The sequence below is a fragment of the Elgaria multicarinata genome, chromosome 2 (genome assembly GCF_023053635.1).
Source record: "Elgaria multicarinata webbii isolate HBS135686 ecotype San Diego chromosome 2, rElgMul1.1.pri, whole genome shotgun sequence".
Taxonomy (NCBI): domain Eukaryota; kingdom Metazoa; phylum Chordata; class Lepidosauria; order Squamata; family Anguidae; genus Elgaria; species Elgaria multicarinata.
In genome coordinates, this window is record NC_086172.1 from 6,639,857 (window position 1) to 6,711,945 (window position 72,089).

General features: G+C 44.4%; 1 protein-coding gene across 1 annotated transcript; it reads right to left on the reverse strand.

Annotated features, from left to right (window-relative positions):
• Positions 1–4,469: 4,469 nt before the first annotated feature.
• On the reverse strand, positions 4,470–57,709 carry TFAP2D (transcription factor AP-2 delta). Its single transcript, XM_063118527.1, has 8 exons — positions 57,671–57,709; positions 56,207–56,704; positions 52,643–52,703; positions 37,972–38,137; positions 35,314–35,432; positions 25,950–26,091; positions 14,275–14,388; positions 4,470–4,689 (listed from the first exon to the last, which is right to left on the reverse strand). The coding sequence occupies exons 1-8, from the start codon at positions 57,707–57,709 to the stop codon at positions 4,470–4,472; spliced, it is 1,359 nt and encodes a 452-aa protein (XP_062974597.1).
• Between the last annotated feature and the right edge of the window lie 14,380 nt (positions 57,710–72,089).

A 72,089-nucleotide genomic window follows, 5' to 3' on the forward strand; every position in this document is an offset into this window, starting at 1 on the left:
AAAACAGCTTGGCCATATGGTGATGAAGAAAGCTATACCTCTTGACTATCTTGCTGCAGCTATTAAAGGCAGACAATCTTTTCTAGGAAACAGGGATGGGGAAAAGCAACCCTGTTTTTGCCTGCTGTTTAGAAGTCTCAGAGATAAAAATGATTTCCAAGTGCATAAATCAACATAGAGTTTATTGCTGTGAAATGTTCACTTAAATGTGGTTTTCATCTTCATAGACTCATGTCTAACGGACAAGTCATATAAGAAACAGAAAGATCAAGGAGTATGCGTTTCACCACTAAATTATAAATTGTCGCATAAAAATGGGGTAGGTGGGGGAGAGGAAAGAAACAATGATGTCTGCCTTGCTTGTGACCAAGTGCTCACTCACATTTAAGTACAATCACAACAACTGCTGTACAGAACAGAATCCATCATACAAAAGGAAAATAATTCTTTAAAAGTTTTATCAGTTGAAGAAACTGAAATTTGACCTTTACCCAAGGTAGGAAAATAACCTCATCTTCCCAACCTCCCAAGGTAGCACTTCACAGAGTCTGTAACCCAGCCAGGAGGAGGAAGAGTTTGAAATTACACTTCCAGTATTATTCATATTGGCCTAAATTTTCTTACTACCAGCTCCTCTTGCCATTTTTAAAGTAAATGATTGGAACAGCAAAATTACCTCTCTGAAGGCTAAGATAAATTCAGATCCATTTGGATTAATCAGCAGCCCTTTCTGATTCGTTAATTTCCAGAGCAAAAAGATTTGATGTTCTTTTTCAATTAAAAAAGCACTCAAGGCTACATGGGAGGGGAGGGGAGGGGAGGGGAGGGGAGCGGAGGGTGGGGTTCAAGGTTGCAAATGAAAGTGGGATGCCACCATGTTAGTGCTTCTATAAAACAGCCATGCCTGTGAGGAAAGTTGAAAAGGAAGATATGGACAGTGGGTGGTATTTACACAGAGGTTTGAGAAAGACTGTACACAGGGTCTTATATTGTATAGAACAACATCAAGTCAGCGTTGAAAGAAAGTCATTTCACATATTACATAGTAACAAACTGGCATTTGCCACCAAGGGTACACTTGCTGGCCATCAAGCTACATTATGTTCAGGCTGCAACACGTCTCCAGTTCCCTGACAGGTGTGCTTGTCTGAAACATGTTTGCAAACAGTTGTTTGTCACATCCACACTTCACATTTTTAGGTGTACACTTTAAAAAGCATCATATGTGAAGGAGGTCCTAAGTATGGATTCCTGTCTGTTTAGAGTAAAGAGATGACAATCTTTTGGTGATTAGCTTAGTTATCAATTGGCAAGAGAAGCAACCAAATGATTCTTAAAGATTGAATAGTTAACTCTAGAGAGACTTTTGAATAGACAGTGGGAAATGGCTGTACAGCTGCAATAAATGTTTTGCCAGGATTTAAAAAGGAATGAAAGGCCCTTCGTTGTTATCAACTAAAAATGTTGCAGCCCATATATCTTGGGCAACACTTTCTTATGTGTATTCATTATGGACCCCATGAATTTTGAATACACAGTCCCAAATATTCATTCGCCTTTGATCTAAAGAGGGATTCATCTCTCTCTTGAACATATAACGGTGCCTCTCAATAACAGCAACCATTGTTCAACTGATCATTAATGTCTGTTAGTCATAGCAGGAGTGTAACTAAGGATGACTACAGAGGGCCAGGTACCGGCTTCCTTTCCCCCATGAAGAATATTACTACCACATTTAATAAGAATTTGAGACTGTTAATTTGAATTCTGGATCAAAGTTATTACAGTACAAATAATTTGTCCAAATGCCTTGGAAGGCATCCACAACATTTACACAATCATAGGTTTAGCAGTATTTCTAATGAAGTTACAGTGAACCAATGTTTAGGTATGGAAATTTCTGTTGTAGCGCCATTGATTTTGATGGGATCACATTTACACCATTTTAGTTTCGCTCTCTCTCTCTCTCTCTCTCTCTGTGTGTGTGTGTGTGTAGGGCATGTGTGAACAAATGGCTCCTATTGAAGCAACAGATTCATCGTATGACCCCTGTATGGGCACATACGTGGTTAACATACTTAACCAGAGCATTATTATTTTTAAAAACAAACAAACCCTAAGCTCAGATCACAGGAAGTTGGAGAAACTTTGTTTATTGTGAATTCTTGGCACCGCTACTTTGGGAATCAGTTTTGACAAGTCAGCAGCTAACATTTGTCACATACACCAACAATATTCCCCACCCTGCTTGTGTGAGCAGTCAACTCACATGAGCAATGTAATGTCCAAACCATGAAGTCACGCAAGCTCACCATTCTTTGTGTGAACTGGAAAATCATGATTTGCCATTTTCTGATGTACTGAAGATCTCATGTGAATTCACAGCTCCAGTTTTATGCTGTTCACACAATCAGACCACTCACATGAGCTGATGTGTTTAAGTCCAGTGCTGTAGTATCATTGGAACCAACTCTGGGTTTCCAGTGGGAAGAGTTAAGTGGCACGATCTCAGAAAATTATTTTATTCATCTTGGTGTTGCCAATTTGAGCTACAAGGGTTGGCTGCAAAGTTAGATTATGATCCTGGACATGTTTTGTGGCACTTCAATGAAAAGTTGATTTACTCAGGATTTTGGGTTGTTCTATGAGGGTATGGAGTATCGGAAGCATCATATGAGAAGGAGAAGGAGGAGGAGGAGAACTTGAAAGGGAGCTAAACCTTAAGTGTAAAGGCTGTTGCCTGATTCCAATCAAGAACGAGTAGAGTTCCCCTACCCTTTCAGTGGGCATAAGCCAAACAGAACAAGACATGAGGCTCTATGGAGCAAAACAGGTGTAGTCATGTGATGGCCTACAAAGTCTTTTTCTGGAACTATAAATCAACTTTGCCCTCCAGATGTTTCTGACTACAACTCCCATCATTCCCAGCCAGTGCTAGATGAGAATAATGGCAGTTGCAGTCCTAAACATTTGGAAGGCCTCAAACTGGAGAAGGCTGCTGAACACTGTTGGTTGTTAATGGGCAGAGCAGTCACTACAAATTGCCATGACTACTTTGCATCTGAAGTCAATAGTGTGCATGTAATAACTCTTCATTTTAGGAATGTGTGTTCTGGAAAAATGTTGACACTATTAAGAGATTCTCCACATGGACATAGAAGGGGAAACAAGATCCTGCCTGCTGGCCTTGCCCTCACTTGCCCTCAGCATGACGTCTGTAATAGCCTACCCATGTAGAAACAGGACGTGTGGAGGATCTGTCTATGTGATCAGGAACCTATCCACTCAAGGGTCCCTTCCTGATCATGAAATCATACCCTACATGCATACAGTTTGTTTCCTTGGAGGCTCTTTCAGTCATCACATCAAAAGTGTACAGGGCCAAAGCCAGCAAGCACAATCCCACCCTTTACACGGGCCCAGGGAACATCTGAATCTATGTAGAATCTACGTAGAACATCTATCTACGTAGGCACAATCACATTACTAAACAAGTAGTTGAAGGGGGAGGGGAGAAGGAAACGTCATAAAATTGAGGCAACACCACTGATTTCTCCAGTCACCTATTTTGATCCAGCAGAGCCTGTGGTTTCCGCAGAGATGGAATTCAGGTTTTAAGATTAAGGGTCGGTAGGAAAGAGGGTCAAAAGCCAGTCCAGCTTCTCCTAACTAGAGGGAAGAAGGCCTCAACCACCAGGACTCATCCAACTTAATCTGTGACGCCATTTAAGAGAAGGGACTGAGACTGTTCCTTGAAACTGATGCTTGACAGGCTTTGACATAACTCTGATGCTGATTTACCATAAACTCCAACATTCAGACCCGATAATGCAGTATTTTTTATTCTCGACATCTTCAAGTTCTTCCATTTCCTGTTTCAGGCGTTCTTCCATATTGTCTCTTCGAAGGACAATGAAGGAGGCACTCTTTTCTGTTTCATCCATCAAATGGGCAATTTGACAAAAGTTCCCCCAGAAACTGAGTATCCTGGGATCCTGTGTTGTTGTTTTTTAAGTCCCCAATTACACTGTTCAATCAGAAAAGAGTTTTAGGCCTAGCCTCTAACGGATTAGTATTGCTGCTTCCGAGTCTGGAAATGCTAAGACAAAAATGCATCAGTCTGTCGTTTGGAATGATCAAATGTACGTGTGTGCGCGCACACACACACATACACACACACACACACACACACAAGCACACACAAAAAACGTAGTTTAGAGAGCAACGCTTTTAAAAAGGGGACAGTTTCATTACACAGTTACTGTATATTGTTGTCCTTGGGGTTGCTAAGGTTGGTGAGTTTTTAAAAACTTTTTCCCCCATTCAGTTTGGTCCACTGGAATTAAATCACCCTCAATGAGATATATAGATATAGATATATATCTAGATATATATAGATAGATAGATATATGCTTTTAAAAAAAATATCAGCAGCAAGGTTCTCTGGAAATAGATTCTGTTTGATGTAGCTAGTCTGTCTTTTCTGTTTTGCCCTCTTTCACAGCAGCCTCTGAAGTTTTCCGCAGGGGGGCTTTCTCCGAGTTGGCGTGTCCTTGGCCAGATTCTGCCGCTCCGCCATTTTTGTGCGCTGTGTGTTTTTCTAAGTAGTTCAGCATTTCACTGAGAACAGTTTGGAAAGTGCTGAGGGCAGCACATATTGCAGGAGTTCCAAAGCCATGAGTGATCAAACTGTAAAACGGGGAGAAAAAGAAAGAAATATTGAAGAGTTTACTGTACGCAGATTTTCATTTTGCTGAAATGGAAGACGTGCCCACTAAAATATTTATTACTTTTGAGGGAGGAAGACAAAAAAATAAAATAAAAATTATATCCAGGCCAGATAAAACTTCAAAAGTTGATTTTCTGGTTGGAGGGTTAAGTATGAGCCATCTGGAGACCAGATCGTCAGTGGGTGTAAACCAGTGTAAGTGCAAAAGGGACGCTTTGGATTCCATTGGCGTAAGCTGCTACCATTCATTTTCTCAAAGTGATTTGATGTGATGGCCAATAGGATTGTCTACTGGGATGATGAGGGATAAAGACCTCCCCCAACCCAAAGGCTCAAAGCTACAGCAGCTCTACTCATTATGATTTCTGTGGAATGCATCACTATTACAGCCATGTGGGACCTCTGTCCCACTCAGACCAGTCTGGCATTTGCCTTTGATACGTTTGCTGTGAAAATGAATAGCGTAACAACAGCGTTTCCCACAGCACTCATAATGTGTGTGGCTGCTCTTAGGGCCAAGTTGCATATGGAATAGTGCAAAAACTTAAGAGTGACTGGTCAATAGCATTTTGGGAGTGGGAGGGGGCAAGGTGAAAGCCATTTTCATTAGGAAATAGGTGTGGAGGTAAAGGGTTAACCCCCCCTTCCAAAATACCACAGCCCTGACCCAAATTGCAATTAGGAAAAAGAAAAAGACATCAGATCCCATCATGGACCTCCTGCATCACATGCAGTTTGGACTTTAGTGTGAATTAAAGTTTGTTTTGCCTCCCCCCCCCCCCGGGGAGGATTCTTGTATCTTTAATGGTTACCTGGCAGGCAGAAATCAGCAGTGGCGTATTTCCTGGCATAGCATTTCAATGGTGGAGGAAGCTTCACGTACTGATTTCTGCCTATGAAGTAGCAATGAAAAACACAGGAGCAATACTGTGTGGGGTGTGTGGGGGGAAGTTGGCAACTCTCCTGACTCCTCAAAGCTGTTTGACAGATTCAGATTCAGAACTGCTCTTCTCATTGCCCTAACCTATGGCTGTGTTGCTCCCTGCATACTCCTGAACATCAATGCGCTTCTTGCAAACACACTTTTGAAATAAGGAGGAAAGCCATGGGTCAGCGGAGGGTGATTTGGAGCAAAGCCAATAGAGAGGAAAACATTACCAAATATCAGAAGCAGTAAACCTCTAGTATCAGAGACAGTATGCTGGGGAACATGGGTGGGAGGGTGCTGTTGCACCGTGTCCTGCTTGTGGGTCCCTGGTTGATAGCTGGTTGGCCACTGGGTGAACAGAGTGCTGGACTAGATGGACCCTTGGCCTGATCCAGCAGGGCTCTCCTTGTGTTCTTATAGTCTTAAGTGCTGGGGTTGAGCGACACAAATGTCTGTGCACCGTTAGTTCCTCATTCCCTGTTGCGGTACATGGGCCTCCCTCTCACCACCAGTGAGCTGATAGGAGGCCACAGTTTGGTTCCCCTCCTTCAAGTCCTTTACCTACACGGATGCCATCTAGTGGTCTAGTTGCAGAAGGCACATCAAGCCCTGCCGTTCCTTCTGACAGCCCTGCTCCCTGTCAATTGCTGCTTGCTTGTGGCAGGGAGGAGAAGAAGGCGCAACAAGCATCTCTGAAGTGAGCCAGGAGCTATCCCTGAAAGATCAGCAACCCACTTTTCTAGTTGCAACCTACAGCCCTAGCAATACTCATGCATGGGTGGGTGTCTCTTAAAATGGCTGCTGCCATAGGCACACAAACATGATGACGTCCTTTATGCTAAATCACCCTAAAGAGCGCCACTGTGCCAAGGTAGCCATAGCAGCAGTTACAAAGTCTGTAACTCTGTATTCTGATGACAGAAGCTAGAAAAGGAATGGGTCTGGCTCAGAACTCATCGCTGGCATATGCTGGTACCAGTGGCACCTTCTCCAATGTGACCCGAATCAGGGGACACAGATCCCAATAAATGGGACCATACTGAGCCTCCATAAATCAGATTCAATAGAGTAGGTAGCAAATTAATCATTGTACTGTGCAGAAAAGAATTCAGTCGCTGGATGCTACTACATAGCAAGGATTTTGTGGTGGGGGAAACGGTTTCCGTACAGAAGGCAAGATTTAAAGATCCACTCTTCGTTTGGGATATACTCGAGATTAAATGGCAAAAAAAGCAAACAAAAACAATGCGTATTTATTATCGCTCCCATTTTTATATCTTATAATAACTATCACAACATTCTCAAGAGGGGAAGCCATGTATGGCTCTTTCTACACCTAGGGGTGTAGAGGGACGCGGGAGACGAGCCAGGGTTTCCCGGCTTCTGGGATCGTTGCCCTGCATCCATATGGCCATGCGACGTCCCAGAAGTGAAGAGGGACGTCGTGCCCATTGTGGCTGCCACTTTTTTAAAAAAAGTAACAGGAGGTGGAGCACAACCCTGCTTCTCAGCCTACCCCTGATCTCCCTGGACTGCCCTCGACCTGGCTCCGTCCCTCTGCTGAGCCCCGCTACTTGTGGGGAGGAGGAAAGAAGCCAGGATGGGCACCCACACCACCCGTGGTCCTCAGGATCGTCCTGGGACTGCTGGAAGAATCGGGTTTTCCCAGGGTTTCTTTATCCCGGAGAAAACCTGTGCCCATCCCCCTCTGACCCCGGGAGTCCCTGTGCGTCATTTGGATGCACAGGGAGCACCCAGGGACAACCCCGTGGAAAAAGGCCGGTATAGAAACAGCTTAATTCTGTTGTAAAGAAAACAGGGAAAGAGCCTTGTGGCACTTTAAAGTAGGGTTGTTGAACCTCTTTCAGCCTGAGGGCCGACGTCCACCTGGAGAAGCTGCATTCCCGGGGTAGGCATGGCTGTAGGCAAAAGAGGCAGGGCCAAAATGCTAACAGACAGAAGCAGAAAATGAGAGACTACCAGGTTACATGTCCACCATTGCACCAAAATGAGCATTCAGTCTCAAACAGCCTAAAATAAACAAACACACAAACAGAATTGCAAGCCTTCCTAAGCAGAGACTGCATGGGAATGTTGCTTAGATTTTCCCAGGCATCAATTATATCGATGTGGCTGAACAGTTTAAAGTTCTTGCTGCAAATAAGTAAGCGTTAAGAGAGGTGATTGGACCTTTTAGAATGGGGGGGGGGATACTGCAGGAAAGACAGGAACCCCCCAAATAATTGGTGGGGAGGGAAAGGGGAGGTGCCAAGGGAAGGGGTGTGGCCATATGAGAAACTGCAAAGGGCCCCCAGGCTTGAGTTTCTGCACTCCTGCCTTAAAGAATAAGAAAGGCAGACAAACTAGTAAAAAGATTGCTGTTTTGCTAAGCAGAAGGGACGCACAGCCTGTGTAAATTGCTTAAATCACTGGCCATTCAGTGCATAGAGCCAGGAAGGAGGGCAGAAGAATAGATGCTCACCAGTCTGAACAACAGATATGCACTAATCACCACTGGTCTCAATCAGCGTGGTGCTGATGGTGGCCTCAGCAGCCCTTCTGCCCTCCCTAGATAGCACCCTTGCTTTGCAGATGGCGTGCCATAGTGGCACTGCCGGCCTTATGATTCGTTGGAACAAGTCCTTGAACCTATTTATACAATGCGGAAAATATTATTTGTGAGGAACAAGCATCCAATCGTATCTCTAAAGAGCGTTCGGAGATCTTAGGGTTGGGAGGTAGTACGTCGTGCCAAGGTTTCTAGTCATTATGCAGTTTAACATATGCAACCATGCCTAGAAGCTTAGTGGAAGGGAAGTCTCTATCATGTTTTAATGAGACCCTTTCAAAGCAGCCAAAGAGGCCTCAAGACTTGGACTCTCCTTTGGCAGCAACCACAAGGTTGCTCACACCCCACCCCACCCTTCCACCCCCAGGCTGACGGAGACTTACAGCAAAGGAAATGTCTTCATTCTCTGTGGGAGGAGGGGGAAAAGAAGAGGAAGACGCCATCTGTCTATCCCCACTTTCTAACAATGGCCAAGTCTGGATATTTCTAGCAGCAGAAGTTGCTATCAAATATTTATACCATGCTGTGGCTGACTGATGGTGCTCAACAAGACAGTCATATTCTTCTGTTATGTCCTGCTCATTATGGAAAGCATCTAACCCCATGGGTGGCCTCCACGACCCCAAAACACCTACCCATGAAACCCATATATTATCTGAAAAGATAACTTCTGTTCATCTCCTCAGTCCACAACTTGTTCAAGGTGCTACTTAGAAGATGAAGTGACACTCCTCATGACTGAAAAAACCAAGGCTTAATACCAATCCATTCTACTCTTTGCAGAAATGCATTTTCGATGAGTACCATCTTTAGTGTTCTTGAATGCAACTTCCTTGTTAAACCATTACACTTTCCTAGAAGGCACATGGCCCTCACAGCCTCCAATTGTTGGCCTGCCACATGTTTATGTGCAGACTGTTTCCTGATGAGCAGTTACAAGTGGACCAGAGCACACATACCCTCTTGCATCATGGTGGACCTCTATGCCAGGGAATTAGAACACTGAAGGTCCACAGGAACTAGAACCCTGATATGCAAGGTTCCAGCTCCTGTGGAAGTCTGCATGCATGCATCTAGGAACATTGGCTCCTTTGGCTCAGATCTCCATGCCTACTGAAATCACAGAAAGAACAAGTAATGTGTGAAGGAAGCTACTGTAATTCCAAAGGCCAGTTAGGTGGGTGCATGGATGTTACACAGTCCACAAACAGGATGCTGTTATATTAAACTGATGCTGGAGAGAAAAAACGAATTACTGGGCAAGTTTGGAAGCCTACAAGTATACCCATAATGAACTCTATGCAACCTGCCCTATTTGAGTTCACAAATAGTATTATTAATAGGGATGTGCTCCGCTCCGATTAGAATCGGAGAATCAGAAGCGAATTGGCCTGCTCCGCCTTGCCCAGAGGCAGAGTAGAAGTGAACCGCGGACCCTTAGAAGCAAGGCGAAGAGAAGCACCCATAGGCAGAGCGCTTCTCTTTCTGCGGAGCGCTCCGATCGCCATTTTGAAAAATTTCACCCATAGGATTGCATTGCGGAAAGAATAGGGGATAACTGTGTTGTTTTTAAAGCTATCTTTCTGAAACTTCTTGTGCTTAGAGAGTCGTGGCTGGGGGTCATTTTGAGCCTACTCTCAGCTCTCTGCATGGTGCGGTTCATTTCCTACAATTTTTTTAAAAAAACAGGTAAAAAACCAGGGAGATTTACCTTTTTGAAGTGCTGAGGGGCAGAGTCAACTCCCGGTCATGATCACATGATCCCAAAGTCAGAGGAGGGGATAGGCAAAACAGGATACTTGGGATACAGGGAACTTCTCTTTCTTAGTCTGAACGGACTTTTCCCCGTGTTTTTTAAAACAGTAGCCCCACCAAATGCACAAACACAACCTGAAATCATATACTAAGCAAATAAATAACAGATAGGAAGCACAGCACTGCTACCCACCCTAACCTTGGTGAACAACTGAATAGATGTGGTGCAAGGGGAGGAGGTCCCCTAGGGCATGTGGACGTGCCCAGTGCACAGACATTGTGTCCTGCCCTGGAGGGTCATCAGAGCCCACCAAAGGTAAACCAGTGGAGAAGCAATGTCTATCATGAGTTGAAGTGTAAGTTTGCTTCTTAAAGAGTGGTTCCTAGACAGGGACAGTCAAAATTGGCATTATTTCCCCCTCCCCCTGGGCACGTCCACTTCCCTGTTACTGGTAAAAGACAGATATAGCCTTTTTAAAAAAATTCTTCCTGTTGTTTATTCAGCAACACTGCTGCTTTTAATTCCACCCCTCCTTTGTTTATTTATTTATTTATTCCATTTTATATTTACACCCCATAGCCCAAGCTCTCCTGGCTTTTCCTCTTCAGTGAAGTCAGGCAGGCTTTCATTGTGGTTCAACTCCTTATTGTTGATGTTGTTGTTGTTGTTGTTGTTGTTGTTGCTATTAATATTAATTAGTACTGCTATTAACATTATTATTTTGTTGTTTAGTAATGGCTGTGACCACAGTGCAGTCAATCAACTCTGAAGCAAGGATCACAAAGCTTTACTCTTATCCTCCTAGCCTCCTAGTTAGTTATGGGATGCAAAAGAAAAGGCATCTCTCTGTGCTGCTCCCACCTCACAGGGATGGTTTGCATTACTGGCTTTGAAACTATCCTTGGCTCACTTCCTTGTGCCTCCAGAAATATCTGCTGCCTGCCTGCCTTCCCTCCCTCCTCCCCTGCCCACCTCGCAGGGATGGTTTTTGTGTGTCTTGCTTTGACTCAGGGGATAAGTCCTTCCTGCGCTGACTTAGACTAAGTTCCAAATCAATTTTTCAAGTGTGGAAGAAGATTCATATAGGTTTATCTACTCCCCAATTCATGGCATGTTGGGATTTCTTTTGAAATGGCCCCTGTATGCAGCTTTAAAATCCCTGAGATACTGGGGTGTCCGATTTTCATAAATTCCCCAAAAATCAGGGGATGATGGGATTGGCTTGAAACTTGGCACCCATGTGGACACATGGATAAGCTGTCATGGGACCAAACGTGAGGTTTCTGATGTGCAAATTGACGTAGTTGTAGCATGGGACTTGATTTGTGGTGAGTTAAAAGGTTTAAGCCCCGCCAAAAATCAGGGGATGATGGGATTTGCTTGAAACCTGGCATGAATGTGGGTCTAGGTGGCATCTGTGAGGGTGCCCACTTCAATTTTTTTATCTTTCAAAATGTCGGAGAACAGTCCATGTCTGAAAATGGGGTGTCCGATTTTCATAAATTCTCCAAAAATCAGGGGATGATGGGATTGGCTTGAGTCTTGGCATGCATGTGTATCCATGGATAAGCTACCATGGTGCCAAGTTTGAGGTTTCTAACGTGAAAATTGACAGAGATATCGAAAGGGGTGTGAATTGGGGTTATGGGTGGTGCGTTAGAGGTTAAAGCCCCGCCAAAAATCAGGGGATGATGGGATTGGCTTGAAACTTGGCATGATTGTGGATCTAGATGGCATCTGTGAGGGTGCTCACTTCTAATTTTTTTATCTGTCAAAATGTCGGAGAACAGTACATGTCTGAAAATGGGGTGTCTGATTTTCATAAATTCCCCCAAAATCAGGGGAGGCTTGGATTGGCTTGAGTCTTGGCATGCATGTGTATACGTCCATGAGGTGCCATGGTGCCAAACTTGAGGTTTCTAACTTTAACAGAAAAAAAGTTGTATACTTTTTTGGATTTCAATGCAAGCCTATGGGGGGGAAAGCGGAGCTCCAATCCGGATCCGGAGCTCCACAGTGGAGCGGACTATAGGCGGAGTGGGGTGGAGTGAAGCAGCCTGATCCGCAAATTGTGGATCTGGAAGAGAAGCGGATCGGGGGTCCGTGCACACCCCTAATTATTAAATGCTATGGAAAATAGTACCCTTCTACAGGTACAGTTTTGCAAAAATATTGTAGCACAATAAGTAGGGGGAAAACTGATATGCTGTCATAATAGCACAAGACAAGGAAAGTATATATGGACTACTTATTGGTTCCATAAAACTAGGGTGACCATCTGAAAAGGAGGACAGGGCTCTTGTATCTTTAACAGTTGTATTGAAAAGGGAATTTCAGCAGGTGTCATTTGTATATATGGGGAACCTGGTGAAATTTCCTCTTTATCACAACAGTTAAAGCTGCAGGTGCCCTGCCCTCTTTTAAATCTGCTCACACTATTATAACTCCTGCAGCTTTAACTGTTGTGATGAAGAGGAAATTTCACCAGGTTCTCCATATATACAAATAACTCCTGCTGAAATTCCCTTTTCTATGCAACTGTTAAAGATAGAGGAGCCCTGTACTCCTTTGCATATGGTCACCCTAATAAAACCATAGCCCTTATAGGATTTTCAAATTAACTCCTAGAAATATTCCATTTTTACATTTTAGATACAATGCGGTGTTAGACATATTTTTGCTCCATTGCAACTACCTTTCTGTTCAGCCATATTGATATAATTGATGCCTGGGGAAATCTAAGCAACGGTCCTATGCAATATCTGCTTAGGGAGCCTTGTGATTGTGTTTGTTTTAGGCTTTTTGAGACTGAATGGTCATTTAGGTGCAATGGTGAACATGTAACACAGCCGCCTCTCATTTTCTGCTTCTGTATGCTGCGATGTGCACACTCCACTTCCTTTGTTCCACTCCGTAGCAGAGCACTAGAAGAAGAAAAAATCTGCTTCTCTCTTGGACCACTAGAGGGCGCTTCATGGCTCAGGTAAAGCAGCACCTTGGAGCAGAAGAGCTGATCTGAATGACGGGTTCAAAGCGTGCCTCTATTGCAACCCAGCATTCGTGTGTCTGAGAGCCAATTTTCATGAGTTTAGATTTCACGACAATACCACCCACCCACCCGCATATTCAACTGGAGACGTTTTCATCACAATGCATGCCAGTTATACGAAAATGGAAATGGTTTAATCAATTGATTATTTACTTATTTCAAACATGTACAACTCACATTGAGGGAACTGAAGGCAGCAAACAATAAAGTTAAAGACATCTAAAACAAAATCAAACTTTGACAGAAATACAAAGCGGCTATTAAAACAATTGGGCATCTTCCAGCAATAAAAGTAATTTGTGTTTAAATCAAATCAGAACACAACAGGAGCTGGAAAACCACTCATGGCCCCAAAGCACTCATAAACAGGAAGATTTTTAGCATCTGATAGATAGTCAGTAATAGGGTGACCATATGAAAAGGAGGACCGGGCTCCTGTACCTTTAACAGTTATGCAGAAAAGGGAATTTCAGCAGTTGTCATTTGTTTGTATGCATGCAGCACCTGGTGAAACTCCTTCTTCATCACAACAGTTAAAGCTGCAGGAGCCCTGTCTTCTTGATCAGATACAAAAGAGGGCAGGGCTCCTGCAGCTTTAACTGTTGTGATGAAGAAGGAGTTTCACCAGGTGCTGCATGCATACAAAAGACACCTGCTGAAATTCCCTTTTCTATGCAACTGTTAAAGGCACAGGAGCCCTGTCCTCCTTTCTATATGGTCACCCTAGTCAGTAAGGCGCAGGCAAGATGACCCTCCTTGTTTGGTGGGAGTCCCAGGCCCTGTGTGCAGCTATTTTATCATTTTCCAAACTAAGTCTTGGACAAGCAACTGGGCAAGAAGCTCCAAAGGGCCTCTAAAAACCAAAACAAACCAACCAACCAGGTTCCCAAGAGCTGTACAGTCCCCAAGGGTGAGGTTGTAGGAAGCTCTTGAGGACTGGGAACCAATGAGCTGTGTAAACTCTGAGATGGTCCACAAGGACTAAGCCTGAGGAAGTTCCCCAACCTAAAACGCCAAAGGCTCAAGTAGCCTCCCTTTATACACCATACACCACCACCACCACCACCCATAACACATAGGACTGGTAACAACTCACTCTCTAGTTTTAACAGATTCTAGTCCTAGCGTACGACTTGCCAGCATAAGCAACCTTCCTCCCAGCTTCTAAAATGTTCGCCAGCTTCTCCAAAGTTTCAAATCTTTTTATTTGAATGACTCCACAAAAGGACTTCAGAAGTCATACCTGAAATGTGTTAAATGTCTCTGGATGTCAAGGTCTAATATTGGAGTAGGTCTTGAGGATCCCAAGGGCGATCTGTCTTGGCTCAGCAGGTCCTGAAATTCTTTACATATTTGCCTACGATCAAAAGGGATGTGGAATTGTCAATCACAACATATTACATATATGAATTATTTGTTGTTTTTGGGCCACAAGCCTAGATATTTTTTGGGGGAAAACATGTATGATATAGTGCAATATTACTTCTACATTTTGTAAAATTTCTTCTGAATATGGTTGTCATGGATTCTGCATAAACTGACATGGGACACCCAATCAGTAAGACTTCTTTTATTCAGGGAAGTCTCTTGGTGAAAAGCTTAATGGTTACACACTTCAAAAATACTTAAAGCTGACAGATGGTCAGAAACTTTTAGGCTCCAAGATAACGTACAGTCGAAATGCTACTCACTGTAATAACAGCCTGGTTTTCCAGTTGCCATCTCAACGGTTCCAAAAATGGGTTCTAAGCCCAACCAAAGTTGGGGAAAGATTACTGATACAATCCTTCAGGCAATCACAATAGGGAACTCTTGAAAGGCTTAACAAGCCACCCCAAGGAAGCTAGTCCATGCGCAGGCCACACGTTGAGAGCTCAGGGGAACATGGGCAAAGCCTAAACAAGATCACAGGATGGGTAAAAAATCTCAGGCAGAACTCCTGTGCTTGTATTTTGGCCCTGGGAACTCCTTGCCACCTGAGTCTGCAGAGAAAAAGTCCAACAATAAAACAATCAACCCCAGTCTACCTTTATACTGAGTGGTTGATAACACACACAATCACAGGGAAGGTAAAACCTCAGGCAGAAGGAAACTCATGCTTGTACTTTAGCCCAGGGAACTCCCTGCCACCGGAGTTGGCAGAGGAAAAGCCCAACTGTCAATCCCAGCCTGCCGCTATGCTGAGCTGACCACAAACACACAATCCACAACAAACAAATGTTCAAGTCTATGAAAAGCCTCACAATCAAGCCGCACAATGCATGTGGCCGCTTTTCTTGTTCATTATAATGTACTTCCCTAGTTAGTGTGTTGCCTAAGCCACACTGTAGAACGGTTCTCCCTGTTTTAAAAAGCAGGAGGATTGATCAATGTCCGTTAGCTCCCTTCAGTTCCCATTGTTTAATCGCCTTTGTTTCTGGCTGCCTGATTTGTATGTACAGCCAGGCATGACGTCATGGTGTGTTTGTATCAGCCATTTACTCACATCCATTTTGCACCCGTAAATCCTACCAGCGGCTCCTGCTGTCCCTCAGAACATTTATACAGCACACAGTCTCCCTTCCTCCTGCCTAGGCAAAGGAACTCTGGCACCGGTACTTCTTGAAAGAGCATGTCACATAGGGAAGTACAGATCTCCCTGCCTCTCAAACTACAATTTCTACTTGAAATGCACAGGCGCACACCCTCTCTGCCCTAGAGAAGGGCCGGGTTCAACAATTTCTTCTTCAGAATGTGACTTGTTGTACTCTAACATGGCTTCTAGCTAGCTCCAGAAAATCCTACTCAATCCGGACAGGAGGTACAGAGATACAAGGACATAGATTTCAATATGAATGTTCAAAGATGATCTACAATTTAGTTCCCCATATGGTAACAGGGTTGTTGCCTGTGCCATTCCACTACCCCCCACCCCCGCTAAAGTGTACCCCCTCATTGCACTATAGTTTTCATAGTCTTGAGGAAAGGCCACAAATACTAGGGGTGTGCATGGACCCCCCAATCCGCTTCGTGGCCCAATCCTCTTCGTGCCGCTCCGCCTGTCTCCCGCTCTGCTCTGCGGAGTGAGATCTGGCTTCGCCGCTGTCACTATGTGGATGGCGCCGCCGCCGGCGGCGCAAGAGAAACCACCCACCCACCCCGCCCGCTTACCTTCCTCCGTCGCGGGCTTCAATTGAGGCCCCAGTTGAAGCCGGAAGAGGCCTCGGCCTTCACTTCTGGCTTCAAACGGGGCCTCAATTGAAGCCCACGACGGGGGAAGGTAAGCGTCCCTCCTCCCTGCTCCCTTACCTGGCGCCACCGCCGCCTCCGCTGCATGGATGGCGCTGGCAGCGGCGCCAGGTAGGCCAGGCCCCCGCCCCGCCCCCCCGCCCCCTTACCTTCCTCCGTCACAGGATTCAATTGAGGCCCTGGTTGAAGCCGGAAGAGGCCTCGGCCTTCACTTCCTGCTTCAACCAGGGCCTCAATTGAAGCCCGCGACAGAGGAAGGTAAGCGTCCCTCCTCCCTGCTCCCTTACCTGGTGCTGCCGCCGCCGCATGGATGGCGGTGCCGGCAACGCCAGATTAGTCCCCCTCCCCCCACTTACCTTCAGGTGAAGCTCCGGATTGAGGCGATCCTCTTTGCCTCGATCCGCAGCCCCCCTGACTCTCTTCACCTCCGCCTTTTCCGGAGGCGAATTAGGCCGCCTCGCTCCTGCTTCTCTGAACCGAAGAGAAGCGGAGCACATCCCTAACAAATACATACTGAGGAGAAGGGGGCAATACAGCATTACCCTTGTGGGACTTGCTAGGCAAGATTCCAACTGTCACCACTGAAGCCATCAGAGGGAAAGGAAGCAGCAGCCAGGCACCTCTCCATCGTGCCTGGATACAGCTCCAGCTAAGAGATCCCCTCCCTCTTGCTATCAACTGTTGCTGATGAGGCCATCAGAGGAAGAGGATGCGGCAGCCCTTCCACTGTGTCCATGTCCTTCTGCAACTAAGAATCCAGTGCTTAAATTTGCTTTTTTCTTCCTCCCTCCCAATCCCCTTTCCTTTTGTGTCATGTTTTTTAGATTGTAAGCCTGTGGGCAGGGATTGTCTGAAGAATTATTTTTGTAAGGTGTCTTGAGAGCCTTTTTTGGCTAAAGAGCGGGATAAGTGCTAAAATAAATAAATAAATCCAAAGAAATGACCAGTTACCCATCTAAAAGGCCACACTCTCAACATCTACATGGATTTCATCTACATGGTTAATTTCACCTCATGAACAACAGCTCTCATAGGACCCTTCCTCTCTCTGAGATCTACAGGGGAGGCTCTTATTCACTTCTTGTCAATATCAGAGATACAACCAGTTGGGAGGTGGGAAAGGGCCTTCTGCAGGCATGTGCCAAGATTTTGGAACTCCTTACCGAAGGAAATTAATCCACCCACCCCCAACAGCATTTTTTGCGAACTAATAAGTAAACAGTTTCCGCTTCGACAGATGTCTGATATTTTGGGATGAGATGGTTATTGTACTCACCCCTTGTTTTAAGATTGTTTCATCTGCTGCGAACTGTCCCGAACTCTTGTATTGCATTTTTTAATGATATTATTTTCTGTTGTTTTCAATACCTTGTGAACCACAAGGTATTTTGCCCCCTGCCCCTCTCCCCTCTGCCCCTGCCCCCTTTTTGACTTCAACTTCTCCCCCCTCCCCTGGAATGGGCCCCCCAAGAGCTTCTCCAAAATAGAACCGGGCCTTCAGGCCGAAAGAGATTCTGAACCTTCTGCTCTCTACCATCCAACTAACAGACATGACAACCACAAATCAAACTATTTCCCAGAATATTTGCTCATCTCCATGTCCGGATTTAAATAGGCCTTTCAAGAGTTAAAAAAAAAAAAAGCTGATGGGTGAGTGTTTTCCAACAGATTCAAAGCTCAATATGCTTGCGAGCAAGGCATATCTTTTTTTTTTTAAAAAAAATGACACCATTTCATAAACCCCTACAGCTATAGGAAATGAAAAATTGTAGTAGATGCATTTGCTTTCAAATTAGAAATACCAATTGCCTCTCTGGATGGATCATACCACAAATCTGTCTAGGCCTGCATTATGTCTGCAGTAGTGGGGACTTTTCCTATTATGTATTGTGAGCTTTTCCTAAGCAGAGATATACTGCTACTGAACATGGTGGTTCCATTTTTAGTTCTCAGGACAAATAGCCATAAGTAGATAGATAGACCTATGTTCCATGCATTTACATAGAAACATAGGAAGCTGCCTTATACTGAGGCCACAGCTAGACCTAAGGTTTATCCTGGGATCATCCAGGGTTTGCCCCTGCCTGAGCACTGGATCCCCTGTGTTTCACCTAAATGAACAGATTTGACCCCTGGACGATCCAGGGATAAACCTTAGGTCTAGCTAGGGCCTTAGTCAGAACTTTGCTCTATCTAGCCTAGTATTGTGGACACTGGCTGGCAGCAGTGGCTCTCCAGGGTTTCAGGCAGGATTCCTTCTGAACGATACCTGGAGATGCCAGGGATTGAACCTGCAACCTTCAGCACACAAAGCAGGTGCTCTATGACACAGAGATACGGCCCCTACCTATTTGCTTAGTCCTTATTAAAGTCAATTTTAAGTGCATTGCATTCATGTCCCTCATGGGATAAGTTGGTCCTGTGTGACCAACAAAACCCAGTACAGACACAGTACAGACAATTTCTCAGTTTGGCATTATTATTATTTATTTATTTATTTATTTATTTATTTATTTATATAGCACCATCAATGTACATGGTGCTGTACAGAGTAAAACAGTAAATAGCAAGACCCTGCCGCATAGGCTTACATTCTAATAAAATCATAGTAAAGCAATAAGGAGGGGAAGAGAATGCAAACAGGCACTGGGTAGGGTAAACAGGCACAGGGTAGGGTAAAACTAACAGTATAGAGTCCAAACAACATCAGGTTTTAAAGGCTTTAGGAAAAAGAAAAGTTTTTAGCTGAGCTTTAAAAGCTGCGATTGAACTTGTGGATCTCAGATGTTCTGGAAGAGCGTTCCAGGCGTAAGGGGCAGCAGAAGAAAATGGACGAAGCCGAGCAAGGGAAGTAGAGGCCCTTGGGCAGGTGAGAAACATGGCATCAGAGGAACGAAGAGCACGAGCGGGGCAATAGTGTGAGATGAGAGAGGAGAGATAGGAAGGAGCTAGACCGTGAAAAGCTTTGAAGGTCAACAGAAGAAGTTTATATTGGATTCTGAAGTGAATTGGAAGCCAATGAAGAGATTTCAGAAGTGGAGTAACATGATCAGAGCGGCGAGCCAAGAAGATGATCTTAGCGGCAGAGTGGTGGACCAAGACCAATGGACTGATGTGAGAAGAAGGAAGGCCAGTGAGAAGAAGGTTGCAGTAGTCCAACCAAGAAATAACCAGTGCATGAACAAGCGTCTTGGCAGAAGAGACAGACAGAAATGATCGAATCCTGGCAATATTATACAGGAAAAAAATGACAGGATTTAGCTACTGCCTCAATATGAGGAATAAAGGAGAGCGAGGAATCAAATATAAAGCCAAGACTACGAGCTTCCTTGACCGGAGTAAGTGTAACATCATTGACAGTAAGAGAGAATGAGACATGAGGGGAAGGTTTAGGAGGAAAAACAAGCAATTCAGTCTTTGCCATATTAAGTTTCAAATGACGATGAAGCAGCCAAGCTGAGATATCTGAAAGACATGCCGAGATACGATCGTGAACATCAGGAGAAAGTTCCGGAGATGAGAGATATAATTGTGTATCGTCGGCATACAGATGATATTGGAGGCCGTGAGATTGAATAAGCTTACCCAAGGGCAACATGTATAAGGAAAACAAAAACGGGCCAAGCACCGAGCCTTGCGGGACCCCTACTGAAAGGGGAAAAGAGGAAGACGAGCTGCCATTAGCCAACACGCTGAAAGAGTGACCCGCTAGATAGGAGGCAAACCAATTATAGACAGAGCCACAAAGTCCAAGGTCATGAAGGGAGTCTAAGAGAAGATCATGATCAACCGTGTCAAAGGCTGCAGTTAGATCAAGGAGAATAAGAACGGAATAAAGGCCTTTAGACTTGGCAGTAAGAAGATCATTGGTGATCTTAGTAAGGGCTGTTTCAGTGGAATGCAAAGGACGGAATCCAGATTGAAAAGGATCCAGAGCAGAGTTACTAGACAGAAAGTCAAGACAACGAGAGTAGACCACACGCTCCAGGATCTTTGAAACAAACGGCAACAAAGAGACAGGTCGGTAGTTAGACAGAGATAGCCTATCAAGAGTAGGTTTCTTGAGAATGGAAGAGACTGTAGCATGTTTAAAAGCATAAGGAAATGAACCAGAGGACAGAGAAAAATTAATAATATGAAGCAAGGAAGGGAGGATAGCGGGAATAAGATTTATAAAGATGCGAAAAGGGATCGGATCACGAGAACAAGTGGAAGGCTTCAAAGAGTGCAGTATTGTAGACAGTTCATCAGCTGAGACCGAAGGAAACACAGAGAAATTTGCAGAAGGGACTGACAGATGAGGAACAGGAACTGGAAGAGGAGCAGAGCTGGCCAGATCAGAGCGAATAGTTTGGATTTTAGCATTGAAAAAAGAGGCAAAGTTATTAGCAGACAGAGAGGCGGGGAGAGATGGTGGATTAGGCTTCAGAAGAGAATTGAAGGACGCAAAGAGGCGCTGAGGATGCCTAGCATTTGACTGGATCAACGTTGAGTAGTACTGCTGTTTGGCCAGTGAAATGGCAGAAGAGAAAGAGGAGAGTACAAATTTGTAATGGACAAAGTCCGCCCAGTCCCTGGTCTTACGCCAAAGGTGTTCAGCTGCCCGGGAACAAGAGCGAAGGTAGCGGAGGAAAGAGGTGAGCCACGGTTGGGGTTGAGAATGGCGAACTATCCGAGTTGTAGATGGAGCAAGATTATCAAGAGTTGAAGATAAGGAGGAATTAAAGGAGGAAACAGCTGAGTCCAAGGAGACAGCCGAAAAGACAGAAGGGAAAGAGGAGGCTAGAGACTGAGAAAAAGCCTCATAGTTGATAGATTGCAAGTCACGACAAGAGCGAGAAGCGGGACGTGAAGGAGGAGGATTGTGAGTAATATTGAAAGAAACTAGATGATGATCTGACAAAGGAAAGTCAGCAGTAGAAAAGTCCAAAACGGAGCAGTTCCGAGTGAGAACAAGATCCAGACAGTGCCCAAGGGAATGTGTGGGTCCATCAGACCAAAGCTTGAGATCATAGGAGGAAGATAAGGAGCGAAATTGTAGAGCTGCAGCGTCTTGAGGGTCATCCACATGGATATTGAAGTCACCCAAGATAAGAGTAGGACAGTTATCAGAGAGGATAAAGGACAGCCATGAATCAAAATCAGAGAGAAATTTTGAGGATGAGCCTGGGGGGCGGTACAAAACTGCAATCCGCAGTCGCAATGGAGCGAAGAGCCTCACCACATGTGCCTCAAAGGAGGAGAAACAATGTGATGGTGGAATGAAGAGAGGCTGGAACTGGCACAAACTAGATAATAAAAGACCCACACCACCACCCCGACCCTCTGGACGACTAGTGTGAGAGAAAGAGAGTCCTCCAAGAGAGAGGGCAGCAGAGATGGCAGTATCATGGGCAGGAAGCCAGGTCTCAGTAAGAGCAAGGAGGTGGAGAGACCTAGAGATAAACAAGTCCTGAATGACAGGGGCCTTAGAAGCAACAGAGCGACAGTTCCATAAGGAACACGAAAAAGGCAGCTGAGAAGAGGGGAGACACCGAATAGGAACTAAGTTGGGAGAGATGAAATTGGAACGAGCCATAAGGAACAGATATGAGGGGAAAGGAATTAAGAGAAGAAATGAGGAGAGCGATAGCAAGTAGGCAGAGAAGTAAAACAAGCGCAGGACAGGATTAACCAGAACTTGCTTGGCCAAGACCAGTAGCAAGCAAGGCATGCAATATGAAAGCCGCTGTCGCCCAATTGTACTCAGGCAACAGTACAGTACATCAAAATCAATTATCTAAAATATCCTGGCCACAGCTCAGGAAAAGTTAAAACGTTTGGGGCTGGTTAGCTTAGGGGTGCAAGGTGAGACATGATAGCGCATATGCTATTATGCATGGTATAGAGAAAGCACCTCGCAATAAAAGACACCTGGGTGGATCATGCAGTGAAACGGGAGGGAGGGAGGGAGGGAGGGAGGGAGGGAGGGAGAGAGGTTCCGAGGGAGAGCTCTACTGCCTTCACGTCCTGCTTGTGGGCTTCTCAAAGGCCCCTGCCTGGCTGGCCACTGTTGTGAGAACAGAGTGCTAGACTAAATGGGCCTTTGGTCAGATCCAGCATCGCTCTTCTTATGTTCTTGTATCTGGGCAGAATGCTTTTCTTTGCTTCCGAGTATTTGCCTAATATTTACCCCTTTATGGCAAACCAAATGTATATATTTTACTCAAAAAGAGAAATGAAAGTACGTTCAAGCCAGATAAGTCAGGAGCTGCATTAAAATGAAAGCAGGTAGTATTCGTTTTTATTATTTCAGTCTTTAGAGTGTCAAATCATTGCTCTCAAAAGCTATAATGAAAATCACTAGAGTGAGTAAGCCTAGAGTAATTTCCATTCAGTCTTTCTTCAGAGATGGCGGCTTGTGTGAAGCTCTGATACTCTTGGCAGGAAGGGGTCACTTTGAAACGAGATGGTGATGTGTGTGTGTGCGTGCGCACGCAGATGTGTGAATTGGTCTATGTTAGTCTTAGTTAAATGTTTTAAGATTCTGTTTGGTCTTTAAAAACCCGGCAGAGTAATTGTTTTTATGCCTCCTTGGGGAAGATAAAGGCCTTCATAAGGCCTATTTGCCTCTGGTATGTTTGTGCATTATAGAACTTCTGATTGTAATGACTGTGTGCAGCCTAATAAAAGTGGTGGCTTGTTTCCTTCCATTTAAAGTCAGTTGTGTGATTTTGGACCATTGCATGCTGATATAGCCAAAGGGGATTCTTTGAAGCGGGGTGACACATCAAGTAGGAAAGAGGTTCCCTTTTCAAGGAAACAGAAAGCTCACTACTTTCATTGAAGCCTTTGATCTTGTATAAGTTATTTGCAGTCACCTGAATCTTGTCACCAGGCTCCACGTCATGGCCGTTGAGAATGTCAAAGAGCCATCATCAGCCCATCGAGATCGAGAAGCTTGCTCTCTGCCCTTGGACATGAATTGATATTTGGCGCTGGTGCAAGACAGACAGCCTGATCCATAGACAAATTTGGTTGGAGTACAGTTAATTAAGCCCCATATAGTCCCATAGCATTCTCAAAGCCAGCAGAACATATGAGCTGAGCTTATATCATGTGCTTGAACTTAATTATTTCTGCTGCAATTATTTCTAATAATTATTTTAATGCTGCAGTTCACAATGGACTAATTTAGGAGCATTTAGTGAAGTATTTTTACCTACGTGGATTCAAAGTCAAATTTCCTCCCAAAAAACTATGGGCCAATTCCCACATCACAATAACCCACCATAGGTTAATTCACGCATGAGTCTCTGGCGATGGCTGGACCAGACCTATATCCTGGGATTGTCCCGGGATCATCCCTGTGCATCCAAATGACACTCAGGGGATCCCAGGAGCAGGCAGGGATGACCCCTCCATTTGCCTCGGATAATCCTTACGTCTAGCTAAGGCCTCTGAGAGATGTGCTGATTTTGGATATGAAAGCTGCAGTAGGGGTGTGCCATAGCTTGCTGTGTCATGCAAACCTAGGTGTTGTGGGTTATTTGAGGGTTAAACAACACTCACATAACCCTAGCATCCATTAAACCCATTTTGTTTAATTCTCAAATAACCGATGACACCCAGGTTTGCAAGATGTAACAAGCCACGGTACACACCCACCACAGCTTGATGTTCTAAATGGCAGCTGGCATGTATTTCAGAGCTCCAAAGATAAATTAACCCTACTATGTCTTCTTATAACTCTACTATGTCCTACTATGACGTGCAATCCAGGTCTCTGGGTGGTACGGTGTGATTGGAGAAGGGCACCAACGTGTGCAAAGACTAGAATCTTGGAAGTCTGGAAATATGTTTGTTCAAATCTCCATGACAATGAAACTCAGTGGGTCAAACTAAACCAGTCTGCCTCATAGACTATGATAAGGATGGAATGGGATGATGTTAAGTGCAGCATTTCTGAACCCCATGAGGGCATGCACATGTGATGACAGACAGATAGGCAGAGATACATAGTTAGTAATGGTGCTTCATATGTGTTGTGGCCTTTGAATGTTTGTTCAGAAATAAGCTCCCATTTAATAAGTTGACTCACTTTCTAATACTTGAATTTAGAATTGCAGACTTTGCTCATGTATCAAGCTTAAATCAAAGTCAAATCAGTGACGGAAATGTCTTCCAATTCAGTTTGATGATGACTACAATTTTAAGAAGCATTAACCGAGAGCTTTCCTTCAAAAACATGGCATTTTAAAAATAAAACTGTCGACTTTGGTAAAATTTGCCACCAAGATTTCAAGAAAGATTTTTTCTCAAGTTGTCAGAGTTCACCTAAATCTCAAAAAATCAATGACTGTCATAAGATCTACCAAAGGGCAGCCCTGCGGCTGGCCTACAGAAGAAAAACATATGCTGTTCTCATTTCAGTACATCCACTTAAGGATCCCTTCTGTATCAGATCCACCACATTCTTCCTTGCTCAAGGATACCAACATAAAGGATAACTTATCAATTGTTCTATTGTGATATCTTTATTATATGTTTGAACTTTGGGCCAATTTACTCAAGACATTATTATTATTTTTTGCAAATTGCAGTCAGTAATTCCGGTAAGAAGTTACTAGTGCAAGCGTGCTATAGGAGAGGCTCACATATACGGTTTGTACCCCAATGTCAGCTGCAGGCATCTGGAATTCAAATCACAGACACATCAGGAAACAAGACATGTATACAAGCCATTCACATAACACATTTGCACATCTTTGGAGAACTTTTGGAAGGAATAATCCTATGGCTATAAAGCATTAAAAAAAAAAACCTTAAAAAAAAGAGATTTGTTTGGTTTTTTTAAAATAATAATAATAATAATCCAGAAGCACAATTTTCCAGCTCTTGAGTGAAGGGAATACTGCCACTTTCAGGCTAGAAGTGGAGCACACAGATCCATGACATGCAGCCAATCAATTCCGACTATGCCCAGTAGAGGGCAATAATGACACAATCAAAAACAACCATCAATTCACATGGCTGTCATCCATTAAACAGTTGACTCCAATGATGCACCAGCAGCAGACATGTGAAAACACCTCCCCCTCCTCGGCTGATCTCTCCTTCTCACGCAAACGGCCTACTTGCATGAGCTGCGCACGATGGAGGCGAGAAATTGTGTGACATTACAGTTTGTATTCCAGGAAAATAAAAACCTCAACTTGCAACAAAGAAGAAAAATGAACTTGCAAAAAACACTGGGAAGGGTATGCTCTTTTGTGATTTTGCATCTCGAGTATTATATTGCACATGCACCACCCACGAAAGCAGGGACTTTTTTTGCTGCCAAGTATATTGGTAGAACTGACATACAGTATCAGAACTGATATGTACAGCACAGTCTTATGAATGTTAACCTATAAATAAGTCTCAGTAAGTTCAATGTGACTTTCTCACTAAGGAGATGTAACTGGAATTGCAACCTCCATATCTTATCAATTTACATATCATGAAAATAATGTGCTGTTCGGAAGGAGGTGGAATTGGCCGCGCTGACTCAACGCTATTTGAAAGAGCCAAAGAAGGAACAAAAAGGTACGTTCTACATTGGTTCCATCTGCACTGTCAGGAAACCTTTATCTTGGAGACCTACAGTTGAGTTGATCCAACCTCAGGTTTCAAATTGGCATGGAAACTACATGGCTGATCTTGACTTACTTTGTTGCTAGGATCATCTTTTTCCTTGCTGTCTGTTCCTTCTGTTCCATGTGCTGTCTGGCAAGATGTTCGCCAACTGCCTTGGCTGGGAATTCAGTTTCACAGGTGTAGCCAAAATCCCTGGCCAAATGCAAAGCTTCTCCTATGAGCAGAAAGGGTGGGGGAGAGAGGAAAAACCTGTCATTTACATGCACCCTTACATAGAATGTACAGACAGCGGCCCTAATTTATTTATGGAGAGCACTTTTACCCCCACTCTTCAGCTGAAAAGTCTTCCAGCAAGGCTGGGTGAGAAAGTTGGGACAAGGCTGGGGAGACACGGGTTCAAATTCCTGCTCAGCCAGGAAACTCACTGGGTGATCCTGGACCATTCACCCTGAGCTCCTTGGAGGAATGGTATGATATAAATGTAATTAAGAATTTGCTAACTCAGGCCTTAGCTAGACCTAAGGTTTATCCCGGGATCATCCCGGGGTCATCCCTGTTCATGTAAATGACACAGGGGATCCCAGGAGCAGGCAGGGATGACCCCGGGACGATCCCAGGATAAACCTTAGGTCTATCTAAGGCCTAACTATGGGCTCATCTACACCAAGCAGGGTATTCCACTATGAAAGCAGTATATAAAAGGCAGGAGCCACACCAAGCAGCATATAGCAGTATGAAAGCGGTATATACTAGGGCCATAGCTAGACCTAAGGTTTATCCCTGGATCGTCAGGGGTCACACCTGTTCATCTAGGTGACACACAGGGGATCCAGTGCTCAGGCAGGGGCGAACCCTGGATGATCCCAGGATAAACCTTAGGTCTAGCTGTGGCCTTAGTCTCAATGGGCCCTAACAGTTGTCCGTGCACTTCAATACCACTATAAAGCAGTAGTGTGGCTCCTGCCTTGTATATACCACTTTCATAGTGGAATATCCTGCTTGGTATAGATGAGCCCATAGTCTCATGCAATCCTCACTCCACAATGAGGGTCCGTTTCCTGAAGCTAACTGGTAGCTTGATAGCTTTAAAGATGTAATGGAAAGATGAGAAGATTCATTGGGGGGGGGAGGAAAACATGTTGAACATTTTCCTAATTCACAGTTGTAGTTCCTTCCACCATAGTATTCAGAGGATGCTGTCAATTTTAATCCTAAGGAAACCTAGCATTGTTTTCTTTTTTTAAAAAAAAGTATTAAGTTCATTTAAGTACAAAGCACCTATCTTTCGATCTGAGACTTCTTTTTCAGAAGGTTTAAACACAGCTCCAAAGCTCATCACAGGCACTGTTCATTAGACACAGCAACACTCACCAACATGGTAATCTTTCAGCCTTTATAGACACAGCTTTGAATTCTAGGAAAATCTGCAAAACCTGTTTAACCATAGAAAGAGACCATGACAGGGCACACAGGCAGGTAGACACAGGGACACACAAATGAATTAGTGTGTGTACCACAGCAGTAATAGCTCTACTGCCTCCAAGGCCACAGCTAGACCTAAGGGTTATCCTGGGATCATCCAGGGTTCACCCCTGCCTGAGCACTGGATCCCCTGTGTGTCACCCAGATGAACAGGTTTGACCCCTGGACGATCCAGGGATAAACCTTAGGTCTAGCTAGGGCCTAAGTCTCTAAAAAGCTATCATCTGTAGACAGCCTTTCAGTGAACACTAACATTGCAAGACTCCCCAGTGTCTGATGGCTGAAGTGTTGCACACGTGCACGGATTCTCACCTTTTCCTGCCTGTTTTCTTCTCCATGCCTACTGATTGTGTGGGCTTCCACTGTTTAATTAAACTGTGAAGCTTGTCTTAAATGAGCAGTCAGGAGACTAGCAAATACCATCAGGGACTGAGCTGCACGAGCAGAACTTCTGCAGAGAGGTTCAGTTCCTCCCAAATGCTCCTCCCCATTCAGAAGGAATGGAAATCCCACATGGAATGTTTTTCTAAGGAAATGGCCAGTTACCAAGGACCTATGTATTGGTATGGTGCAATGCCCAAGAATACCATGTACATTGGGGATGGGGAACCTGTAGTCTTCCAAATGTTGTTGTACTCCAACTCCCAGCAGCCCCAGCCAGCATGGCCAGTCTGGGATGATGGGAGTTGTAGTCCATGACATGGAGGTGAAGGGCCACAGATTACTCACTGCTGGTGTACATGAAGATACACACTGACTTGCCTAGCTTTATCACTCACTCTCTTCCAGTGATCTATCCATCCTTAAGAGTGTAGTCAGTGGTTAGCGAGGCAGTAGGCACAGCGAAGTCCCTCATCACAACAAAAGCAGGAATAGATGGAAAGGTTTCCCAGCTACTAGGTGTAATACTGGCATAGTATAATGGCTTGAGGGCTGGTCTTGGACTGGGTCAGATCATGAAATTAACCAGACAGTCTTGGACAAGTCATTATCTCTCCTAATCTAATTTCGAAGCCCTAAAAAGAAGGAAAATACACTTGGAAGAAGCTCTATCTATGGTTCCTGTCAAGCACCCTCATTATTAGCGTGTCCTAAGAAGCAGGCAGAAAGCTTCAAGTGCTGCTTCCTAGGATGCTCTAGGAAGTACGCTTCTCTGGAAGTAACCATAGAGTCTGTTCCTAGAGCATTTTCTCCCCCCCCACCTCCAAATATTGAGGATTTGAGGGTTGCCAGGCAAAGCTTGTGGAGCTGCAGTTTTTCACCCCTGTGCGAGGGTTGCATTGAGGATAAAGTGGAATTGTCGTATGTGTGCTGCACTGAATTCCCGTAAGGAGGGCTGAGACAGACAGGTTAACAGGGCCAGAGGCAATCTGCACGTGTCGATTCATTAGTATTTGGTAGTGACTGTGGTTATGTCCCTTGCTGTGTAACCCAAAGTCTGAAGAGTCTCAAGGAATGGTGGGCCCAGTTGAGCTGCTCTTCCCTTGTATTCTAACTCTTTGTGTGTGTTTTGGAGGGGGTGTGTGTGCACTGGCACCATTCTGGAGTTCTGGAGTTCTCTGTCCTACACTCTCCAGTTCATAAGCACAAGCAGCAGCACAGGAAAGGGATGAATAAAAAGATTTCAGTCTTTCTAAATAGAACCAGCTTTTGTTGATCTCTCACATGTAGACAATAAGGAGTTCCCAAGCCCACATCACCTTTGCCAAGTTAGTGTGGAGGCTACTTGCACCACCCCATAACCCTTCAACAGGCCATGGGTACTTGGTGGTTTGTTAATCAGCCCAACAAGCCACCATCACTGGGTTCAGACGTAACCCTAAGCTGTGCCTGGTAAGGGTAATTATGCAAATCAGCCATCATTTGACCTGCACGAGCAGGTGGTATATAAAGCCGCAGCGGCTTATTAACACCCTGTGATTGAACGAACCAGGTCAGTGTGCGTCAGAAGAGTTAATAGTTATTTCATGTACCATCAGCACCTTTTGATTCTTTTGTTCTGGTTAGTGACCCCCTATCTTTTCACAGTATTGAGTGGAACTCTCTTTTTGGGAGTGGTTAATCCTGCCAAGCCTCCCCTGTCACATTCCCCATTATTGTGGCAAAAAGAGGTTGGGATCATGTGTTTGCCAAGATAATATCTAATTAAAGATTCTGGCAGTTTAAAATACTCATCATAAAATTTCACAAAACATGTTGGGCCTCTTTGGATGTAGTTTTAAAACATTGCTCTCCCCCTGCCCTGGCACAAGCCATGAGGAGATCAGAACTGTTCACTTCTGCTTTTAAATTAACCAGAGTTCCCTGGTACAGCCACACTCAGGGGAACTCTGGGTTGTTTAAGCTATGTTATGTTCACCCAAGCCAGTAACAAACTGTAGTTTATTATCTGGCTTGTTCACTTTGGCCACAGCTAGACCTAAGGTTGAGCACTGCCTGAGCACTGGATCCCCTGTGTGTCACCTAGATGAAGAGGTTTGACCACTGGACGATCCAGGGATAAACTTTAGGTCTAGCTATGGCCATTGTGTGCAATCCTAAGCATGCTGAGACAGAAAAAAAGTCCTACGTTACATTCTAATCCACAAACCAGAAGCACAGCAGAAAAAGTTGCAGCCCAAAAGAATTAAGAGGAGGAAATGCTAGGAGATGAAATACAATGCAAACAATGTAAACATTTTGAGAAGAAATATATTTATGACTACAAAATACTTATGAAGACAGTAAAATCCAAGTCTTGTTGGGCAGGGATGAATGGGTGGGAGATAACGGAGAAAGAATATCTAGATTCTACTATAACTTAAATTCAATCAATTCCTTGATATTATGATCTGAGTGCAAATATTTGTTACATCTTTAATTTAATTGGCTCTTGCATACAAGTTCTAAGAGTTGCAAGTTTTTTTTCCCATTCATAACATCCCTGGTTCAAATAGCATCTGAGATGGCTGAACAGGGGGAAAGCACCTAACTCTACAATCTGAGGAAGTGTATTTGTTTAGTTACTGGACAGCCACTGAAAAACACAGATCCTATTTAATTCCAAGAGGCGGGAATGAAACTCTCTTTGGGTCCCTGTGGAACTGGGCTGAAGGTTCAATGGAAATGAATGGGTGATCCTAATAAAAAGCCAAAACTTTCACTTGGAACTCCTAAAAATCCATATTACTGCATCAATTTCCTGCTCCCTGCTCCATACTCAATGTTAAAGAAATTCCAAGGTGGCTTTTTCTTCCCAGCTTGGTTCCAAAAGGTAGCACACACTTCACCTTTCAGTGTAAGAGTACTATAGCTTTCTAAGCCAGACAAGTCCAGGTACCCTTTAAATGTTCCAGTATCACCATTTGGTGTCACCTTTCCATGCTTACAGCATTAACAGTAAAATGTAAAAGGTGTAGTCAATCGCAAGGGTCCTCACCAAAACATCATCATCTTCCTGGGGAGGAAGACTCTTGCTATTGGCCCCGCCCAGGTGGTTTTGCGCATTTAAACATTATCATGTTTAAATGCACATGTTCAAGTATCATGGGTTGGATCCACAGAAAAAGCAGCTCCAAAGGTTCTATTTAAAGGCCAACTCAGGCCTTAGCTGGACCTAAGGTTTATCCCGGGATTGTCCTGGGGTCATCCCTGTTCATGTAAATGACATACAGGATATCCCGGGAGCAGGCAGGGATGATCCCAGGACGACCCCAGGATAAACCTTAGGTCTAGCTAAGGCCTTAGTGAAGATTAATGACTTGGATCTTGTGTTTTTTTTTCAAAGCTATGTGCATTAATCCTGAATGTGAAGCCACTTTTTAACAGCATTTTTTTTTTTAAAAAAAAAAAAACACTGGCTGGTAGCTTCTGTAAGTTAAAACACAATTCAGAGAATTCACCTCTTTACTTCAGAAACCCCATAAAAGGTTGAGGTGTTCAATTAATTAATTAATGTGCTAATTACGTGTTAAAGCCAACTCTGCCATGTCTAGCCAATTCACAACCCTAGGAAGAACCAAGTATTAAGAGTAAGCCTTTGTTGTATCATTTTAATTTCCTTTGCGTTGTGTCAGTTTAAAAGTGGAGAAAATGCTCAGGGGGCATAATTTCCTAGGTCTCACTAGCACACCTTTACTGTACATGATGATCTGTCTGTGGAGGAGAGGTTAAAACATCAGGACATATCCTACTGAATCAAGTATATTTATTTTACAGGTGATTTACGCCTTTTCTCTCTCCTTTTGGAGGACCGAGCATTGTGATTTGCAACAGGACAGCAAAACATGCCCCCTTTTTTTGTGCCAAATGGAAGCCATTGCATCCTCTCTCACACGCACCCTCATACATTTGTTCTAGCCTTTCTTTTCTGACCTATCTTGTGGATATGAAAAGAAAGCTTCACCTCCCCCTCCCATATTCCTTAAAAAGGTAAGACTGCTGAACATTACACAGGTAAAGCCAAGGAGGAGAGGTTTGGAAATCCACAGATAAGCTTTCTCCTGGGGCCCTTGCTTGCTTTTGGCTTTCGCTCCACCTAGGAGCATCCCTTAGTCTTGGGGGGACCCAGGAGAGCTTTATGCTGCTCCTTGCACCTGCTGGCAGAAGCCTGTCAAGGTCCACAACCTGGTCCCTCCAGTGGGGCCTTGCTGAGCTCTCCGCCTCAGCCCAGCCCAGCAACTGTCTGTTTCGATCAGGGAAAGCTTCCCGGTCAATTGTCAAGCCACACAGAAAAGCCTTGCTTGTTCAGCAATGGCTGGAGCTGTAAACAAGCCTGTGTCCCAGATTGGAGGGGAAAATAATGAATGTTGCACCGGGGCTGCTTTAGCAGGCAGCTCTGTGTGTGTATATGTGTGTGTGTGTGTGTGTGTGTGTGTGTGTGTGTGTGTGTGTGTTTTCAAGCTCTGAGCAAAGTTGCTTTGGCATTTCAAGGCATCTGTCAAGGTGGTACATAAGGCATGCCCCTTCACTGAAGCCCACCACTTCTACTCTGACTGCAGCTGCTGACCGAAGCTGTAGCATAAGCAACTTTTGGAAGAATAAGTAGGGGGCAGCCAACATTTAAATCATTTACTTTAACTGGGTAAGCCTTAAGGCTGTCTGCTGGCATAGGGAATACGATGCATAGCAGTGGGCGATGGTGGCTCTGGTGTCAGTGGGGTGGTGAATCTGCTCTGGGTTTCAGTCAAAAACAGCCAGAACTCTAAAGGAGTTATCCAAGATACTGCACCTGTGGGTTCAGCATCTTGGATACCTCCTTTAGGGTTCTGACTTAAACTTAGAGCGGATGCACCACCCCGCTGACATCGGAGCCACCAGCCGCCACTGCTGCATAGGCTTTGCTGCTGGAGTCCCTGGTTTGAGACCCCTGCCCCAGGCCCTTGCAACTCCCTGCTAGTTTTTCTCTGCCTTCCCAGATAGCGCCCAGGCAAGGAGAGGAAACGGTCCTTCATGCAGTTGTCTGGTCTGGTCTCCAGCGCTGCTCTTCCGGCTTCATGGGGAGGAGGGTGTGTGTGTGATATAATTTTAGGAAAAGACTCATAACTCAATCCCTGGGATCTCCAGGTACGGCTGGGGAAGAATCCTGCCTGAAACACTGGAAAGCCACTGACAGTCAGTGGCTATAGCTAGACCTAAGGTTTATCCCTGGATCGCCAGGAGTCAAACCTGTTCATCTAGGTGACACACAGAGGATCTGGTGCTCAGGCAGGGGCGAACCCTGGATGATCCCAGGATAAACCTTAGGTCTAGCTGTGGCCTATGTATACAGAGCTAGATCTACCAATGGTCTGAGTTGGTATAAGGCAGTTTCCTACGGACCTCACTTAAATAACCTTGTCTGTTACCAAAATGTCAGTACAGGCACCTTGCTGAGGTATTGAAAACAATACATGACAGCTTACAATTTTAGAAACAAAAGCTACCACTCACTGCTAGTAGGAAAGATAATCTTTGAAATTTTGTTTTCATTTGCAGTTACAATTGCACTAAAACTGCCTCAAAAATGAAGAAGTGTAAAAATTACCTGAATAGAAAAAAGTTGTACCATGTAGCTTCATTTGTGAAAATGTTATCTGATTAACAGTGCAATCTATGGGTGTGTATTCAGAAGTAAGTCCCAATGAGTTCAATGGGACTTACTCTCAGGTAAGGGTGTATAAGATTGCACTGAATCTGATCAAAGTTGGCCACCATCTAAGACCTACTTTGGGGAGCTGAGTGTAAATTGGTGGTTTATTAGTATTTGCTGCTTTACTGGTGTGGGATTAAAGATTAGGGACATGCACCAACCAAATCAGACCCTGATTCGGTGATTCTGAAAACATCTTGTGCCTCAGACTGATTTGGGGGCTATCCAATTCAATTCAGGATCTGGATCTCAATTCATGCCTCTCATTGACTATCAGTGGAAATCAACAAATGGCTTTGTTGCTGTGTGAAAGAATTGGAAGCAGTTGGCAAGAATAGCCACCCCTTTTGAGAGAATGAAGCCGGCAAAATGTTAGGGGGCATTGTGCTACGCACCTTTTAGAGACCCAGCGAAGGAGAGTATTCAGAGTTCTCTGTTGTTTTTCAGCTGTTAGTTTCTGTCTCTTGCCCATCTGGTTTTGCTGCTCAGTCGTTACTTTCCTGGCCTTGGTTTTTATGGATTTTGCCTGCTATTATTCTGGGCTTTGTTGTTATTGTTATTAATATTCTGGTGAGTTTTTATTGTTAAGGTGCATTAAGGAATCTCTGGCAGGATCTACACTATTGCTTTAAAATGGTTTATAACAGTAGTGACAACTGTTGGGGGCCAGGACACACTGCAGATACAGTTTTCAAAGTATTTTGATGTAGACCTGGCCTCTGTGTATGTGTGCATGTGTGTATACATCTACACATTCTATGATACCCCTCTCTCCTAAATGAGAACATTTGCATTATTTTCTCTCTTTCTCTCTCTGCATTACTGGTAAAGACAGAAGCTAAATCGTTTAGGGTGCAACCCTATGCATGTTTAGACAGAAAAAAAGTCCTACAACACCCTGCTACAACAGCCTTGCTAAACATGTATAGGATTGTGGCCTTAACCAACTAATTTTAAGCTGATCTCTATTTTGTTAGCTATTTGGGCTGCAATCCTGAACAAATGTACCTTGGAGTGAGGCTCACTGAATTCAATGGGGCTTGCTTCTAAGTAGGTAAGCAAGGTTGCACTATTGTCTACCTAAGGCATGCTTGTGATTGACTACTTCCTGCTAAGGATCCAAACTGAGGGCAGCATTGTTCAAATCACCTCCTTCTGCCCGCCCCAATTGTCTCTCTAACTTGAGTGAGGATTGAAAGAAGGGAAACAGGAGTGTGTTCAGAGAGGGCAACCACGATGATCAGGGGTCTGGAAACAAAGCCCTATGAAGAGAGACTGAAAGAACTGGGCATGTTTAGCCTGGAGAAGAGAAGATTGAGGGGAGACATGATAGCACTCTTCAAATACTTGCAAGGTTGTCACACAGAGGAGGGCCAGGATCTCTTCTCGATCCTCCCAGAGTGCAAGACACAGAATAATGGGCTCAAGTTAAAAGAAGCCAGATTCCAGCTGGGCATCAGGAAAAAACTTCCTGACTGTTAGAGCAGTACGACAATGGAACCAGTTACCTAGGGAGGTTGTGGGCTCTCCCACACTAGAGGCCTTCAAGAGGCAGCTGGACAACCATCTATCAGGTATGCTTTAGGGTGGATTCCTGCATTGAGCAGGGGGTTGGACTCGATGGCCTTGTAGGCCCCTTCCAACTCTGCTATTCTATGATTCTATGTGAACATCTGGGGATCATGTCACTTGTAGCAGTCCCATATTTGCCAGTGATTTTCTGTTTGATTTTAAGGCAGCTTCTCTGTTGCCTCAAAGTACACAAAAGGCAGTTAAACTAGTCCTGGATCAAAAATCAAAATGGCAACAACAATTATTTATATAGCACAGTATTGCAAATCCTACCTTCTACCAAGGACGTGAGGAGGGTGACGTTTGCTGCTTTCCTTCTTCCAGCAGGCAAATTGAGGCCCAGTCTGTCCAATTTTTCTCTTAAGCAACGTCCTCCATTCTTGGATTTTGCTCTGTCAGGAAAAAGCAAAACAAAACAAAGTCTCACTTTAAAAAAAACAAATACAAAGCAAAATGTCTACCTAAGAGCTGCATGTTCCCAGTTTGAAGCAAAGGGCTGGAATTGACAGAAACACTCTGGGTCTGGAGCTGAAAAATGGGACTGCTGAGGTTCCTACCGGCCAAAGGATCCTGTGACACTGCGGAAGACCCGTGACCAGATTTTCTGATTCCTTTTTGTCTTTCCCCAAAAGACCCATTGGAGGTGGTGTTTGGATTGGGGCCGTGACATGCAGAGGGAGGGGGTAATTTTACTCCCCCAATGACTTCATGATACAAATCTTTTAATGATGCTTCTGAAACTGCCTTCCTCCAGATTTTGAAGTTCCAAATCACTTTCAGTTGTTTCTAAAGTGAAATGGATGCATTCGGGATTTTCATTATTCCATTTCTTGATGCCCAACTTTGTACAGACACCGGGCACCCACCTTTTGCTGGAGCTTTCAGTTCCTTTGGTGCATTTGTGTCTTCATTCCCCAGTTTGTGCTGGGGGCAGAAGGACAACTGAAAGCTGTGGCAAACTGTACATGTTTTGATTTCAGAATTATTTTTAGACATTCTTCTAGTTAAATTGGAATGTAGGAGTGGAATGCAGGGTGGAGCAAACCCGATCAATGTCTAAAGTGGTGGGATGTGGGACTCTTCTCGTCCCTGGAACCCCTCCCCTGGAGGTGCTATTGGGCAGGGCAGTGGAAACCTATGAGTATCCTATGTGTAAACGTCTGGCACATGCTGGATCCTGGATCCTGTATCCTGTCTTTGCATGTACTGTAGCTAGAAAAGGATGTTGAACAAATGATAGCACTCCACAAATAGCCCTCTTTCTCTCATGGGTCCATGGCAGGGGTGTTGAACTTCTTTCAGCCCAACGACTCAATTCTGGAGAACCTCTTGGTGGCTGCGTTCCAGCAATGGACAGGACCAAAGGCAAACTAGGCAGAGCCAAAATATAAAAATGCCAGCATCTTCTCGCTTAAAGCTCCTGCATCTCAAACTTTTAGAATGGGGGAAAAACCATGGGGAAACCAGCCAATCACCAAATGATTGGCAACAGGGGAAAAGGTGATGGGGTCAGGGGGAAGGAGTGTGGCCATCTGAGCAACCACACTGGCCTGGATTGGTGCACCCTGGGCAAGCTGGATTTGGCCTGTGGTTCAACACCCCTGGTATGTTGGGTTTAGAACAAAGGGACTCTGAATGGAATTAATGGGAAGGAAGGAAATAAATGACTTTGACTTATTGATAGAATTTTCTATTAAGGCGAGCAAGAATTGTCGTCATCCCCGTTCATTATCCCTATTCTTTTGTTTGTTTACTTGTTATTAAAGGCATCATTCATTTCATGAATCATTGGGGGTGGCAGAGGAAACACATTTGCTATAGGAAAAGCAATTTGCATTGTCCTATATTCATGTAAAATCAGATCATTTTAGTACTCATATATTAATTGTCTTTTCCCTTTTATCATTGTGGCTCACCTTGTTTGTTTGCTTGTTTGTTTTGCCACCATCTGTGGCAGAGTTGCCTACACAGCTGATTTTGGAAGCTGCTACTGGTGGCCACCATTTTATTTTCTCAGAATGCCCCACATGTTGCAATGTTCTGCCGCACTGGGAGGGGGGAATGGGCACCACCACTATGCAGCAGCTGCCCTTGCCCGCTTCCTTGGAATGATGCAACATCCAGGCCATTTGGAGAAAATAACATGGTGGCCACCAGGAGCTATTGATGAAATCAACTTTGCCGCAGCAGCTGCCAGATGAAAAGTAAATGACAAATGGCCGTGAATGAGTGATAAATGGGCATGGTTGGGATCTTGAAAACTGATCTCTTTTGTACCCATTCATCGGCATATAATTTCATTATCCCAGGTGGTTATTAGAACAGGAAGGACACTTTTAAACAAAATTATTTATATGCCACCTTTCTACCTGAAGGGCCCGAGGTGGCTAACTGATTAAACTACAACCAACCATTGAAATACAACAATAATAAATGGTGTTGGTGTTCCTCCTAACTGTAGGCCTGCCATTTTGGGTTGAGACAGTCAGTTTCCTCAACTTTTATTCAGAGGGACTAACCAGATCTAGCCCCACCATGAAGTCAAATGAACCAATCATTTCAGGAAGTATATTCCAAATGAGGCACTGTCTCAGTGGGCAATTTTTCAAGAAAAAGCATGACACAGATGTTATTGTGACTTAGGTACAAAAATGTTGAAGGAATGCACCTCTTAGGATGCAATTGTATACCCACTTCCATGGGAGTAAGCCCCATTGAACCCAGTGGGAATTATTTCCAAGTAGACATACATACATACATACATACATACATACATACATATGTTTATGATGTGATACACCTATCTAGATGAGCAAGGGAAACAGCATTCCATAAAAAGGTCATTGAGTCCAACTCAAATGTCTATACATCCACCTATAATATAGACTGTATATATTCTCTAATACAATTGCACATAGCTTTTTTTGTTACCTTCTCAAAATCCCTCCCAAAAGAGAGGCATTGAGGCATTCTGGTGGGGATAAGCGTCTCTTCACTTCTGCGATGGTCACTTTGTATTTGGAAGTGGAGCTGAGTAAAGATAAGCGGCCAGGAACCGAGCAAAAGAGATCTGTGGGATTAACTACACACGTACCACCTGAAAATGTATACATGACATGCATTAGAAGGATGTTCAGGTCAAGGGTTTTCAGGCTGAAATGTTCTTGGAGCATATTTGGAGGAAAGTTTATGTGTTTGCCAGTTTCGTCCCATTTGAAAAACACGATTTAGTAGCAGAACTTGTTGGGTTTTTTGGTTTGTTTTTAAATTTACCAAATAAGGGAGTTACAGGAAATGCATATAATTTATTGTGTTGAGAATACCCATTTATAAGAGGTAACATTATGTGATGGGGATTTGTTCTACTCTCTTTCTCTTTTCTTTCATTTTGGTTTTGGGCGGCCTAGTCCCCTCCCCCAGAAAATATGGCCTGGAAAAGAACATGCATCAATTTTATTTTATTTTAAAAAAGATATCCATTGCCAAAGCCTTCTTCCTTAGGAATGTGAAAACAGCAAAGATTGTGTTAAGCTTTCCCCATGACTTTGAATGCCAAGGAGTACCAGGGATGCAGCATTTACCAGAGTTTGGTTTCCCCCTGGAGAAAGATTATTGCAGTTTTATGGCATTTTGTAATATTCATGTTTATTTACAATGTACAGGATGAGCGCATTCCTGGTTTGTACTCCTTTTGACAGCAGGTAGCATCCTTGTTTATATAAAATATTCCCTAGACATAGAAAACTAGATACCAGGGAGAAAGGTTCTAGCATTGTATTCTTCTGTGCATATCCTATCCTCTTACACCCATGAGAAGTATTCACGAACGCAGTCCTTCTTCCACAGTCTGACATGGAATGGACTTACTTCATGATCTAACTGTGTAGACCAGGGTGGGCTGGTTAGACTGGAATCTATTGGTAGATTTTTTTAACGATTTACAGTTAGGGGCCAGATCTACACCAAGCAGGATATAACACTTTCAAAATGGTTTAAAACAGTATATAGAATGTATCCGGGGCCCCAACAGTTGTCAATACTGTTATTAACCATTATAAAGCAGTTGTGTAGTTCCTGCCAGGATTTATGATTCACAATTGTTTAACAAGTGCAAAAACACTTGTTCCTCCCATCCTAAATTAGGCTGCTAATTTTTTTGTGAGAGAAAAGTGAGCTCTGTTCTGTGACTGAAAACCAAATGGCGTTCTATTCTTTAATTGAAGTATGATCTCCCCGCCTACACACCCCTCTCCACCTGATTTTGCACCTGATTCCAGTCAGAGGATCTTGGGATTCAAGGAAACCCCATCCCCCCCAAACAAAGCAGATCATTCAAGCGTGAAGTCTGCCCATCTCTGGTGTAGACAACTGTCTAAATTGTCTAAACAGATCTGAAATGTCTCTTCTATATTAATATGTATACAATTAATATGTATACAAAGCGTTGAGATTAATACAAGTGCTAAATATCCAATCAGTTTTCCAAAGGGTATCTGGAGAGAGAGTAACAGTCTAGATTATTAAAACTGATCTATCTTCAGTATTTGAATCACCTCTGCCCTTCTGTTTATTTTATTTATATCAGTAATGTTTATTTAGAGCAGAGTTAAAAGTAGGCATATTCCATTAATTCATGCAATGCAAGTCATATATTTTGTTATGATCTCAGAAGAGGACATTGTTACATTTATGCTAAGTTCCCAGTATTTGTTCATTGTTGCAAGTTCATGCATTTTTTTCTCTTTTCAAATTTTGCTTTCACAATATTTAATTCATGATTTCTATATGCTAGGACATTCAAGTAGATAATCATAGTTTCTCTCTACACAAGCCAGTTCCCAATTTCTCATTGCCCTGTAGATGGGTGAAGGAACAAAACACAGGATGGGTTTTGCAGAGAGAGAAGGCGGCTTTTGTCTGAATGGCTTGATTTTCAGCAAGCTTCCACCCCAGCAGTGTCCACAAATGCACTCCTTTTCTTTCCCCCATGTAAGGGAACGGTTGCCATTCACTCTCAATAAAAGCTGTACTTGGAGGCACTGAGTTGGATCCAGATTTCGGCATGTGTAACTGGGCTGGTGGAAGTGGGCTTCCCCCCTCCACCTCTTCTCTGCAGTGCCCCCTCCAGTACCTGAAAATGCTACACATAGAGTCAGGAGACTCTGCTGAATGGGGTGAGCTGTGGGGCAGGTGGGGAGGGATATTCTTGAAAATCAGGTGGAGTGATATTCTCCCATTTACAGAAGGCAGATCCTGGATTCAACCCACTGATACAATTGAGGCACAATCTACCTTCCAGCCAATCAGAGTGGGTAGCACAAACACGGGATTCCCCAAGGAATTAAAATATCACCAACACCTATTAGTGTGTGTGCGTGTGTGTGTGTGTGTGTGTGTGTGTGTGTGTACATGAGTGTGTATTTTCCATTCATTTGAATTGCATTCATTTTGATTTTGGTTCATTCATTTTCTGCTTCCCTGTATAAGCTGACAGAGATGCCACATGTACCCAGTTTACAAGGTGACACGTTGCTTTCCATGAAGGGGGCCTGGCAATATATGGTCCTACCCCAACTCACCATGTCACAGATAAGGATTACTCACTGGGGTACATATAACAGTCAGTAGTAATTATAGAAATTGTAATTTATCAATTGTGAAACTTCTGTACATTATGAATTAATTTTATCTCTTTTTGCCAATAATCAGCAAAATTTCTGAGACTCATTTCTCTTAATAAACATATTTACAAAGGGAAACACTAGGTTGGATGCACACTAGGTTAATTGAACTTGCATCCCATTGAAATCAATGGGAAAAGTTAGTCATGACTTCTGCTAAGTCCCATTGCTTTCAATTGAATGTTTGTACAACTAACTTTCTGAATCTACCCCAATGTGATTTGTATTCATTCATATGCAACAGAATTTTTGAACAACAAAATAACAACCAACGTCAGTTATTTGATTCCCTTTGTGTGTGTTTTTTTCACATACATATAATTCTAGGTAAATACTTCTCCTGCTCATCCAGATTCCAATTCAGCCAGATAATGTGTAAATGAGATTAATTATACTGGAAGGCACTTTTCACTTCAGCTCTTGATATATCGGCTTATAGGCAGGTAGAGAATTACCTACAGTCATAGACCTTTTATACCGCAATGCAAGAGACAAATTAAGACTACATTTTACAAACAATGAGGAGCAGCAATGAAATATTAATATTCCTCTTCTACAGTCCAACCCATATGTGCACAAACAATTTGTGCTGAATAAATAATTGCTCCTTGAATCGGGAAACATTTTGTTCCCACGTGCTTCACCTTTTTCAATGTAGGCTTTTATCATTTCAGCAAAAACAAAAACAACCAAACAAAAACCACACAAATGCCATAAATGGCATAGCAATGTTTTAAAGTTGATTCCTTAAGTGATGCCATTTAAAAGAGAACTGAGAACAAACAAAGAGGACACTCAAGAGCTACTTCAGGTACACCTTAGGGGGTTTGGACGTGCCCAGGGGTTTTTGGTTTTTTAAAACCCTTTTTCCTTTGAGTGCTCCCAGGCCAAATGACTTCTGAAAGCTCCCTCCTTTTCAAGTCCAGTTTTCCTTGTTTTATGGGGCAGCTGCTATTTGCCAAGCCCAACTCCGCCTGGTCCTGCAAAATTAGCAGTATGCTTCCTTATTTATTTATTTATTTATTTAGAATATTTATATACTGCTCCCCATTGAAAAATTTCAGAGCGGTGTACAAGGTAAAATGAAAATAAAAACAGAATTAAAACAGTTAAAACAAAATTTAAAAAGAAGCGAAAACAGAAATCCAAGGCTGCATGTTAAAGAATGGCTTCTTGGAATAAAGATGTTTTCAGGAGGCGCCGAAAGGAGTACAAGGTTGGCGCCTGCCTGACCTCCAGAGGCAGGGAATTCCACAGGAGGGGCGCCACCACGCTGAAGGATGGATCTAGGTGGAACCACCAGGAGCAGGCCCTCGGATGACCTCAGTGCAGGTTGGTAAAGGAGAAGGCGCTCTCTCAGGTTGTTGTTTGGGGCTTTGTACACAAGTACAAGAACCTTCAACCTGGCCCGGTAGCGAATAGGCAGCCAGTGCAGTTCCCTCAGCAGAGGAGTTACATGCTGGAAAGGGGCAGCTCCAGACAACAGCCGAGCTGCAGCATTCTGCACTAGCTCCAGCTTCCGGAGCAGCTTCAAGGGCAGCCCCACATAGAGCGCATTGCAGTAATCCAATCTTGAGGTTACCAATGCCTGTACCACCGTAGTCAAGTTATCCCTGTCCAGGAAGATGGTAAAAGGTACTCCGAGCGTGGCAGCTATTTGAGCCTCCAACGGCAGAAATGGGTCTAAGAGTACCCCCAAACTACGAACCTGTTCTTCCAGAGGCAGTGCAACCCCATCCAGGACAGGCAATGAGCCTGTCTCCCGGACTCAGGAACCACTCACCCACAGGGCTTCCGTCTTGCCAGGATTCAGTCTCAGTTTATTGGCCCTCATCCAGCCCATTACTGAGTCTAGGCACTGGTCCAGGACCTGCACAGCCTCACCTGATTCAGTGTTTAGGCCAAAAAGAACAAGCCATACATGGAAAGAAGGAGAAATACAGTGGGCACAAGTAAATCACCAATTAAATGGTGAATCCATTGTTTTAAGGGCATGATGGTAAATTGAGCTTAGAATCATAGAATTGGAATGGACCCTGGAGACCATCTAGTCCAATGCAGGCTTTGAAATGCAGCATGCAGCATTTCCCTGACAGGTGGCCAGCCAGCCTCTGCTGAAACACCTTCAGTGAAGGAGTAACCCCACCCCCCACCCCCCAGTCTATCCCACAGTTGAACAGCTTCCACTGTTAGGAAGTTTCTTCTAATCATTTGGGCTCTTGGAATATAATAAAGCACAATGATTTCCATCATATTCCACATGCCAAATAATTAGATGAAGATGAAATGCATATTCTAAATCTGCATTAATCTGGCTGGTAAACTTAGGGTGACCATATGGAAAGGACGACATGGCTCCTTTGTCTTTAACAGTTGTGTAGAAAATTTGTATGCATGCAGCACCTGGTGAAATTCCCTCTTCATCACAACAGTTAAAGCTGCAAGAGTCCTGCCTTCTTTTGTATCTGGTCACCCTAATGTAAAAAGCATAATTGAAAATCTCAAACCCTTCTAGAGTGACCAGGTACAAAAGAGGGCAGGGCTCCTGCAGCTTGAAATGTTGTGATGAAGAGGGAATTTCACCAGGTGCTGCATGCATAACAAATGTCACCTGCTGAAATTCCCTTTTCTATACAACTGTTAAATATACAGGAACCCTGTCCTCCTTTTCATATGCTCACCCTAGCAAACTTAAATGGCCTTCACTTTAAAACTAGCTATCCAATTAATACTTAAACAGAAGTAAGTCCCCTTATGGTCAATGGGACTTACTCCAAGGAAAGTATGCCCAGGATTGCTGGTGTGTGTGTGAAAAATATTCTAGAGTGAGGTTTGGCAAGATGTGCGTGCATGGGGGCAGGGGAGGGCAGAAATGTGATATTGAAAGCTCCATTTCTGTGCCCAGCTACTTGGGAGTAGCCCCCATTGAAGCCCTCTGTGAGATTTCTTCCTTAGTAACATACTACAATAATACAGCACTACAGCACTACACTTGAAAGGGTGGAAGAAAACATTCTAAATGGCAGGCCACCATCCAAACCTTTTTAAAGGGAGGGTGCTGCACCAGACACCTCTAGAAATGGCACACTTGCTTCCTTGCGTCACCACCACCTGTTTCCCTGACCCGTTAGCCACACTTTTTCCTCTGCCAAGCAAGCTCCACACACAGAAGCAGCTAGACATATGCTATGACACCACATACACAAAGAGGGTGTCTCTATTGCGCCTCTCTTTCCCATCGAATTGAAATTTTCTCTGGTGCCAACCACGTTTTGCTTTCTTGAAGGCTACCAGGAACTGAGATGAAGGGAGAACCACCACTCCTGGCCATCTTGATCGGGTGCAGGACGCAGTGCCTGCTGCCCAAAGAGACGCCGGCTTTCATTGATCCTGCGCCTGCTGCCCATTTCATGATATGATTCCAAGCTGCAGAATTTTAGGAGACAAAGGGGGTTTCCATTTGCTTTGCTCCTTCCCGGGATGAGGTGGAGGTCAGAGATGGGATCAAGGTTTATATAAGTGGGAGCAGTGCAGAGGGAGTGAAGAAGGAACTACCTCCTCTTTCCTAAATTGAAAGCATCCTCTGATCGCCTGCAGGTGCCCAGCCCGGCAAGCGGGCACAGGTAACCATGGAGGATTCCTGAGGGGGTGCTTTCACCACAGACACACCAGGCTCGTAAGTCGGACCCGCCAAGATGTGTGTGTGTGTGTGTGTGTACGGGGGGATTCGGAGGAGGAGAATTTGGCACACCTGCCTAGTTCAAGAGAATTGGCCACGTCCCACGAGTTACAAAACACGTATGTGCTGCAGTGTACCACGGATTCCATTCCATCGGGTTTAGGGTCCCGTGTATAGATCATTTAATCCATGGATTTAAGCCTCAGTGTTGCACACATCTACTTGGAAGTATATCTCACTTGTTTTAATTGGAGCGAAATGGTTTTCCATCATGGTTTAAAAATACCATCTCACCTCATGACGTAATTAATCCCTCGGCATCGCCTATACCCGTAAAATCGCGTTCATTCCCACGGGCCTGAATTCCACAGGATGGGCACAGCCCAAGGCAAGGTGCCTGCCCTCTAAACCCTATGGAAGTCCACGGAGTTTAACACTGAAATCCTATCCACATTTTTATTGAACTAAGCGGGATACATTTCGCAGTAAACGTGGGTGGGGTGTTTTCTCTGGGTATTTCGGGTCCACTGATTTCAGGAGGCTTCCCCTGGATTTTCCGCGTGCGAAAGCGGCAGAGGAACTGCGACTCGTCCTCCTCCTGTTTGGGATTGAAACCGCAACCCTTCCGCTTCACGTTCTTATCGGCCAGATGAAACAGGAAAACCCACACAACCTCTTGAGACCCGAATTATCTTTGGCATGAAACTGATTTGTCTATCCCCGCCAGAAAACATTTTGTTGGCATACCCCGGGCGGGGGGGAAGGGGGCTACAACTCCAGCAGAAGTTACGTTCCACGCAGGCTTGGGACGAATCCCCCAAACACCGCAGGACTGACTTCTGCCTCGCAGGAATAGGGTCGGGCTGCGCTTCCCGCGGAAAGTGGAGGCCTGGCATGGGCCCGAGTCACTTCTGCTGTGTTGGGTCAACGGAATTACCTGCCTGCTTGGAAATACCGTCATAGAAGTGGAGGGGGGACGGGGCTGGGATTCTAACACTCCGTCGTCGTTGGGGACCTGAACTCTTTAGGACGCTCACGCGACAAATGTGCCCGAAGCACAGACAACTGTTGAGGCACCGAGTCCTTTGCTGCTAATCTCCCAGCCAAGCCAAGCGCCCTCTCCTCCTCCTCCTCCTCCTCCTCCTCCAGCACCACCAGTTGTTTCTCCTTAATATCCAGCAACGCCTATAGCGGATTACAGCCGCTCCCTTCGCGTGGATGCTTCTTGCAGCGTCCTTCGCCAATGTGTGCCCGTGTGTGTTCCCTTGCACCCCCCCCCCGCACCTCTCTCTTTCTGCCCCCTCTCTATTGTTGTGTCTCCACTTTAAATCAGCTCCGCTGGAGCTATTAATTAAACAAGCGCATTAGGGCTGTTTAATGGGACTCAAATTGCTTCCTTAAAAGAGAGAGAGAGAGAGAGAAAGAGAGAGAAGGAGGCAGCCGCGTTAATGACAATACATTAAGGGCAAATTATACGTATTACAGGATTATCAAGATTTGGGCAGATAAAGAGCTGACGAGTGGGGAGGGAAATGGGCTATGAGGGGCGGGCAGAGGCCGGCTGACAAGGAAAGCGAGCCCAGCCAGCGCTACTGCAAGGTCGAGGTGCCCGGGGGATTTGTTTCTAGCCGTGGATGGGACGGAGCGAGGGACCCGCCCGCAACCGAGCGGCGCAAAGAGCGAGGCGCGCCTCTTCTCCGGGCGATCCGGGTGCTCGTAACGGCGGGCACTGGATGTTGGAGACGCGCGTCATTGCTGACTTCTCGGGGGGCTCCGGGGCACTTCCTTCCTAGGGGCTGGGGAGGGCTTGAACGGAGGTGGCAGAAACGTGTGGGTCGATGTCCTGCGTGGATCTTTAGGTGGAAAGAAAAAGCACCGTATATTGAAGAGGGGAAGGAGTTGGGGGAAGGAACGGTAGAGGGACAGAGAGAAGCCCTGGAGGCTGGATAGGATCTCATTGGACCCACCCTAACCCTTCCCCCATTTATGTCTATCTCTTTAGTAGATGGACAAGAATTGGGAGTGATATAGACTAGGTCAAATTGGAGCAGGCAGTTCCAGGGACGCAGAGAAGAGTGTCAACAAATAGAAATTACTTGGAGACGCCGGTGCTCTAATGGGACATATGGCTGCACGGTTGTTCTAAGATGTGCCCGAAAAATGGAAACGCTTTAGAAGGAGGAGGAGGAGGAGACCCCGTTTAAGAGAAATAAACAGAACAGTTTCAGTGAAGCAAGAACAGAACAGAGCGTTGCTGTAATAGGGAGCTTAATAACATCACACACCTTGCTCACAAGGAAGTAGTTTGGACTCGGTGAGATTTACTCCCGAGCAAGCGGGCACTGGACCACTTCAAACCTCCCCTATAAACAAAGGCTTTTAAAGCAAGGCTCTGCTCCCTGCTTAAATATGGGGATATGGCCTACCTTATAGGTTCGTTGTCAAGGTTGCTGAGCTAAAGTGGGTGAGGTGCTGTGGGAGTGCTTAAGGGGAAACGCGAGATCCAGCCACGGCCCGGCGTTTTGAAGCCACTGGTGATTTCTACGGGCGAAGGAGGCACATGTTCTGCAGTTAGACTTGAAGTCCGGTCTTGGAAGCCAACTCCACTGAATTCAATGGGACAGCCTTCCAAACAAACGTTCAAGGATTGCTTATGTTAGGCCAGACTGCATCCTATAGTTGTGATATAATTATTTAAATAATAACTGCATGATTCTTATAGACCGATCTTGTCTTATCCCACTCCCGTCCTCCCGCCCCCCCCCCAACCTGGTCCCTTCCAATCGTTTTGGATTTCAACTCCCATCAGCCCCAGTCAGGAATGATGGAGCTGTAGGCCAAAACGTCTGGACTACACGAGGCTGGAGAAGGAAGTCTTACCCCATCCTGTCCCACCCTAATTTCTCTCTCTCTCTTTCTCGCTCTCTCTCAACGTTTCATGCTCTGATCTGGAGAATATTCTGCCAGAAATACTAAGAAATTCCCATTAGATTTTAACCTTCTGTTTAGAAATTTATAGTTAAAACAAACGGAACCTCACTCATTCCTTCCCCATCTGGTTTCTCTTCCCAATTCTCTATTCGATACACCCAGTATGAACAGAGTCTTTTCTAGCAGGGCATATGCGTCGTGGTATATGCTGCCAGAATGAACCATATAAGCAAAACTTAGACCTTTATTTTTTTGGAAAAAAATATTAAAATGTTTGGTCCTAGGTATCCCACCCCCAACCGCCAACCCCCCATCCCGGAGGCTCACTCCACCCCATCCTTAAAACTCTTTCCTCTCGCCCCCGCCCCCCATCGAATGAATGAGTCATTAGGCTGCAGTTTCATCATTAAGTGCCTCAAATTAAAATTGCAGATCAAAGGCCCCCCGATCAAAACCAGGATCGCAAGTGATAGGCAGCGCCTTAAGTAAACACATAAAAGGCAGAAGGCAGGAAGAAGGGGGGGGGGGGGCGTCTATCGCTGCGCTTTATTGGATAGGCTGGTTTTTGGTGACTGATGCTCAGGCTTTTAAAAGCCTCTTTTTTATTTATTTTTATGTATTTTTTAATCAAATAAGATCTGACAATGTTCCTAGCTCGGCATTAATGCCTCAGCCTTCTCATGTCAGTCACCTCTAAGCGGTTTGACAAACTCAAGATCTCTTAAAACGGGAAGAGTTCAGATCATATTAATTCCCCAAAAATGTTTTGATTCAAAGTAGTTTGTATTTTACGTTGCCAAGGGCAATCGAGAAATAGAGATTGCCCATAGCCCGGGCCCCCTTTCTCTCTTCAGGGCCCAGAGGCGATAGCAGTATTTAAGCTTCTGAAATTAGCCTGGGGCAGGGAAAGATAGATGATCACAAAGCGAAACAAGAGCCTCTCTCTCTCTCTCTCTCTCTCTCTCTCTCTCTCTCTCTCTCTCTCTCTCTCTCTCTCCTCCCGCCTTCCTTCCCCCCTTCCCCTTCCCCTTTTTTTGGTGGAGTTTGCCATTTCATAAAACGTCGCAGGAGGGCCAAGTGTCACTGTGTTGTCTACCCCCCCCTTTTAAAAAAAAAAACTCCAAAAATATTTACTAGGGATGGCGGGTTCGCAGATCGTACGCAAACAAAGCAGACGAGGAGGCAATAATAATAATAATAATAATAATAATAATAATAATAATAATAATACACAATCAAACAGGGCACAGATTGATATTTAGAGAAAAATGGCTAAAATAGAAAACTAGCAATGAATGGAGGAGGAGGAGGAGGAGGAGGAGGAGGAGGAGGAGGAGGAGGAAACTGGTGGGTGAAGAAATGTGGGGGGGGGGAGATTGTGTGAGAGAAGGGTGTTTCTTTTTGCTCTCTCCCCCCCCCCCCACCTTGATTAAAAATCGCAGGCGCCTCCTGTAAATAGAAAGTTGGCGTCTTCGCCCGTTATTTCTTTTGAAACGGCCGAGCTGAATATTCAACTTTTAAGGCAAAGCTGCACTAGTCTGTATGTACAACATTAATATGATCTCTGCAGAATTTGGGTCCTCCGAAAGATTACCATATCAAAGCGGGCGCCTGCGGCTGGAGAAGCTATCGATCCGCTCGCAGGAGGTAAAGTAAAGACGATTGGTTGTGATGGTGCGAGCTCGGGGCGAAATCCTGCACACCATTAACTGGAAGTGAGAGCGCTGGGAGCGCGGCCACCGGATCAGCGGCAAATATTGGCTCTGGCTGGTAATTAGCTCGCCAGCACCCACGTCCTGCGCCCCCCACCCCACCCCCGCCCCAGCACACACAAAAAGAAAGGGCCAGGCTTCCCCGGGCCTCATTAAAAAGCAAACACACCGAAGCCGGGGAGCCCGGCGCCACCCCGTGCCTCAGCTGGGGCACGCGAAGTCAGGGGCGGCGGCGGCGGCGGGCCAGAGGCTGCTGCTTGGGGAGGCGCGCCTTTGGAGGGAGGCTTCGCTCAGCTGGGGAGACGGGGCGCGGGGGGGGGGGGCTGTTTGTTTGCCCAGAACAATGGAGCAACCCGATTTGTAGGAGTAGTGGGACAGGACGGGTCCCTTTTGAAATATACACGCCGTGTCCTCCAGGGTCTTGCTTCCTTTCGGCCTCCTATCTCTCCGTTTTATTTTACGCAGACAGTTCCTTTAGTACTGGCCGGTTTCCCCGGCTGCACACTTCTTATTTGTTTCTGGGTCGAAATCCCTCCCGTCCGTCTCATGTTTCCTTCTCCTTCTTTTCTCGACTTCGGAGTGAGAGCCGCTTGGGTCTTTACGGAGTGAGACGTTCCTCCTTCTTTCCTCCTAGTTCTTCTCTCATCGAAATCCCTTCCACTTTTCTCTTCCTTCCTCTTCCCTTGTATGTGTTTCTGGACTGGCATTTCTTTCCCTCCTCGCTTTAGCACCCTCCCGCCCTCAACTCATGGCACTAGATGTTCAAAATATTAGGGAAATCCGGTTTAATACATTTTTATTGATGCAGTGTTAGGAAGGGGGGGGGGGAGCCCTAGCGGATTTATGCGGAGGTTTCCATAGCGCTTAGGCGTGTGGTGTTTTGATGGGTGCTCTTTTAAAAAAAACAAAAATGGACAAAATATTTATGATGTATTTTGAGTCTGTCTTTGAGACGTCTGGGCTGGTCTTTGATATCTCTCCCTCTTTCACCAAGAGATGGACGGCTCAGGGTGCCGGAGCCGTTCAGCGCTTAAGATTAGTTGAGAAACAACCTTCCGTTTTCATGCTGGATTTCTTTTACTATCAATCTTTAAATCCTTGAATAACTCGATCGCCTTTTGAAAAACAGAGGGGGGGGAAGGGGAGGGAGGGAGGGAACGGGGAGCCGTCTTTCTTAACTACAATCAGCGGCTCAGGTAATTGGAAGCTCCTTACCAGGGAAGAGCTTGGAGAAGAGGCATCAACTCGATAAGAAGGGCTCGATAAGAAAATCTCCTTCAGATGGGAGATTAGAGTCCAGTCAAGCAATACAGACACAGCACCCCCAATTGATGGGAACTGAGCCCTTCCCTTTCTCTTCAGTAATGATCCAGCCCAAAGACCAAAGCATGAGCTTATCATTCATTTCAACGGAATTCCAAGGAACCGAACTCAAAATCCGCCCCCCGCCCCTCCTAACATGGGGAACCAGAAAGCATAAGGTGTTGTGAGCATATACCATGTGGCTTATTCCAGAGAAATGGGCCCCGGTTCCACCCCCAGCCTGCAAGCAGCCCCTATAGACTTAATTTCTTTTATTTTTCGTTGCCCCTTCACCCTGTTTACTACACATGCCTACCTTACTCCGACATTTAAGCACACATAAAACCACATATAAAAGACCTCGAAGGATCCTAACACACACACACACACACACACACACACAGAGTACGGCCTTGTATAAATGGGGAGGAGGGCTAACCAAATCCAGCGAAACGGTGAATTTTGGATTTAAAGCGATTTACAATTGATATTACACTGGATGCTTCCACTGACCCATTATGGTGTGGGTGTGTGGGTGTGTTAATGTCAAAGACTTTACTTTTTAGAAGCAGCGCCATAGCTTCCAGTGATCCATACTTCCAAGAAGGAGTATAGCCTAAAGTCATGAAAACACCGTTTATGTATATTTAGCATGAGGATTGGGCAGGTATAAATAAAGCAACCCCAAGCGCCCAGCGCTTCCCTGCCGCTCAAGAAAACTTATCCGCAAGGAGCTGTCCAATTCAGCACCAGAGCACACGTCTGGCCACCCCAACGAGACTTTAGACGGCCTTTGCAGACCGCCTGGGTTCAAAGGACCATGTTTCGCCACCAGCGTCTTGTGATTCTGTTAGTTTTATAGTTTATGTTATTTCTCATAGATCAATTATTATTTCAGTAAAATAAGTCGAGGATAAAGTAAATGTTCCTCTTGTAATTTTGGCTTACGCTTGCCAGAAATAAAAGTAAACTAAATAAATGCAGTTAAACCCGCGGGAAAAGTGAACAATAAATTATATTCAAAGTCCCCAGTTTGAAGTCAATCTACACATATACACATAGGCTAAACGGGTTAGGAAGAGTCTTGCGGTAAGTACAGCTTTACTTCAGCTTTACTGAATTAAATCCTGTTTACTCAGCTGGAAATGGCCTCGTTCATTTCAACTGAATTTACTCCTAAGTAATGTGTTTTTGATGGTTATATTAGCAGGTATCTACTTAAGAGGCTACCCATTGATCCACCGAGTAAAAATAATAATTTAACACTATTCAACGGATGATTAATAACAAAAGGAAATGTACAACTGCCATGCTCCCCGTCTACCAAGTCTTTACTTAACAATAACTATAAACCGAATGCAAATTCTGGCCCACAACCCAACAACTTTGTAAAAGTCTGTCTGTTACCAGTAATATGGTGGTGGCATATGGGGAGAAGCCCCGTTCGTTCACTCCCCCATTCACCCAAATAAAGCTCACATCTAGATGTAAACTCTGGATAAAGTTCTGTTCTCTGACATTTCTATGCCTAGGTAGCACATGGGCCTAAACAAGCTGCCTGTTTCTCTACAGTCTAAAAGATTCTGCTTTACATAAGTAAATAAACTGACCCCCTCCCAATCATTTACTTAATGCATTTAGAATCTGGATTTAGGGTTATGGCTGGCGATAGTCCTGCACCCCCCAAATCCCCAATAATTCTGGCTTCTGATAAGAAGTGGGGTCCCAGATCATCATGCAGGGTATTTTTGTTTGTTTGTTTGTTTAAATGAAAGTTACATTTCTGTTTTTAAACTTTTCTCGCAAACTACCCATGAAAATACTTTTCTTTTTCCCATGCAACTTGTTCCAGCTGCAAATGTAGCTGGGAAATTTACAAAAATGCTTACAAGAAAAAAGAAAAAAGAAAAGAAAAAGAAAAAGAAAAGAAAAAGGGGGATCACATCTCAAAATAATTGCAAGTAGAAAACAGGGATTGGCTTCCATTTCTGAGTCTTACACTAAACATGGTTATTTCTCACTTAATAGAATCTTGCCTAAAGACCCTTCAGAAAGTAACGTTTGTTTAAAACAGCTCCTCTTTCCCAGTAGATTTCTTAGATTTCTTATCATATCCCACTGGGGGGGGGGGATATGATAAAGAAAGCCAGAACTCCAATATAAGTATATATATATTATTGGATTTGGTACCTACTAATTGTCTGAAAATAAAATGTTTAAGACTGATGGGTGAGACACTTATCCATTGTTAGAAGTAACAAAACAAAACAAAAACATAGGTTTTGCAACTTGCTTACCTCTCCTTATCACCCCACCTTGGCCGTTCAACACTAGCCCACACTGGGCCTCCACTGAACCCTTGAATAAAGAGAACAAAATTAAATCAGAGATAGAGATCCATAGAGGTAAAATGCACAGGTTGATGGACCTAGCGGCATGTGGTTTGGAAGAGACTGCATTGAGATTGTCACTGAAATAACACCTCTCCTACGAAATCGCTAAAATATTGGGGGGGGGGGAATCTTGTATTTTTCAGAACCTCCTTCCCAGAACAAACACAACTCCTTTTCTATTCTCAGATATGATGATCTTTTGTCTGAATGATTGATTGGCAGGCAGACAAAGAGGAAGAGAGGGAGGCTGAGCAGACGAAAGTTTCCAAACAAGGGATATTTGGGCGGCGTGGGGAAGCGGGGGGGAGCGTAATCTGAAATGGAAGTGACGAGATACTTGTGGAACACCCCAGGCAAACACCGAGCTCCAACGTGAAGCGGCCAGGTGTCACAGCATCGCCACCACTTTGGAGCTAAAGACAGGAAAGTAAACCGACAGATAGACCTGGAGACGGGGGCCGGGGGAGGGAGCTAGGAAGGGCTGCCTGCGCCAGCGCAGCCATGGGGGCCTCTCCGCCAGATAGCTCGGGCCTAAACTGCGTCGGGAACCTTCACAATGACGGAAGGAAGGTCCCCTTCGCTCGTACAGAGGATGCTCATTGCAACACCTCATCCTCGGAGGTGCGCTCATAGGAACCCGCTCGCCCCCTCTTCACCAAGGAAGCGCCATCTCTTTGCTTTAAGATAGACGCGGAGGCAAGAAGGGTTGTTTTTTAAAAGAAAAAAAGGAAAGAGAAAAGAAAAGAAAAAGAAACATTCCCCTTTCTTTCTGCATATGTGCGTGCGTGTATGCCTTCCAAGGCAAGCCCTAAATCCTTTTGTCCAGTGGAAATGTGTTAAAAGACGCATTTTCCTTTACAAACAAACGACATGAAAGAGGCCTTTAAGGGTGTTAACCTACCCAACAGCCCGTGAAGAGTTAAGTACATGCGGAGAAAGAGTCGGAGCATAATGGTGTGTTGGGGGGGGGGGAGCCCACTTTACAAAAAAAACCATCTTTACAGTCCTCCTCCCCGGCTTTTGCCATATTGACGCTGGCCTAGAAAACCCCCTTTTCAAGGCCTCTTTTGAGTTTAAGTGTTCTGCCTTAAAGTGATTATGAAATCAATATGGACAAAAACTGGGCGACTGAGCATAAATTAAAGCGGTGATGGGAAAAGGTGTGACAGTTTCCTTTGTTGCCCATGGAAAATCTTTTTAAGGGGCTCAAAGATGCCCACTCCGGCTCCAAGACTCCTTGCATCTGTTAGGCTGACTTAAACAGCCTTCCAAACTATTGGACTTTCACTTAACATTCTGAGCAGGGGAAAGTATATTTACATTTGTTGCATTAGAAATGAGGCATATGTTGATGAAGAAAGTGGAGCGTGTGGGGGTGGAGGCATGAAGAAGAAAATAAAAAGACTGGTTAGGAGTCCCTCTCTTGGACGTGTTCCTCCACCTCCCCCCCCCCCCCCCCCCCGGCCGTTCAACTATCATCCATCTTGAGGCTAGTTTAAAAAACTAAAAACCAAAACCCCTCTAAATAAAACCTAGAAGTAAAATTTACAACCTTTTCGAGCAGTCTAAACCTCATAGTTTGTAGTTGAAAGAAAGAAAACCATGACAATGTAATCAGAAGAGAACAGTAATCGTGTGTAATAAATAATTATATCGGACATCATGCATTATCTACAACTGAAAAATATAGACATGTTTTACCGATTTGACTTTCTTTCTTTTTTCTCCCCCCCCCCCCGCTTTGTGTGTGTGTGTGTGTGTATTTTTGGACACCTCCATCAAAAGCATAGAAATTTAAGGAAAGAGAGGTGATGATCCTATTCTATCGCCTCTTTAAATTAAAAACAAAATGGATTGCGTTATCTTTGAAACGATTCCTAAAATTAGAATCTAGTCCACCATCTATAGCGCTTGGTGGTGGTGGGGGAAGGGATGTTCGAAGGGGAAACACGTTGTTTGGTCGGATGACATTGCACAAGTGGCCCAGTTGAATGGCACTAAGTCGAAAATTGGATAAACTATGGTGCTTTTTTGCACAGGATTTAGGCATTGTGTGCTGCCATGCAAACGTCTCTAATCCCTCCTTTTGAAAAAAAATAAAATAATACAAGGCTTTGTGCCATAGGGGGAGAAAATGTACAGCTAAAAAATCAGCAGCAGACGTGGTTATAAAAAAAGGGGGAGTAAATAGGTCTTAGTGAAGCTAAATAGTGAATGGCAGATTTGGGAGAAGGAGTAGTGAGGAGGAACATAAGGGAAGCCCTTGTTGAAAATGGAAGGGTGGTGGTGGGGTGGGATGGGGGGGACAGAAGCGTGGAAAATTATTGAGTGGATTTCAATGCAGAAAGTCAGGTTTTAGGGCGCTCCTTCATTCTTGTGTAGATGCCACAATGGATCTACTGGAGAGGCCCTTCCTTTAGTTAGTACACACACACACACACACACACACACAATCTAAAAGAGGGAAAACATTTTTGTCTGAAAAGAAGGCTCACTATTAACAACAACAACAACAACAACAACAACAACAACAACAGCCTGAATTATTTGGGGTGGGGTGGGGAGTATGACAAGAAAACCAAGGTAAAACGTGTGCGTGCTCTTTCCGTAAGGGCAGGCACAGTAACGGCAGCCGAATCCACTTCTCCATAACTACCTGGATGAATTACTCTCCTCCTCAACTGCTTGATAGAATTTCATGTTGCCTCTCTGTGATGGCAAAACTAGTAAGGCCCAATAATAATAATAATAAAAATAATCACCTTCCTTGGATGTCCACCACTTCATAACTAATATAAGTGCTCGAATTTTTACAGTGCTGCAAGACCTTGTGTGTGTGTGTGTGTGTGTGTGTTTGTGTGTTTGTACATGACAACAGAAATAAACAGAAATGTGAGTTGGAGGAAGAAAGAGGGAGAGAGAGGGAGTAAAATAAGTGTAGATGCACACCCTTTGGATACCCAGAGAGTAAGCGGATAATTGGCTGAATGTATGGTTGAACCGTCTCTCTCTCTCTCTCTCTCTCTCTCTCTCTCTCTCTCTCACACACACACACACACACACACACACACAGAGAGAGAGAGAGAGAGAGAGAGAGCTTCTTTAGCTATGACACTGCGGTAGCGCCCGTCGTATCCTAATCCGATCCACCGCAGCTTTGCACAGCTCCCTCGCTCTGGCCCCATGCGAAGTTTCGCAGAGGGCGAAGGGGTGGCGCGAGGCCAGCGAGGGTCTGTAGGGCCGGGACCTTTCTGCCTGGCGCGCGCACCCCCCTCGGGCTTCCCTAGCGCGCCCGTCCCCTCGGGCCGGCGAAAGGCGGCTCGTCCGCGCAGGAGCCTCCACGCGGCCGAGGACGCCGCTGCGCTTCTTTCTGGAGCCAGCCGGGGCTTGGGGGACGAGCGTGAGTGCGGTCCGGGGCCGGAGGGGATCGGGGCCAGCCCTCTGCCCTCGGAAGCGCCCGCGGTTTACCTGCAGCTCGTCGGCTCCCGAGGCGGCCAGCCCAAGGCTTGGTCCGGGCAGGAGTCTTTGATCTGGATGCATCCCATACTGGGAGCCATGGCTCATAAGCGAAAGGTCGTGGCGCCGGTAAGCGTCTAGGCAGCCCAGCTCCCTCCTCTGCTCGTCCAGGCAGGAGGACTTGAGCGCCCGGGCGTTGTGCAGGTTAATGAAGTCGGTGGGTTCTCCATGGTGGATCTGCTGGTAGTACTGCTGCGAGTGGTGGAGCGAGTTCAAGGAGTAGGCGTCGGGGTTGACCGCCGGGTGGCTGTGCTGGAACTCGTAGTGGAAGGACTGGTGGTGCAGGGGGGTGTACTGGTGGTTGGTGGAGAAGTAGGGGGAAGCGAACTCAGTGCCGGTGGTGGAGTACGTGAGGGGCGACGAGGAGGAGTAGGCGACGGTGGAGTTGGCCACAGACTCCAGGCATCCCAGCTGCATCAAACGGTAACTGTTTGATCCGTCATGACGTATCTGAAAGGAAGAAGGGAAAAGGTAACCCAAATACTGCAGGTTTGGCATTGAGGACGAGCGGGGCTCCGAAGCACCCCGTCCCGCCTAGCTCCCCCCCCCGCGCCCCGCGGCCAAAGTTTCCTTTAGTCGGGACACTCTCCAAGCCAACCTTCCCCATACACCTTGGGCTGGTGGTGTCAGGCAGGTCTGGGCTAGGGGGGCTGGCTTGTTTGTTTGTTTGTTTGTTTTTAAAAAGGGGGGAGACACACACGCACACACACGCACACACACACACACAGAGAGAGGGACCCCTACACATGAAAGCGAGGAGTCCACACCGTCTCGAAATAAAGCTGCTACTTGGTTGCGATCGCGGCTGGGCTGATGGTCGATGAAACCAGAAAAGTCAGCCGACACAAAAGCTGTAAAACTCCACGTTGGTATCAACCGCAGAAGGGCCGGTCTAATCCTCCTACGGTCCTAACTCTCTGGCTAGGCGCAGCAGCCCGCTTTGGAGAACGGGCTCGGCGCCTCTCGGTGCGCCTGGGCTCCCTACACGCCTTTAACGCTCCTTAGGCAAAGATCTCCGTCCAAAATCTTCCCTTCCGACCACCTGAGTGGGAGTCGAGAGTTTCCCGGGCCCCGGCTTTCCATTGTGCTCTCTGGCTATTCTTAAGACTATTTGCCACCTTCCATTTCATGGTATTATTGGGGCTCTTAGTCTGTTTTCCTTCCGGCAACCGTTTGAATGCAGCAATGGGTTTGCCCCTTTCCCGGCGACAGATGTCATAACGAATTTTCACTCTTTACTTCTCGGAGTTCTCTCTGAAGCCGGATTATAATTAAATGTAACGGTCCAATGTGGATTAACAAAAAAATGGAAACAACCACACACAGGCACACTCGACATGCACACACATATAAGCACACACACGCACACACACACACGCACACACACACACGCACATACACACACTCACAAAATACCTCCGCATCGTGGACGAGTCCTGGAAAGGTAGTTGACATTTTGGGTTCTCCGAAAGAGGCTCAGGATTAAATTCCTTCTCCAAATTTAAAAGGAAAGAAACGAACCAAAGCAATCATCAAACCAACAGTAATTTAAAAATTAAAAATTAAAAAAGTTAAAAAATGTAGTCATCTCCGTTTCGCCCAGTTGTGAAAAATATATATATGGGCATAGAGAATACTTCTATCTAAAGACAAAAAAAGGCTTTGCAATGTGTCTGCATAGGTCTCCAGCTTTTTTCCACCGTACACCCTTTTAAAAACCTGTAGGAACAATTTTTCCCTCTGCACAAAAGCAGCTCCCCGGATCAGATTTTGTACTTGCTGGGTATTTCTTTGGCTGATGTCGTAGGTCCCTTGGTAATATAGAAGTTTTGAAAATTAAGCATCAGCACTGAGAACTGGGAGGACAATAGATAGAGCAGCTTCATCCCAGGAGACAAGGAATAAATATTGTATCTTCGCCTAATAAGGAACTGTAGGTTCTTTCAACGTTTTTATACATTTTTCCTTCACTCTTTTACAACGCGTTTCCCCCCCCCCCCCCCATACTCAGGCTATTGTGGGACTTAATCTCTTCGAAAAGGGCCTTTTTAGACACAGATTATTGGGAAGAACTAGATCTAATACATAAAACAATATAGATGAATTTGAACCATACTTTTCAATGGGTAAGTGTTACTTCTCGCTGACTGTAGTTTTTGCTCCCCCCCCCACACACACACCCCGATATTGACCCAAAACAAAGGGTTGGGGTGTAGGTAGAAGAATTTCTTCCCCCCTGAATTACAGCAATGCGTTTAGATTTAATAAAAAGAAGAGCTCGAACGTAAGTCCACCTCCCAAAGCCCAACCTTTTATTATGGGGCAGCCTAGATGAAAACACACCGAGTTTTAAAACAGTATTTCAAAGATATATCTTGTATGAAACCTGCAAGTGTGTCATTGAGATGCATTTTATATATGTACTGATGTAGGACGAGGAGACGATATGGCGGGCACACACAAACACACACACGCTCGCGCGCACACATTGACACACTGGGCACAGAGCAAATAAAACCGAAGGCTGGAGATATATGAGAGAAAAGGTGAGAAATAGTTTGAGCTTTTTCCACGTGGAAAGTACGTCTGAAGGGTTAGGGTTATATCATTCTGTTTTATTTCATTTCATTTCATTTTATTTTGCGGAAAGCTAATAAAGGCTGAGTTCGTTTGTTATTGTTGTCGGGGTGTGTGTGTTTTAAATAGTGTGTGGCGTACTTATTTATTTACAACGATCCCAGGAGTTAATTTCTGAGCTCGGGTCTGGGCATTCTGTCGCAGAGTAAGTCAAGCCGCGTCTCTTGCTTGGAGGGATCCGTGAATGAACGTTCTCCAGAGAAAGTTGCGCCTTGTGCGCGCTCCAAGGCAGGATCTGGGCAAATGGCGTTTCCTGGCGCCGCGCTGCCTCTCTGCTGATGGCGAGCTGAAATCACAAGCCTTGGAGATAGGCGCGTGTGTAACTCACTTTTAATTGCCATTTAATTTGGTTGGCTTTTAAGTGTTTAAACCGCGAAGGTGTCTTAATAGTAAGCCGCAGGCAAAGAGACATGTGGCTCCTTTTTTAAGGTCCAGGTTCGGGGAGGGTTTACTGGTATCTGTTCATGCAGGCTAACTGGAGCTGTCATTCAACCCGCTTTGCTTTATACAAATGGACAAAGGCACACGACTAGAATTGAAATGCATTGTCTGAAATGGAAAAGTGCGATTATCCAGACGGGCACAGGGGTCAGCAGCCGACACTTTTTGCCTCCTCAACCTTCTCTGTAGCGGGATCGTGGTGGCAGGGTGGCACCTCTGAAACTCCTTAATGGAAAGACAGAAAGGAAGGAAGGAAGGAAGGAAGGAAGGGAGGGAGGAGAGAGAGAGAGAGATCGAGAGAGAGAGAGAGAGAGAGAGAGAGAGAGAGATCGAGAGAGAGAGATCCTTACATTTTAAACATGAAACACCATTAATTACTGACATCTTTAATGTCTCTTTTCTTTTCTCAACCTTAAGGCATATTCGAGGTTGCCAGGAGTAAAGATGATAAAAGAGGAATCACTACCTAAATCAGTGAAATGAATTTCCTGCAAGCATTTAGGACCCTTATGGTTGTGTGTCCAGTAACCCCCCCCCCCTCTCATCACCATCACCACCACCACCACCACCACCGTAGAAGCGCCTTCAGTTAGTAGCAATGACAATGGATTTACCTCTTCTTTAAAAGGATGTCACTCGCCCACCAGGCGAGAAGAAGTCATCAGTCTCCTTGAATCATCAAGTTGATGTGTATAGCAGAACTATAATGTCTACTTGGTTTGTGGGACCTTTGGGTTGCCCTATTTCGTAGGGATCGGAAGCACAGAAGTTACATCAAATACAAATAACCAATAAGATGGAATTAGTCGCTGAACATTTCCAACCCAGTGCTTCAGGACAACACCGCAATCCTATACCCTCATTTACATTGAGAAGAAGCCCCATTGAAGTGAATGTGCTTAGGGTTGTATTTTTACCCCACGAATACACACACACACTGTCCCCTCACCTGAAAAGTAAACCCACTGATTTCAATGGAACCCGGGATCGCTGCCTTACACTCGCATTCCTAAGGCAGAGTTCTCAAGTGAAGCTCCGCTTCTTTAAACGAGACTTAAGTAGGTGTGATTTTTTTTTTTTACCGAAACCAACCTGCCATACTTCTGAGTAAGTGTGTTGAGGGTTAAGGCAGAAATCCACAACAAGCGATGTTAAGTACAGTTACTCGGAAGAAGGATCCACTGAAATCAAATATATGCTAGGAATAGGTCGGGGACCTTAAAGACTTAAGAGGATGATTACAGATCGAGGTCGTATTCGGTCAGGAATTTGTCGGTCAGGTTTCTGCCCATCTTGGTGTTCGGTTGTACTTAACATTTATTTTTCCGAACTTCACAGAAAGTTTCAGTGCAGTCCCCAGAAACGTGAGCAGGGAAAACGCCCGGCGCCTTTTCCCACGCTGGTAAAGTAAACGGCCAAATGAAGGGAAAGTTTGTACGGTTTTTAAAATTCATTTCTTTTCCTTACTCGTCCCTTTTTAGCCTGGTAAGCGTTGTTCACTTTTCTGCAGCCCAAACCAGACAAGGCAGGCGCGCAGAAATGAGGCCGGCAGTTTCCTAGGCATGGAAGCAACTTCCTCCGACAAAGCCGCGACTCCTCGAGAGGAGACTTTAACTCTTCCCCCGCCACAGCTCACCCTAAAGGCGCCACCACCTGCCGCCCTTCTCTCCCTCCCCGCTTGCCTGAAACCCAAACGGGTTTGCAAACCATGGAGCGTGTTTCTCTCCTGATACCGGAGGCAACGTTTCAAGACCCAGTCGGATCAGACGCAGCCTTCCTGCGTCCAGGCCAACCCTTTTAAGGGACGCAGTTTTGTTGTGCCTTTTAAAGAAACCCATAGATATGCATAGAAGGGGGACAAATGTCCAAATTCAAATCCATAAACCCAGTCAAAGCTGTGGAGCAATTAATTAATCCTCCGCCCCCCCCAAAAAAGCAATACTGTCACGGGGTCCAGCCGTAGTCACGCTTCAAGTAGACCCATTGAAATCAATGGGGGCTCGCGTTAGTCACGACTTACTTGTCCCATTGATTTCAATGGCTTTACTCGAAGAACGACTCGAATTGCCTTTGTTCTTTGCTGTCTGTCCCAAATAGCGACTACTTGCGGCAGCAGGGCTTAACGAATTGCACGAAATGTGTCATTATTTAGTTATTTGCACCACATTTCCTCGGAGTTTTCTTATAGATTTATTCTGGGCCACGAGGGAGGGAGGGAGGATTTCCAAGGAAATTTGCAGGAGGCAGCTTGGATTTGTGATCAAGGGGACGACCTTTAGCGGCCCTTCCGATTTCTTTGACAGCTTAGGAGGCTTTAATTACGCAGTTGTCCTGCCCCATTCATGGAATATTATGGGGGTCCAGTGGATGCCCTTAATGTGTAGCCCTCCCGTGTTTTCCCATGGCTTCTTCCATCTCTCTCTCTCTCTCTCTCTCTCTCTCTTTCTTACCAGGAAAAAAAAAAACACGTTAAGGAAGAAGAGATGGAATGTCTACTTAATGCCTCGTGGTTAGCAGCGCTTGGGAGCCCTCTGTCTGGAAGCATCCACAAGAAAGTAATGGAAAACCAGGTTTTCTGTATGGCTTCTCTATTGAAACAGGTCATAACATTCTTACAACGTGGAAAGAAAGAAAAATCAGACTATAATCTCCTTCCCTCCTTTCCCAGCATCTGGTGGCATTTTTTTTTAAAAAAAAAATACCCCAGAAGACTCCAGAAACTCTTATAACGTGTACAATCTTTTGTCCAACCTTAAGGTCTTAGAAGGTCGGGCCCCACACATTTCCGCAAGGCTGCAGTAGATAGAGGGTTGGACTTGAATGATGCAGCTGTCCATTCAGATTGATTTCTTGAAGTATTTGCTTAAGTCCATGTTTCACGTTAGGTGATCAACAGCCCACCATAATCTTCAGATTCCTTCCAGGACTTGGAAGCACAAGATGTTTAAGCAAGTAAAATTAGCCCAAGAATGCTCAGCCAAATAGGACTTACATACAGAAGACACAGATGGACACGCTGGCCTGGTTCAGACAAGGCGCTAAACCATGCTGCTTAACCACAAAATGGTTAAGGGAACATGGTTTAGTGTGTTGTCTGAACCAGGCCACTGCCTCCCTCCCCTTGCATCACAGTGTCCCTTGTAGCACTGCCTTTAGAGAGACAAGAGGTTCGTCTCTCTACCATGCACCCATTCACTGAAGAGCAATATGCTGGGGATGGGACTTCTCTCCTGTATAAGTGTAGGAAGCAAAGGCTTGTATCTAGTGTTAGCCCTACTTAAAGTAGACCCATTGAAGTGAATGGGATTTAAGTTATACTAATGTTAAATGCAACCCAAAGAAGTCTGTAGTTCAGCTTCATGTCATGGTGCACATTAAGGATGCTGTAAGAACTGCAAAGACCCCAACAGCCTTGGCAAGTAGAGCCAAGGAAGTTGCAGGATCCCACTGCCATATGCAGATAATCAAGAACGATGGCGCTGATAGGGAAGGAGCCCCATTAAAGAAGTCTGCAACCTTCTACTTAATTATTGTCTACATTCTGGTCCCCACCAGGTAGTTGTATTTTGTATTTCTTTATTTACAGTCAACAGACCAATATAAAACAAGAAGATACACCATGATATAAAACAGTACAAAGCAGGGATAAAGAAAGAAGAGGGAGTGTTACAAAACCACTAAAGAGTTGTTTTTCTCCTTTTTCCAAGAAGGGAAAGGGGATTCTTCTTCTCAGATTCCATTGGTTTACCTGCACGTTCAGCCTGCCAGGCAGTCCTGTCTCTGTATTGGAGTGACAAAATGTGTCAACTCCTGTGAAAATTGATATTCTTCTGTATCACCTGTATCCTGTTTCATGGAGAATGGGCAGCTGGACGTCCTGTGCAAATGACTTCATTGGAAACCATCCATTGCTTGGGGTGATAATAAAGTTCTGTCAGGATGCTAAAGTTTGTGATGACCCATTCACACATGCAGTTTATCATGTCATATTTGCTCCACCCCATGCAAACATTGCTTGCATTGAGCAAAGGTGTGGAACCAATGATATCAATGTAGCAAATTCATCTTGTGCAAAGTACAGAAGACCAGGAGGGATCTAATGGGTCAAAGAGGATGAATTTGGAAGCTATTGAAAGATTGTGAATGTATTAGTGAACAATTAAAATAGACTACTAACTGGCTGTTTCAACTTTCCAGTAATTTATTTGGTAATCATAACATTTCTTCTCATAGCCACTCAACAGAGCCATTTGCTAGCATTCACAATTTCATGGATTTGAATAGTATTTTCTCCACATCTCATATGTGATGCATGCATTGTCCAGTGATAAAAAAAAATAGAATGAAATCCTACTTCTGGGTATTAATTAACAGATTCTCAATATTCAGCTGGCTAGACAGATATAGATTTCATAGTATATTCATCTTTGAAGGGTAAAGAAGCATCTCTTTTGGTTGTGTTTGCTCAGCTCCCCTCCCCCTACTGTCTTTTTGTCTCAGACTCCCTTATTTTCTGATCATTACACACTGAATTCGCTTTGCCTATTGCTTTATTATTTAAGGCCTCTTTCAACTCATCCGTAACAGCAATAGGTTTGGACAGTGCTTACATTTAATGTTTCTGAATGGGTTCATTCTACAGTCCTATATCATGGTTCCTCTATCAAGGTGTTGCACCAGTGTTTATGGTTCCATCCTTTATGTAACTTTTTGGCATCCTTCCTCTACTGTCTAGGGAATCCATTTCAGTATTTAATTAGGCCAAATCCTGCTGCCTTTGGAACTTTTCCAAGATTTTTAATGGGAGACTTGGCTGAGAAATGAGCAGTTCTTTCTTTTGCTGTGATATGTTGTCTCGGTCACTGGCAACATGCTCGACCAGGCTGACTGTCATAGTCCTGGTATCACCCCACCCCACTACACATACTTTCTATTTTATTTTTTTTAAAAAAATCTTCAAGATACATATAGTTTAAAATTTCTTTTCAAATCTATGGGCTTTCTCAAACTTATTAGGGAACTTTTAATGAGAAAAGTAATGTCTTGTATGACAGAATTATATATTTTTTAAATTGCAATGTGATTACATTTCAATAATCACTATAACAGTAAGCTCTTTTTAGGGCACAGTTTCCTTGGGCACAATCAAGCAAGGGTTAGTAGCAATTAATACCCAATCTGCAAAAATAAAAAAAAATTCTATTTCTGAACTAGACCACTTCAAACTAAAGATGGCTTGGCATGATTGCATGAAGACCCCTCAACTACCTTCACTGCACATAGAAATTAGAGTCTAGGAAGAAGGGCCTTAGTCTGGCCTTCTTCCTTACATGATAGTTTTCCATGTGCGAGGATATATATTTTAGTTAGCAATGATTAATATCCTGGGTTCAATCATATATTTTAACTGGTACCCCCCCCCCAGGGTGTATATTTCTGGCGGGTATCTTCCATTGTTCCTAGCTTGGGAGATATGCACTGAACAGAAGGCATAGAAAGTGAACAGAAAAATAGGACTCATAATGCAGTCTCTCCTGTGAAGATGCCAATCCCCCTAGTAGCCTGGAATGGTAAAAAGTGGTAAGAGACCAGTCCAAGGTAGATTTGTGTATGTGGCTGTGGAATATATATGCATCAAATGTACATCATCATCATCATCATCATCATCATCATCATCTTCTTACACGCCTCTCCCTTTGGATCTTAACTCCCAAACTATGCTGATATGTCCTAAGACATCAATGGACAGAAGGTAGACCTGAATAAATTTTTGCCTTCAAGTCCCAGAAACCCCTGTCAGCATGGCCAATTGTTAGGAATACTGGGAACTGAAATCCCAAACATCTGGAGATATACTTCCTGCCCACCCATCCTAAGAGGTGCACTGCCAACTGGCTTCTTCTTCCAGGGATGCTAAACTAGAAGCACTTGGGGATGAGTCTTAGAAAGGAGGTATCAACTAACGCAGGCCTTTGGCATTATAGTAGAGGGTTTTTAGTCTGATAGGATAAGTACTAATTTTCAGTGTAAGTGACTTGTGGGCATTGGAGTGAATTGTATTTGAATTCACAAAGTGCTCCATCTAGAAATGTCTTTGGGTGACTAATCTGAACTTCACTTTCCTTGTTTTTCAGTCTCTAAGGCCATGGCTAGACCAGGCCTATATTCCGGGATTGTCCCTGGATCATCCCGATGCAATAAATGACACACAGGGGATCCCGGGAGCAGGCAGGGACGACCCCTCCATTTGCCTGGGATAATCCTTAGGTCTAGCAAAATCCTAAGAAAGGAAGGATGGGACAACTATTTAAAGATTGGAAATTTAGTCATGTGACAGCTAATGATTCCACATAAGCCCTTTCAGGTTATCAAATATGTCCTGACCATGCTTCCCATAAAAAGTACCTCAGGCTGAGAAAATATCAAACCAGATGATGAGGTGTTGTTCCATCAAAAAGACTAGACTGACATTGTTTTCCAGATGCATTTCAATATTTGAGGCAGTATCCAGTCATTAAACTTCTCTCTGGTAGTTGAGAATGAAAACATCTGTAGACTGTGATGTATTAAAGATGTACCTTATATTAGGATCATCCATAATTGATGCAGACATTCCAATAAATAATACAGTGTCAGATTCTTCAGATTATTGAGTATCATCTACAGTGCTCATATATTTATGCACTGCCAGTAATAGCAAACATGTCTCCTTCTCTAATTAAACACACAGTAGCATGGTATGTTTAAATAACATTAAGGCTGAGCATCAATTTAAGAAGAATTCATTTAAAGTTAAGGCTGACATTTGGGCCCTTAGCTCATCTTCTTACCTCTCCCTTTTCCAGTACCAGAAATGTGGGGAACACTGACATTCACATGGGAGTGTTGGTAACCCCAGGTTTATGTTGTAAAAGTCCACATACTCAGAATTACACCAACAAATGCTGACAGTCACCGAAATGAACTTGTCAGAACTGATGCTGTGCCAGAAATTTCTCCCACGTTACTTTTCAACCTTCTCATTCAATTTGAGAGAAAAGAAATTGCTTCCAAAAAGAAATTCAAAGGAGAATAAATTTTGGAGAAATTCTTATGGGTTGGGGGCGTGGGTCAGGGTTCTTGTGCTTATCTTACTTATGAAGTGCTCGAGGAGTGTGTAGGACTGTCCTGTCTTTCATCATATAAGCATCTCTCTGCATCTCCGTTAGAGACAAGATGAATCTACAATCACCCCTCAGAAATGTAACATTTGGAAGATCCTAGGGAAACTGCTGAGCCCTAAAGAATGCCAACTAGCACTGAGCCAAAATTTCTCAGAAGACATTTTTCTCAGAGAAGTCATGAGATTTTTCTTACACCCCCTCCCCATTAATAAATGAAAGGCCACTTTGCAGAAGTTCTCAAAATTTTCTTTCCCATTTTGGGTGGGTTTCACCTTCGTGTGGCGCAGAGCAGTAAAGCAGCAGTTTCTGCAGCTGAAACTCTCCCAACAGCCTGAGTTCGATCCCAGCGGAAGCTGGTTTCAGGCAGCTGGCTCGGGTCGACTCAGCCTTCCATCCTCCTGAGGTCGGTAAAATGAGTACCCAGCTAGCTGGGGGAAAGGTAATAATGGCCGGGGAAGGCAACAGCAAACCACCCCGCTATAAGGCCTGCCAAGAAAATGTCAGCGAAAGCTGGCGTCCCTCCAAGAGTCAGTAATGACTCAGTGCTTGCACGAGAGGTTCCTTTCCTTCCTTTCCTCATCTTCTCCTGCTCCACAAAAGAAAGAAAGAAAGAAAGAAGAAAAGGAAAGGAAAAGAAAGGAAAAGAAAAGGATTTGTGCTACTACCCTTGCCAGTGGAGAGCCCTACCTGTGAAAAATTGTTGGAGGATTTCTCCTCCCACTGGAGAACTCCGGTCAATTTATTGCCCCAATTCCTCTGCCCTCAAATAGGCTGGAGAATTTCAAGAGGTCATTTGCCAACATTCATAATATTTGTCCAGGATTGTCAACATTCACATGTGATAGGACATGTCTACACCATAGGGTGCAGAGGGAAGGGGTGCGACCCCAGACTTACCTGCTTCTGAGATCATCCCAGGGTGTTGACACAGAAGCGTGATGTCCTGGAAGGGAAGAGGGAGGTCACGCCTGCCATTTTTTTTAACAGGAGTTGGAGTGCACTTGTGCTCCAGTGAAAAAATAAGTTGTTTTTTTTTTTTAAAAAAAAAAAGCCCCACTCCCACCCCACCCTTGATGTCCCTGGAATCTCCCCGGTCCAGCTCCTTCTCTCTGCTGACCCCCACTACTCACGGGAAGGAGGGAAGAAGCTGGGACAGGCACTCACACCACCTGCACCTGTCCCAGCTTGGGATCATCCTGGGACTGTGAGAAAAACTGGAAAAAAGTGTCTGCAGATATCCTGGGGAAATTGAGGGATCATCCCTACCTGCTCCCGGGATCCTCTGTGCATCATGTGGATGCACAGGCATGATCCCCAGGAAAAAGGCTGGTGTAGGCATGCCCATAGTCAACATCCAGTGCATTTTGGACATTCATTGTAAGATATAAAATAAATAAGTATTTTGCCTTATTTTTGTTCCAGTTCTAGAACTATATCTTACCCAGTAAATGCTCCTTATGCTTGAGTGTAATACTATTAATGTTTTTAAGCCACTATTTTCTCAAGAGTATGAACCACTTGAATAAATCAGTTTTTACGATTAAGGTGTTTTTTTGGGGGTGGGGGTGGAATTGAACACATATTTATTCATGGGTTTGAAACATGAGGCTTTTATTGACCCAAGGATCCAGGATGGTTGCAAAGGAACCATTGCATACATTTTTCCTTGATTGATTCAGAATTCATGCCTTTTTGATATTAAAATGCACATGCTGCATTCCCCAGACTGAAGCCAGCTACTTCAGAGACAGGAGAGTCCATCAGGGAATACATATTTATGTTTTTAAAACATATTTTAATTTCTCTATTGATCATAATGACTCATGAATACAATCAAGTTCCCTCCCTCAGAATTATCACTTAAAAACTAACAATTAAAATTTTGATGGAAAAGAAAAATATGTTTTAAAGAACCCAGCAATGAGAAGGGGGTGTGTGGTTCTTTAAAAAAAAAGTCCCTCAGCAAGGTTTGATTCTTGAATGAGTTTTCTCCTTACTTCCCTCTTTTTTCTTTTTTTTTCTTTTTTAACAGAGAGGAAGGAGGGGCTGTTTATAACTTTTTTGACAATAGGCAATGGGGATTCACAATGGTCATGCTGATAGTCCAAACTATGGATTCAATTCTGCAACCTCAGTAATCCCATCTTAACCTGTTGTCCCTGTGACCTTCTCTGGGTCGCTAGCTTGAGTGAAGGTTGAAAGGTCAAAGCCCTGGAACTTTGGAGCTCTGTGACAGGAAGGGTTTGGCCCAAAGCTCATTTCAAGACAGAGGCCATGGCTGGACCAGGCCTATATTGTGGGATCATCCCAGGATCATCCCTGTGCATCCAAATGACACACAGGGGATCCTAGGAGCAGGCAGGGACGACCCCTCCATTTGCCTGGGATAATCCTTAGGTCTAGCTAAGGCCAGAGTCTCTTTAATGGATTTCCACTGGGCTCAAGATGAGGGCCTAAGCAAGTATTTGTTTAAAAGGAAAGAAGGAATTGAAAAGCCATAATTGCTCACACTAGACAACAGATTTTAAACACACTAGACATCATTTGAAGGCCATTTCATATATTACATACAGCTAAATCTGTCTTTGCCATCAAGTAAGGCCCAAACGACATTACAAGCAAGCACATATAATAGTACCCAAACATAGGGTGACCATTTGCAAAGGAGGACAGGGCTCCTGTATCTTTAACAGTTGCATAGAAAAGGAAATTTCAGCAGGTGTCATTTGTATATATGGGGAACCTGGTGAAATTCCTTCTTCATCACCACAGTTAAAGCTGCAGGAGCTATACTAGAGTGACCAGATTTAAAAGAGGGCAGGGCACCTGCAGCTTTAAGTGTTGTGATGAAGAGGGAATTTCACCAGGTTCTCCATATATGCAAATGACACCTGCTGAAATTCCTTTTCACTACAACTGTTAAAGATACAGGAGCCCTGTCCTCCTTTTCATATGGTCACCCTACCTAACAATGCAATCCAATCCATATTTAAACAGATGTAAGTCCCATTAATTTCAATAGGACTCACTCCCAGGCAAGTGGGCAAAGGATTGTAGCCTTACGAAGCAAAATAGTATCTCTTTTGGGGTAGCAGTTGAGAGTGCAGAAATTGCGGAGGGAGTCTGACTCTTTCTCCATGAATATAGGGTGACCATATGAAAAGGAGGACAGGGCTCCTGTAACTTTAACAGTTGTATTGAAAAAGGAATTTCAGCAGGTGTCATTTGTACATATGGAGAACCTGGTGAAATTTCCTCTTTATCACAACAGTTAAAGCTGCAGGTGCCCTGCCCTCTTTTAAATCTGCTCACACTATTATAACTCCTGCAGCTTTAACTGTTGTGATGAAGAGGGAATTTCACCAGGTTCTCCATATATACAAATGACACCTGCTAAAATTCCCTTGTCTATACAACTGTTAAAGATACAGGAGCCCTGTCCTCCTTTTCATATGGTCACCCTATCCATAACGTTTCTCTGCTCCAGAATTCTTCCAAGTGCTTTTTCCTGTCTAAAAAAAGTAGGCTCAATTGGAAAACCATGACATGCATTTGCATGTAATATATACTTTTGGTCCTCATTCAGTGGCAAAACATACATTTGGAACGGTATGAGAGGAGGAGGAAGCTGCATAGGGACCAATATGGAGTGAAGAAAGGAAGGTGTAGAAAGGGTTAAGCAGCCCTTCCCTTCTGCTGCCTCCTCTCTTCTAATTGGCTCCTGTTGAAAGAGCTTTTCTTGTTAAAAAGAAAGAGGGGCCATAGGGAAAAATATACATGTTTGTATGTAATGTATAGTTTGGCTCTGAATTGGGGGAAGCCATAGCTTCCTGGCTACTACACCTGTATGATTTAAACAGAAAATTATGGTTATCATGGCCACATATTGTGGCTTGGATCTAGACTTAGTCATACTTAGAGTAGACCTATTAATGGGACTTCCATTGGGCATTAACAATTTAAGTCTCATTGATCTCAATAGGTCTGCTCTCCACATATGACTAAATCTGAGTTTTTAAGGTGTACTTAAAACATTTTATACTTAAAACGTTTGAAGATACTAAGTATGAAGTGGCCCTGAAAATCCATATTGAAGTTTTCAGGAATATGATTTTGTACCCTCTTCTGTATGGATGAGTACATCATGGGGGGGTGGGGTAGGGAGACCTTATTGTTTGCACAGGCTGTCATATCAAAACTTTCTGAGTCAGCCCATTATTACTGCCTGAAGAAAAGGACCACTTTGGAACTCTCCCCAAATGTATTTGTAATTTCCATTCCAATCCTAATACAGAACATTGAAATTTGTTATTTTGCCATCTGAAGGATGATAACGTTGAGCTTTCTCTGGAATTTCTGGCATCACTCAGCGATTAATTGAAGCACACACATAACTTTCTTTCCTTCTGCAAGCTAGTAAGAGCAGGGGGGCACCCACACAGAGAACTATGTGTCTTTACTTTAAAGAGGACATACTTCAAAGCAGGTGGGTTTCAGAATGGGCCTTAAAATTCAGAATTAGAATGCAGAGTATATTCAAAAATTTAAATTTATGCTTGCTGATATAAATCAAAGTAATTACATGAACATACTCAGTGTGGAAATGCTATTACATTTCAGGGCATCACAATATTTATCAGCATTTTTATTGAAATCAAAACTTTAATCCATATCTCAACTAACATTGGATTTCCGAAGAACAGACGCCTGTAGTTCTTGAGTGTTTGAGAAATGCACCTGGGATCCTGGGGTTCTTTATGTACATATTAATGCTACTGAGTCTAATGGTACTAATGCAAGTCTAACTTATCCAAGGTCAAATATAAACTAGATCTGCCAATAATTTTCAAGCAGTGACCTTAATGGCCTGAACCTAAACACACTTTTCTGCAAGAGGACCCCCATCACATGCCATGGAATTTAACTCTAAATAGATGTGTTTAGGGTTGGGGGGGGGTTACATGTGAATCTATAAGCATATGAAGTCACGGTAATGCAGAGCCACTCTAAAGACTGGTTTTGATTTACTTAAAGAAGCATGTGTGGTTGGGTGTGATGAAAATGCACCCTTCTATTAACAAAGAAGACATTATATTTCCTTTCTCTTTTCCACCTGCCTCAAAGCCTAACACTGCTCTCCCTGCACACACACACGCCCAACATATGCCCATATTGGTGAGACTTGAAATGGTGCACATTCTCCTCCGCCTTACCATTAATTTTGCCCCCACAGTCTTCCACTGTCATTGCTGCCTCCCCTTCCTTTAAAATTTAGGGGTGGTCGTCATCCCATCCCCCAGTTATCTTCTATTGCAAAACAAAAGATCAGTTTGCAAGGTGAATTGCTGACAATTACCCCACTCTGCCCTTTGCTTTACGTTTTAATCTGTTCATTCTGGCGCAGGCTGCCTTTAAATCATTGCAACAATGCGTGTTTTCCTGCAGGACGGCCCCCTAAATCTGGAAGTTGCCTTTTTTTTAATCGTCTTCAAACAGCCCCCGAGCAAGGTTGGCTGCTAGCAATAAACCGTGGGAGTATGAAAAAGGATGCAAGCCTGCCTGGCATCCTCCCCCCCCCCGCCCCCCTCTCTCTT

Coding starts and splice junctions, on each gene's coding strand:
- TFAP2D (XM_063118527.1), bottom strand. CDS start 57,709: ATGTCAACTACCTTTCCAGGACTCGTCCACGATGCGGAG. Junction 38,138..52,642: donor AGGTGGGGTGATAAGGAGAG/GTAAGCAAGTTG, acceptor ATACATTTTCAG/GTGGTACGTGTGTAGTTAAT. Junction 14,389..25,949: donor AAGATGATCCTAGCAACAAA/GTAAGTCAAGAT, acceptor TTTTGATCGTAG/GCAAATATGTAAAGAATTTC.